The 72,089-nt window shown below is 45.0% G+C and overlaps 2 protein-coding genes across 2 annotated transcripts; one reads left to right on the top strand and one right to left on the bottom strand.

Annotated features, from left to right (window-relative positions):
• Positions 1–9,484: 9,484 nt before the first annotated feature.
• On the top strand, positions 9,485–15,499 carry LOC124662835 (putative ubiquitin-conjugating enzyme E2 38). Its single transcript, XM_047200624.1, has 6 exons — positions 9,485–9,549; positions 11,167–11,562; positions 11,682–11,745; positions 12,603–12,742; positions 12,828–13,139; positions 14,936–15,499. The coding sequence occupies exons 2-6, from the start codon at positions 11,215–11,217 to the stop codon at positions 15,248–15,250; spliced, it is 1,179 nt and encodes a 392-aa protein (XP_047056580.1). The 5' UTR covers positions 9,485–9,549; positions 11,167–11,214; the 3' UTR covers positions 15,251–15,499.
• A 20,638-nt stretch (positions 15,500–36,137) lies between these two features.
• Positions 36,138–41,874, bottom strand: LOC124661645 (glycosyltransferase-like KOBITO 1). Its single transcript, XM_047199519.1, has 11 exons — positions 41,476–41,874; positions 40,201–40,350; positions 40,072–40,124; positions 39,557–39,665; positions 38,752–38,886; positions 38,632–38,676; positions 37,716–37,903; positions 37,443–37,584; positions 37,096–37,142; positions 36,914–37,001; positions 36,138–36,838 (listed from the first exon to the last, which is right to left on the bottom strand). The coding sequence occupies exons 1-11, from the start codon at positions 41,857–41,859 to the stop codon at positions 36,557–36,559; spliced, it is 1,623 nt and encodes a 540-aa protein (XP_047055475.1). The 5' UTR covers positions 41,860–41,874; the 3' UTR covers positions 36,138–36,556.
• Between the last annotated feature and the right edge of the window lie 30,215 nt (positions 41,875–72,089).

Raw genomic sequence — 72,089 nt, 5'->3', positions numbered from 1 at the left:
CGTGTGCTGCTCTGCTGCTGCTCTGATGCTTATGCTGTTGTGCTGTTCATGCGGCTCTCTACTCTCTGGCCTTGACCATGGTCCCTAGCTGTGCTACTGCTGCTATTGCTCTACTGCTTATGCTTGTGTTGCTGCTGAGGCTATTTCTTCTATATTCATGCATGTGCTTGGCTGCTGCTTCCCTGTGCTTCTATTCTTGATACTGTACTAGCCAAATACTCAAATGTGTTCCTATATGCTGCACTGGCTTGATTGCAGTATGCAATCCTTGCAAGTTTGCAAGAGTCAGTGCCTCTGGTGTGCTTTCCTGTGTGGTGAAATTCATGGTACTGCTCCATTGAGCATAGCTGTGCTTGCACAGCTATATCTCTTGATGAACTGCTATTGGATAATATTATATCAAGCTTATTTGATTATCTGCTATGCCATTGTTTCAGTTTTGTGATCAATTCAGTTTTCTGGCCATGTGTTGATGCTATATTTGATGTCTAGCATGCAGTAGCATGCTCTTGCAAGCTTCTGGTGGTCATTTGATCACCAATTGCTTGTAGAATCTGCTCTTCTATTCTCAGTGCCTCACTGTGATCCACTTAGTGCTGTGTGTATCACACAGGCTTGGCCTGTGTATGCTGGTGCTTGTCCAAGCATCAGTGGATGCTTGTAATGATCCCTTGGATCATTAGCAAATGTCTGTTTCATGATTTACTTGTTAATATCAATTATCTGTGTTGCCTATATTGATTGAGTGGATAATTGATGTGAGTCGTGATACGATGATGATCATCACAATTGATTGGCTTGGGCTAGATGGATGCCAACGAGTGGTTGGGAACCCTAGCAATTCTTTGAACCCAATCGGGGTGATGATATTTGTATTTGGCTTGGTGGTTTGGCTGTTCTAGGGTTTGAGGTGACCCTGGCGGTAGTCATATGCTGCCCTAGGGTAGCTCCCCTATTAGTTGGCTTTACGTGATGGATAGATGCTCACCGGCTAGTCACTTGGTGAATTTCCAGTAGCTTTGATGTTGATAAACAAGATAGGCACATGTTGCCTATCAATCTGATGGTTTAGCTAGGCTAATAGGTACTTTGTGAATCTGGATGGCTACATAGGAGTAAATCCATGCTGGATTTCTCTGGTTTTGACACTGTGTTGTCACAACCAGTGTTCCCTGGTTTAATTTCCTTCTAGCCTTGGTTGTACTTGCTGGCACCAATTGGTTTAGTAACCAAATGATGATACATCCAGGGTTTCTCACCCTTCTGTGCTCCTGTGATGCAAAACATGCTTATGTATGAGCAAGGTATGATCTTGCTCAGGCTTTTGTGGGGTATACCTCACTCCAGCTCCTAGAAATAGGGTTGGTGTAGAGGGTTTGCTTACGGATGGATTGATGTGCTTGCCCTGCTCCTCCTTGCAAACCTTGATTCCTGATTTGTTTCTGGTATTTGTGGAATGATTGAACAACAGTGGCTGTTCTTCTGTTCTTGCTGTTCTTGTGACTTACCAATTCAGTTCTGCCGATGGTTGAATCAAATGACTAGGGTTTGGTTGTGAAAAGCTTTTATATGCTTCTGGCTTGCCCTTGTTGGTCGACAGCACTACCTCTTTCCATGGTGACTCACTGTGTGTGTGTTACACATGCACACAACCTTGTGTGCTGCCTGGTTGTGTGTGTGTGCAAGCCCAGCTTGGGACTTGTGCTGATGGGTTGGATCAGCTCGGCAGAACCTTGTTCATATCCTCTCCAATTCTATTTGATTTCTAACCTGCCAAGTGGCTATGCCACTTGGCATAACACTTGTTTTTTATTTTCTTTGTGTTTGTGTGCAGGGAACAACCTGATGTTCCAAGGATCATGGAGATCATCAAGTACAAGGCTAAATGAAGATTAGCTTGTAGTGTTAGGATAGAACATTAAATTGTAATTTTCTTTTCTTTTCATTTTCTATTTTGTTCAATTCTTGTAATGTGTTGTAATTCCATAATTCAAATCTGAATATTGTAAAGACAATGTATTATGTGTGTGTTGATCAATAAAGCTCAAGTTTCTCTCAACGAGCTTAATTTAATTGTTGTATAACTCATATTCTTGCTCAATGATAATTGTTTGTGAAATTATCTTAAATTTGAATTATGTGATGATCATTTAATGTTTGAATTTGAAATTCAAATTCAAATTTGGTTTGAATTCAATCAAACAACTTAACTTGTAATTCAATCATGCAACTTAAGATTTCAATGAAATATCCCTTCTCTCTTCTCAAAACCGTAATTTAGATAAGTAGGAACAAGTTCATCGCACTCTCGAACCCTAACCCTGTAAGGTGTCGAGAGAGAAACCTGTCCCCCTTCGATGCAGTTTTGTTTTAAAAGCGCGAAATTTCCCCGTAATTTACAATGCAATGCACATCCCTTTCTAAAATCTACCCCTCGATCGTCTCTAAACCTGGGACATTACAGACCAAGTCCAGCCCTGCCCTTCTCTGCTGCCCTGGAGCATCCCCTCACCCCTCAGGACCAGTGCCAGCACCTGCCAGCCCCGCACCTTGCTCACCTTGACCAAAACAGCACATGCCCGTGCTCACCATGCCATCACCTTGTCACTTCCCTCTCTGGTCATCTCAGCACCGCACCACCTTGTCCATGAACTTCCCCTCACTCCCCTGCATCTGCTCGTGCACGCCATTGACCGAGAAGACGTCGACACTGGCCAGGAACCCGCACGCCCCGACGCGCCCACGACGCCCAGAGCGCGCCAGGACATGTCCCTGGACGCGACATGACGCCGCCGTGGCTCGTCACTCTCGTTCTCCCCTCGCTCTCCCCATGCACCAGTCGCCTCACCAAGGTCCCAGCTACCTCCAGGACATGGCCGTTTGGCCCAGAGCACACTGTCTCCGTCGTCACGGACGACGACCATCCGCCGCAGTACCCTGGTACCCGATGACGATGATGACGCGACCACTCCACCCCTGACCTTGCCTGGACGCGCGATGTGATCACCGTGACATCAAGAACACAGCACGCCCATCCCTTGCCCCTTCGCCGCCCTGGAACAACGATCTCGTCGACGACCTGCCAGCTCCGCCATGGCCACCCCCTCGCTCTATAAATAGAGGCGCCCTCCGATCGATCTAAGCACGCCAATCTTCCTCCCTCACCTCACAACCTCTCCTCGAGCAGCGCCGCCCACCAATTTACGCCATCGCTCACGAATTGCTTGCCGGAGCTCCGCCAGTACACCTGCGACCTCGTCGGCGATTGGAGTCCCCATTGGAGCCGCTGCTGGTGCCAGGAGCCTCACCGCCTTCTTCCACGACCTCTTCCTGCCTCGCCGACGCTCGCCCGCCTCCAGGTAGCTCCCCGACCCCCTAGTCTGGCCGCCGGTAGGGTTAGTTCTCCGGCGAGCCTCGTCGATGATGAGGACGACCCTCAGTCGTAGATCCTCGTTTTAATCCGACGGCTACCGCGCTGCGTACCGCTTCGCGTGTTAGCACCCGCTGACAAGCGGGGGCCACTGTCAGGCATCCCGCTGCGATGCTGGGCCGGCCCACTCTCTCTCCCGCTGTGCAGCCCACCTCGTTTCCCGCCAGTCCAACTATTTGAATTCAAAATTCCAGAATAGATAAATATTGCAATCTGATGTCAACTTCAAAAATCAATAGGGACAAATCCACTTGGCCAAATTTTACAAACTTGATATTGTTGGAAAGCCTAGAGTTTTATCTACACAATGCCACTGTTTTGAACCATAGATCTGTTGTAGAATTAAAGTAGTAAAATAAACAAGACAAGGATTTTTGTGACTTAGAATAATTATTAAAAATCAACCAAAAATGCTTTTGAGTTGATTCCAACTCCTATAAATCACATTTCACTTGCACTAATTGTTTTTGCAAAAATATGCCATGCTTACTTTGAATGATCATGGCCTAGTTTAATTAAAGGACTATATGGCTATTTCTAGTCAATGATATTGTCCAAAAGTATTTTAAAATCACATGGAATTTCTCTCTCATTTAAAGCTTGTCATGAACATTTCAAAATAAGATAGAGACTCCGGTCATTTAGTTCTCATATGAATTGTTTGATGATATTAAATCATCACCATGTTAGGATTAAATTGCATGAGGTGCTCCACCTCATTTAAATCATTTTCTTAAATGATAAGTATGAAGAGGCTGACTTTGGTCAACCTAGGTCATATATTATTCATGAAAGAAATTAAATCTTAATAAGATAATAAGAGGAAATTATTTCTCTAAGTAATTAAAAGTAACACCTAAGTTAGTATGAGAGGAAATTATTTTTCTTAAATAAGAAAACACATCCACCAACTTAATAGTAATGTGTGATGCTAGCTTAAGTTGTGTGACTCATGTGTGCTTAGTTTAGTACATAAGTTTGGTATGATGATTGTATACCCCGTATTCGTATTTTAGACGCTAGTACCGAGGAGTATCAAGAGGAGGAGGAGGTCTACTTCCAAGGAGAAGAAGACCACTTTGACCAATTCCCCAACCAAGGCAAGATAATACTCTTGCAAAGTGCAAAGCTCACCATGAGCAAGGCATCACCCCTTTTACTTTATGTTAATAATCCTATTTCCAAGCTTTTACTTTACAAGCTTTATTATTTTTGTTCTATCAAAGTACTTTTTGATTTAAGATTCACTTGGTTAGTTTTGGATTAGTACAAGAGTATCAAGCTTAGCCTAGAAAGCTCCAAGATATTTTAGCACCCCTCATAACTAGTTGCTAGTGCTAAAGATTAAAAGTGACTACTCTAGTTGGGAACTTGTGAAATGAAATAACTTTGAAAACCTTGGAATGATGAGTCATTCTATTGAAAGATTTTGAAGGTGAATATGACTTGTGAATGACTTGGTGAATTTTACCAAAAGCGATGGTTGGGTTCGGATGCGATACCATTCCAATTTTACAAGTACCCCCACAATACCTGAATCTGGGTAAGGCTTAGCTGGAAATTTATGTGTCTTAGTATGGGTTCCCTCTAAAACAAGCGCCATCGGGGTTATGCCGGAGGCTGACTCTACAACAAAAGGAATGATGTGAAATGACGTGAAATGAGGTGAATGTCCGGTCCAAGCCCTGTGCAGTTCCCAGGCTGACTGTCTGTCTTTACTGGGAGGCCAAGCTCATGGGGAGAGGTGCCTATACTAGGGTATGTAAATGAAAGATTATGATTGGTAGTTCGCGTACTGCGTACGATAAATCAGGGCCAGTTACCCCTGACGAACTATTGCAATTGTTGTGGCACAAGTGTACAACCTCTGCAGAGTCTAACCTATTCGAATAGCCGCGTCCGCGGTCATGGACAGTTGGAAAGGCCATACTGTTCCGTCATCAGAATTTTTCTAAAAATATGAATGTTGACTTGTGAACTGAATTTTGAAAGGTGACTTTGACTTTGAATCACAACTGAGTTGTGGGAATGACACTAATGTTCCCACTTGAGTAAGTTAGGCAAATGAAGAGGTTTTGTTTACTAAAGTGCTTATGAAATAAAACTGGCTTTATGCAAATGAACCTAGAGCTTAGAACCCCCTTACTATAGTTGATAACTTTTACTTTAGTATTAGTTTGCGAGTACTTTAAAGTACTCATGGTTGTGTCCCTGGCTATTCAAATGGCCAGATTATGAAGAGGAGTACTAGAACCCGGAAGAAGGACAGCAAGACGTCTACGACAACTAGGATCACTCCTGACGTCAACAGTTGCCTGTGGAATAGATGGACTACTACTACGCTACTTCGCTTCCGCTATGTGTTTTGTAATAGATCAATAGATCACCTATTATTGTAATGAGACTGGATCATGTGATCCTTTAATTTGTAAGACTATTATGATGTTGTAATAAATGATGTTCTGTGATATCAATCTGTTATGTCTCGCAAAAACAATATTCCTGGGATTGCGATGAATGGCATAATAGGCATCTGGACTTAAAAATCCGGGTGTTGACAGGCGCCGATGGGAGGGGCGCCACACATGCTGCCACGTTGGATCGGCGCACCAGCTCAGCGTCGACGGCGCCACATCGACTGGGAGAGTGGCGCCGGGAGGACGGGCGCTACACTGGCATGTGTGGCGCCCATGGGAGGGGCGCCACACAAAAGGGTTAGATGGGTGAAATAGTTTAGCCGGAGGATCAATTTGTGCTTTTTTTTCACTTTTGGGTTATTTCTGTGTAAATCGCCGTGCGCAGCATGGTGCAAATAACTTTTTTTTATCATACTTTACTACGGAATAGATTAAACAAAACACGAAAAATTAACTGAAAATACGAAATATATTTGAAACTTCGACGCTACAACGATACTTATTTCGAAACTACCCTAAACTAAACTACTCGGAGTCCCAGTCGAAATCCGACGAGCGAGTGGTGTCCGACACCGGAGTGGATGTCCACTCGAAGGAGGAGGAGGAGGAGGAGAGGACTTGTTTCCTCTTTTATGAATATATTGTAGATAATTATTGGATTTTTTATAACCATTGTTTTTTACCACATTTTGACCTAATTCTAAAAGCTCACTTAGTTATGTGATTCAACAAAAAATAACCCATAGCAAAGCACGGGCACTTGTGCTAGTCTCATGCAATATAGTACAATAGTAGTACAGACTGAAAGTAAACAAGTTGCAGTAGTAATGAAAAACAAAGCGAAACATCATGAACGAATAATTAATACTTCATACCAGAAACAAGTGGTAAAACGCCCCCGCGTCGCCCTCCTCTGGCGACCAGGGGGAATCCTTGGAAGATGTTGCCTCGCCGCCGCCCGAGGGGCCCCGGCAAAGCCGCACGCGCCCTGAGGAAGGTGGCGGCGGGGAGCTTCTTCCCCTCCCGCATCCTCCAGCGAGAAGGAGCTCGCTCGGGCGGCGGGTGCAGCGGTGTGCTGCGGGCGCGGCGGTGTTTCTGCGGGCGCGGCGGCGTGCTCTGGGCGTGGCGGAGTGCGGCGGGCGCGGCTGCGACGGTCGGGAGCGGCCGGGCCGGATTTGGGTTGGGCGGGCCGGCTCGGGGCGCGCGCGGTCTGGGCATCGCGACGGCACTCGGCAGGCCAGCGCGGGGCCCCTGGCCGTGGGGGTGCCGCAGGTTGGTAGCGGCTGCTGGGTGGTGGTGGTGTGCCGAGGCGGAGACCCCGAGCAGCGGCAGTGTCATGGTGGGCGAGGTGGTCGACGGTGCTGGCGCGCAAGATGGCGTGCTCCGGCTTCCCTGCCGGTGAAGGAAGACTCGGCGGGAGGGTGTGCTTGCTCCGGGTGAAAGCTCTGCCCGACTTGGTCGGTGCCGGCGATGGCGACACCTCCGGGCGCCGTTCCCCTTCTTGGAGGCATCGTCGTGGAGCACTGCCATCGAGGATTCGTGCCCTCCGGGTGAAAACCCAAGATCTGGCCTCGGTCGGAGTGGGCGATGACGGCGGTCTCGTCGCTTCCCTTCTTGGAGGCGTCGTCTTTGGAGGGCATGAGCTTCACTCTGCGAGGGCGGTGTTTGCCGGGCTGCGTTGCCTTACCGTCTGCGTTGGAGGATGCCGAGGCGGCGGCCTCGGGTAGGTGGCTGTGAGCCGGGGCGGCGGCCCCGGAAGGTGGTGCGGCAACATCTCTAGGGTGCAGGGATGCGGCTTGTCACGGCTTGGGTGGCGACCCTGGCCGTGTGGGCGGTAGGGCAGTCAGCTCGGTCGGACGCATCCTGGTGGGGATGGTCGGACGTTATGTCGGGGCGGCGGCCCCGGATGAGATGGTGTGATGCCCGTGGTCTGTGGCCTTTTGCCCTATGCAGCTTGGGTTGCGGGTGAACGGTTTGTGCGGCGTTGCAGCTCGAGAGCGAGCGGTGGTACGTCGGGGCGGCGGCCCCGGAAGGTGGTGGTCTTTGTGGACGCGCAGGGCGCGACGGAGCAGCGGTATGTCGGAGCGGCGGCTCCGAATATTCGTCATCTTCGAGGGTGCTCGACCTTGGGTCGCTTTGGCTATAAGGTGACTCTCGACGGTGGGCTTGGGCGGTAACGACAATGATGCTGAGCATGGTTTGGTTGTTGCAAGACCGTGTTAGTCGGCTCCGTCCCGGCGTGTCTGAATGTCTTCAGGTTGGCCTCCTCTTGTTGTGAAGTCGAAGCTGCCTTTGGGTGGTGTACGATGACCTTCGAGGACGGTCCGACGATGAAGGTCCTTTTCGGCGCAGATCTTGTGCATCTCCTCTCCGTGGCTCGTTGTCAGAATCGGAGCTACCGGCCTTTTCTTGGGGAGCCATCTGTTTGGCATAGGCCAACTCGAGCTTCGCGTTTGTGTAGCTTATGTGGGTAGCCAGGGTGGCTCGGTGTGCCTTCGCGGCGTCGTGTGGATGGGTGCGGGCTTGGCGTAGGTTTTTGCCCGATTTTCTCCTAAAAATCGAGCACCTTCTGCTTAATTAATGGATGAGACAAAGTTTTTGCCTCCGTTTCAAAAAAAAAAAAAAAAACAAAGCGAAGTAAGAGATGTCACTTATACATGTGCAAGGAAAAGGGCTGAAGTGTTTTTAACATTCAAGCCATTAGCACAAGTGTTTTTAACATGCCAATAAAATGAGAAGAAGTGAAATGATGCAAAATAAAATGAAATACAGGCAAGCCAGTGGCCATGCATGCATCCATCTATGTTCTCTAGAATTTTCTACTTGAACAGAGCATTAGTATTGCGTTGCGCTAGGACTAGGAGTAGTACGTACTCCATAATTTTCTGTGATTTCTTTCAGCCGCAGTACTCGAACAGAAGGAGACACAAACAAGTGACGTGATGTAAATTGTGAGTCCTGTCAGTAATCAAAGTCTGATGATCAAAAACAAATCCATCCACCACGTGTCGAAGAGACAGGAGCACTGCGCGCCGGGACCACGCCACAAAAGTTCCTACTCCGTACCTAGGTTTTTTTGCTTAATTATTTGCAGGGTCCCATAAACGTAGCCGAAACCGGTAGCCGCCGGCCCGGTCCAGCTCTCCGCTATCCACACCAACCCGGACTCCTTCCGCAGCGCAACCCCAACCCTCTCCCCTCACGTCATCTCTCGCTGACGTGTGGGTCCAGAACTCGTCCCAGCATCCCCGGCCCCACTTCGCAGGGAGAGAGCGCGGCAGCAGGAGAGTCAACGTGGTAGGATACAGCCAACCCGTGGGCTGGGGCCAAATAAGTCGGTACGGCCACGCGTTCCCGTTCCCGTTCCCCTCTCGCAGCCTCCCTCGCACTCGCCGCACTCCCACCGAGCCGCCGAGGTCCGTCCCCTCCTCCAGTCCTCCGCCTCCTCCTCCCGCGGCCGGTCCGGCGCCGGCGTCCATGGCCACAGAGTAAGTCACCCCCCCCCTCTCCGCCGGCGCCGCGATTGGACCGCGCCTCCAGCTTCAAATCTCCTCCATTATCCGGATTGTTTTACCGATCGGCTCAGGGTCTCTTCTTCTCCTCCCGTGCAGGTCCCGCGGGCTGCAGCAGGGGAGCTCGGCCTGCTGGTCGACGGGCGCCGCGTCGTGGGGCTCCTCGCAGCAGAAGCGCCAGCGGTGCGAGGTAATTCCCCGCTCCCGAGCTCATCTTCTTGGTGCTATTATTGCTTGCCGCGGGCGCGGCGCGACGCGACGCGACGCGCCCGAGGTGGTGTGGCGCGTCCTAGGGTTTTGTATCGGCCGCGATCAATCGGGGGTTTTTCGTCGCGATCTTGGCGCTAGGGTTTGGATTTTGGGGGGCGGAACTTTGGGGTTTCGGTTTCTTTGCCGAGGGGCTTCGGGATGGGTTCTTGCAGCGCGCATCCTTTGTCAGGTCGATTGAGGCAATGCCGGACACAATTGGCTTGAGGTCTGCGATCAGTTCGGTCTGCTTGGGGATTTTACGGTGTTTTGTTAATTCTGGGGGTTTTCTTGCTCGTCTAATTAGCTTGTGTGTAAATTCTTATCTTATCTCTTGTTGGTACGTATCATGAGTTCGAGATTTGTTTCCACTGTTTCACATTCGAAACCATTACAACAGTCTTTCCTTTCACCAGCTGATAAATTTGTAAGGTGAACTATAGGACGCATACACTGAATACTATGGTAGACTTCTATTTATGCCAAAGATACATACATTATATGCAAGTCAATGGAAGTCCGAACCCTGTACCCATGATTCATATTCACAATTTCATCTCAGTTGACTAGCAACGAACACACAAAGACCAATTAGATACAGTTAGCATATTGTTAGTTGCAGAAGCAAGCACTTTCCAAGATTCACCGTAGGGCAAGTATAATTACCTCTGTTTTCAACTGACATATTGCTATTATTGATTGGCACGGGCGCGACGCGACGCGATGCACCCGGGGTGTCGTGCGTCTAGGGTTTTGTCTCCGCCGCGATCAATCGGGGTTTTTCGTGGCGAGAAAAGCCGCGATCTTGGCGCTAGGGTTTGGATTTTGGGGTTCGGGTTTCTTTGTCGAGGGGCTTCGGGATGGGTTCTTGCAGCGCGAATCTTTTGTCAGGTCGATTGAGGCAATGCTGGACATAGTTGGCTTGAGGTCCGCGATCAATTGGGGCTTTAGGGTGTTTTGTTCACTCTGGGGGTTTTCTTGTTCTTCTAATCAGCTTTTGTGTCAATTCTTATCTCATCTTTCAGTACGGATCATGAGTTTCAGATTAACTGTTTCCCGTTCGAAACCATTAGAACAGTCTTTCCTTTCACCGATTGATTAATTTATAAGGTGATCTAGAAAGCTTGTGCTGAATACTATGGTAGACATTTATGCCAAAGATACACTTATATGCAAGTCAATGGAAGTCCAAACTCTGTACCCATGATTCATATTCACAATTTGACCTCAGTGACTAGCGACCAACACACAAAGACTAATAAGATACAGTAGCATATTGTTAGTTGCACAAGGAAGCACTTTCCAAGATTCACCAGTAAGGCAACTATAATTCCCTCTGTTTTCAACTAGCATATTGCTATTCCAAGATTCATCAGTATGCAAGTCAATGCAAGTCCGAACCATGTACCCATGATTCATATTCACAATTTGATCTCAGTTGACTAGCAACCAACACACAAAGACCAATTAGATACAGTAGCATACTGTTACACTTTCCAAGATTCGATGGAAGGCAAGCATAATCACCTCTGTTTTCAACTGACATATTGCTACTCAACAGGGTTCTTCCAGCGACCAAGTTGGATCCAGCACAAGCGGTTCTGTGCAGATGTCTGAACCAGAGCTGCTACCAGACGCTGATTATGTGGACAACGACGAAGAAGATTACTATATGGAAGACGACGATGAGGACTGCGATGATGAAAATGACGATGAATCTGAATATGAATTTGATGAAGCCGACTTCAATCAGCAGCTCGCTGATAAGTTTGACGATTTAGATCTGCCTCCAGGCGTGGAGGCTACTGTACCGTGGCTGCAGAAAAGTGCAGCCCAGGAAGAGGAGGAGCCTGAAATAACTGAGGATGAAATCACAAGGAAGTATAAGGCGTTTCCACAGTTCTACACTGTTGAAAGTTTCTCTGACCACCACTATAATGATAAATCGGTGGGAAAGGTATTGTGTTGAAGTTATTGCTCTCACGTTATACTCACTGTGGGTTGTGGGTTAGTTCTCTTTCTTTTATGCAGCGGTGTGATGCTTATGTTTTTTTTTTCATGTGCGTGTTGTTTCAGCCAAGCAGAGACTGGGCAAAGAGAATTCAACATGAGTGGAAGCTTTTGGAGAAAGATCTACCAGGTTAGATGTTTACAACTGGGTTTCTTTCTTCAGTTTGGCACAAATAAAAAATAGGGAAACAGTATACCTACTTAAAGTTCAACATAACATCTCCATGGCATTCTGGCAAGCTGGATTTTCTAGCCAACACCATTGGCTCTACTGCCTTTATGTGTCTGCTTGTTGTCATGTTCTTAGCACTGCCCGTGGTAAATTGAAATTTAGGTTTTGGGGCATATCCATAATCCCCTCTCACATAATAAATGCTTATAAGGGACAAATTTGTAACTACCTCAAATTTGTATCTTTCTTGATCTGCGTGTATGGTTGAACTACACTTTATAAAGAAGACCAGAGGGAGTATAAATTGTTCATATGGTATATTTACACAATTCCTTCATTATGGGTTATATCTTCATAGAATTGTCGGCTAAAGCTTGCTCCATAATGGATGTATGCTACCTTATCCTCTTCGCATGTTACCTCCGTAAATTCTCAAGAATTTGTTGTATGTTATGTAAATCTAGTAGATCTGCACTTGTACTTTTCGTGAGTATAGTGTGGCTAAATTGCATACTTATGCGTATTGAATAACAAGTGAGGCTTAAATAGCACATTTTGAGCCCTAGGATCTTCATCCAGCGGTGAGAGAAATAAATAAAAATTATGTAAATAAAGTTTTGACCTAGATAAAAAAAATATTATGGTCAATTAACAGCTAAGTTTAGTTGACTGAGATTTAGTTAATTCTCATTCAACTTAGCACTAACAAATGCATTGATATCATGAAAGTGGACAATGTATGGTTTATTTCTTGGTACCTTTTCTTATATTTTCTGAAATTGGAAGTCTAAATTGTGAAAATACTCTTTTTGTAGCTTCTATCTTTGTCCGAGTTGCTGAAGATAGAATGGATCTTCTTAGGGCTGCGATTATAGGCCCTAAGGGAACGCCCTACCATGATGGCCTCTTCTTCTTTGATGCACATTTTACTGCTACTTATCCTTCTCAGCCTCCGGTATATGCATAAGCTTCAACACTTCTCTTTATGTTTATTTTTCAACTTTTCTTTATTAAGATGCTTACTACTGTTGGTGCTGCAGTTGGTATATTACCATTCCGGAGGACTTCGACTTAATCCGAACTTGTACAATTGTGGAAAAGTCTGCCTTAGCCTCCTTGGTACCTGGAGTGGTAAAGGCTGCGAGACGTGGAACCCAGCTCAGTCAACCATGCTGCAGGTGCTTGTCTCCATTCAGGCTCTCATTTTGAACGAGAAGCCATATTTCAATGAGCCGGGATGGGCGGGCCAAGCGAATACTCCAAGTGGAGAACAGCATTCTATAGAGTACAACAAGAACACATTTCTGCTCTCATGCAGGACTATGTTGTATTCACTTAGAAAACCTCCGCAGGTAATATTTCGCTAAATTAGTAAGTTATAACTCATTTTATTTTAATTCATAGATCAACCCTGGAAGCTTCACTTAATAAGAAATTTACTTGTGACATGCTATCAGGTTAGCTGTTTTATTTCGTCAAGTTTCTGGATCTTGTCATAGTTTACTGCATTTACTGCTGTTATATACTTGAATATTCTAGAAAGGTTGTTTCAGTTTTCTAGAACTCGGTTTTTCTATTGCATAACTAGATATCCATTTATATTTGTACCGTTTCTTGGATGGGATGGAGCTACCTCTGGGCATAGGAGATCCAATAGTAGTTCTGCTGCTGGAGAGGAGGTAACATCATCCGCTTATGATGCAGCTTCATAAGCGGATGGAGACAATCCTGAACGTGGTTTTCCCCTTGCATGATCTTTGTGTGAGAATGGCGCTCCTTGACAGTCATGCTACTCTTATTTTGGTGCACTAGTTTTAGTGGGCCTTAGGCTTGATTCAGTTTCGGCCTAAATAAACAGCCAGCCTGGTATCTGAAAAGTCTCTTTATAATCTGGTTGAAAATTAGCCACAAAAAGGTACTACCTCTGGCCCGAATTACTTGATGCAGAGCTGAGGCAAAGCAAGACCAATTAACCTCATGGTCTGCGGCAAGTAAATGGATCTGGAGGGAATAAAAACAAGTCAAACAAGCATTAAAATAGGCAAAAATGGGTGTGACCAACAGGATCACCATAATCCACCACAATGCCAAACGAAGCCTAAGACCCATTTTTTTTTTTTTGATGTAAAGACCCAGTTATTCTGGTTAATTATGTCAAATATTTGTCCTTTCTAAAAAAAAACTTGTTTTTTCCAATCGTAATCGGCAAGGGTACTAAGACGTGTAGTATGAGTACTCAATGTAATAGCATAATTTTAGAACATTGTTTGGTATGCAAGGACTGCCATCTACAGAACAAAATTGTATGTACCAGAAGATTGGAGAAGGATGTGAAATGCAGTAGATTCTGTTTCGAACAGACCAAATTTATTGTAGATTACCTGAATATTCAATATTCCATTTTCTTGATTGTGGCTAATACACTTGCATTCTCATCCTGACCAATGGGAACATGCTTCCTATATGGTATGGCAGGATGTCCTCACTAATTTAATATTACTCCATCCTTCCCAAATTATGTTGCATATAATTTTTTTCAAACTCAAATTCTGTGGAGTTTGACTATGTAAATAGGAAAATATATCAACATCTATATAATATCAAATCATTATTGTTAGAACCATATTTTTTTTAAAGAAAGTGCGAAGGACCATCGGTTCAGTCCCTGGTTGCAATTATCAACGGTGAGGCTAGACTATGGGCAAGAGCAGGCCCCAGCGGGTTTCGGGTCGTGATGCCAGCCACCTGGGATGTGCGCTGAATTGCATGAAACTATGATGTAACCTGACTCTTTGGAGGATGTAAACCAACTCGTATCTTTTCAAAGAAATGAAACATAAATGTCCTCTGCGTTTTCTAACAAGAAAGATGGTTCTAATAACAATAGGGATTCGATATTGTAGATGTTGGTATATTCTTCTATATATACTGGGTCAAACTTTGTAAAGCTTGACTTTGACCAAAAAATTTAAGCAACATAATTTCAGAAGGAGGGAACATAACACAACAGCTCTCATTTGCAATTAGCATTCAGTTGAGTAACCTGAAGAGCAGCATAGAACTTGATTTGTCTACTGCTATGCTATACTAACCATTCTTGATTTGTCTACTGCTATACTAATCATTCTTTGTTTTTGGCTCCTTGCAGTACTTTCCGGACCTAGTCGCTGGTCACTTCCGGGAGCATGGGCGCACCATTCTAGCAGCATGCAAACATTACCTAGAAGGTAATATGGTTGGATCGGTAGTCCCTGAAGAGGAAGAAGGGGGCAATGGAGCATCTAGCAGCAACAGTGCACCAAAGCAAGAACCTAGTAGGGTAGATCCTCTCCTTCGGCGCACACAGTTCTGTGACAGCCTGAATAAGCTGTTTGAAGATCTTCTGATGGAGTTCAACGTGAAAGGCGCTGACACGAGGAAGTTTCTCGAAGAGAAGCTCAAGAAGAACCTGCCTGCAGCCTGAGAAACATAAATCGAAGGCTGCTGCGATTGCAGGTAGAGATAATTTGCCTGCTTAGTTGCAGGCTCCGTAATTAGAGATAGGAAACAAGGTGTGGGATAGCTTTCTTTCCTGACTGCAGGGAAGATTTGTAGATAGCATCAACTTTGAGCAATTGATGGAACTCGAACTTATTGACCTGAAGAACGAGAAACTACTGAATGAATGAAGTGCCGTTTCGTATGGCACCGTATTCTTAGTCAGCATTCATAACGAGTATTTTGCATGAATGTCCCTGCCTCAGCTTATTACCATCATGGCCGAGGGGTAGAGATAATTAGTTGCTTGATTCGTGAGCGATTATCAAAACATGGGTACTCCTGCTCATTGGATGTTAATATGCATCCACATGCAACGTCAACTAAGTATTTTAATGACATTGCCATAAAATTAGATGAGAATAACTAGTATTTAAGATAGTAACATAGATTAATAGCATATACATAACACTAGCCTACAACAATGCTCATGGGTGCCCAACAATAATTCAGTAAAATGTTTAAATTTTTTGGATCATTTTGGGAACCAAAGAAGATTAAGTATTGTACTTGTACAAAAATATTTCACCAGGGAATTAAAATCATTGTATCATAGGTAAAAAGACAAAATCAAATTCACGCTATACAACAACAAAAACATCAAAGGCTTTTTTTTCAAGCAAGTTAGGGTAGGCTATAGGTATGAAAGTCAACATAACTGAAAGAAAGCCAAAATAAGAACGAGAAGGAAAAAGAGACTAAACTAAGATTCCAGAACATGGATCGTTGATCTTCATGCAGTCCTATCAAGAGCCAAAACTTTAGGTATATTTAAATTCCTGAAGTCTTTTTTTACTGCTTCCGCCTAAGTCAACTTCTAGTTTTTTCCATACTTCTTAGAATTACACCGTTAACTGGAACTTCTGGAGGGCCCCGCTGGATATGCCCAAACAATCTTAGTCAGTGTTGAACTAACTTCTCGTCGAGCGGTGCCATCCCTAGCCTATGGCGCTATATTCACACTATATTCGTAATAAATTTGTCTTTTTTTTTTTGCCTAGGATACCATGGAAACCATTTTGAGCCAATTTTTTTACATAAGAACAATACCTGATTATCTTTTGTTTTCAGGAGGATTCGGATTTTTTTTTCAATAATTAAAATTACTACAATTATTGAGGTTTATGAGATGCATAGTATCCATATGCCACAAATTTCCTTCCACATCCTAAGTTATATAGTTGGCCTTAAGCTAGAAAGATTAGGGGGGGGGGGGTAATGTCCATTCAAAACTTATCCTTTTTATTTTTCTAATCTATATACTTTTGAATTTTGAAGGGCGGGCCTGGTGCAGTGGTAGAGCCTCACCGCCTGTAACCGAGAGGTCCCAGGTTCGAGTTGCGGTCTCCTCACATTGCACTTCGTGAGGGTAAGGCTTGCCACTAACACCTTCCCCAGACCCCGCACAGTGCGGGAGCTCGTAGCACTATGTACGTCTTTTATATATTTTTGAATTTAAATACGAAAAATAGCACATGCATACTCAGAATTTCTTAGAGAGCCAGAGATACGAAATTTTTACAACGTGTACTTTCATGGTGACAAAGCCTAACGGAACGCCGCCAGGCGCGTGGAGCACGAGCTATGTGAAGGCGGATGGCAGATCCTCAAACTTGTATTGCAGTGCTGAATCAAAGAATTGGACTCGGACGTGGAAGGTTAATGTGCCCTCAAAAAGGTGCTTTTTCTCTGGCTCATAGCCAAACGATCACTTCTAACAACCGATCTACTGTTGCATCAACGTAACATGTAGACGACTATTTCTTGCGCGTTATGCGGAAGAGTTAATTCATGGCGCGACGAACTCCAGCGATCGGGGTTGGAAGGGAACGACTCAATTCTCATCGTTCCGAGCTCCCCTTGATGCCTAGTTACACCAGATGATCTACAGGATGAGGTGCACCTCCTCGATGGACTCTGGGGTGGCCCAAGTCAACGTCGTCGTGATGACGGATGGCTACAGACTCGGTTAAATGCAAGTGATAGAGAGAGCTCGTGAGAGATTTGGATGGCGATAGAGAACAAGGACGTCACGACACCCCTCGGGGTACTTTCATAGCTCATGACGAGGTCTCTTTTGTTACTTCGCCGTCAGCAATGGCCAAGATGCGCCAACAATGTCGGCGATGAACTCGAGCATGGATTTTTTGCATTTTAAGATGATGATGGACGCATATGACTTGCAGACTACTCCAACATGGTCGCGTAGGCTCGACACGGTCGAAATCATCGACGAGCGACGTGGAGGCCGTCCTCGTGTTATTGGCCATGCGGGGGGGAGGAAGAAGACAATGCCTTCCTTGAGGGGGTCCTGCCGTGTCACCGACATGACGAAACGGTATCCTGGGATGGGCTCAATTACATCTGGGCAAAACTCGGGCCGGGCCGGGTTTCGGGCTAGGCCCGAAAAAGCCTAAGCTAAATGTCAAGCCCGAACCCAGCCCAGCCCGGCCTGACTGTCGGGACTATAAATCGAGCCTAATCCCGGCCTGAACTAGCAAAAGCCCGGTCCAAACCTTACCTAAATTGCGAAAAGTGCAAGCCCGAGCCCAGTCCGGCCCGACGTTCGAGCTCAAAAATCAGTCCTGAGCCCGGCCCGGGATTTTCAGGCCGGGTCGTTCGGGCCGAGCTGCCCATGCCAAGTTGTAGGCTCAATTGTGTGTTTGGTGGGTTGGCTATTGGGTTGTTGTTACTGGTGGGCTAGACTCCCTCTCTCTTCTTTTCTTATTCTATTTCTTTTTTCACTTCTTGTTTTCTTTTTTTAATTTAGTTCTATTTTGAACATCTTTTAGTGTGTGACTCCTTTCAAATTAAATGTAGATATTTTATTATTTATTATGTTCTATTAAGAGTATTGGTATTGGCCTGTGTATTCTTATAGTTTAAATACGATTAGATTTCAAATAGGTATCCTAATAGGGATAATTCCAATTCTCACCCATTTGGAGTTCAATTTTTTTATTATGGCTTGGATAACTTCCCGATGTTATATAAAAAAGTTTTTTTTGTATTAGTGTATTAAAATTAATTTACTTGATTAAAATCATTATGTTACTTTTCATTTGATAATATGTTCCAAGGGCATTATTTGGTTCTCCAACATTTCCTAATGGCATGGAATGTTCTAGTGGTACTCCCATGTAGTTAGTTCAACACTTCACTTTGGAATCTTAAATGGAATTCTTATTTCTTTTGTAAGAAAGATTTATTTGTGGAGTCTTAGGATTGGGAAGTAAGATAACACTTGCGGTTATAATTCATTAATTTAGTCACTTGATTCATAAGCTTAGATTTAATTCTAAGTTTGGTCAGTTAAACACATGATTTGGATTTAATTGTAGGACATGATACTATGGTTTCCTTAGGATCACTAAGTGATGCATAAGTTGGAATTGATACTATGGATTAGGGTTCAAAATGGCAGGTGAAAATTTATAGATTATGTGAAGGTTTGCTCTCTTACTCCAAAGAAGTACTGACAACTCCTAAGATGTGGTTAGTGTGATTTAATTTATAATCCAACCAAGAGCTTAGAATCTTGGTTTTTGTTATTACCACTATCTTGATTACTTGGCCTAGTGGAAATCTTATGCAAGGTTAAGGTTGCCAACATGCTTTCATAGGGATGCTTTTCTCCTAGTTGAGATGTGCTCACTTAACCTTTCCTCCTCTCCATTTATGTAGGATGATATCTCCTAGTGGAAATCTTGTGCAAGGTTAAGTTTGCCAACAAGCTTCCATAGGGATGCTTTTCTCCTAGTTGAGATGTGCTCACTTAACCTTTCCTCCTCTCCACTTATTTAGGATGATATCTCTTATCATATTAAGATTTCTTATATGACTTATTCACATATATATACACCAAAGTATATATAATCATGTATTTGGAATGTTCAACTTACTTCTCCCTAGTCTATCTTTATGTTTTCTTCTTTTTATATTCACTTCTAATTCTTAGACATTTTCATTAAAGATATTTATTTACCACTCTAGACATTCATTTATAATCTCAAATTAATCTTGATGGTTCATAGTTCATTAGGGTTTTACTTACTTCATTCATACTTGTTCTTAAAGTTCTATGATCACCACCCATTTTTGAAGATCATGGTTTTGGGTTTCCCAAAGTTATCACTAATGAAGTATGGCTCTCACTCCAAATAGCAAGTGTTTGCTCAAGCAATAAGAGTGTAACACTTAACATAGACTCTTGAATTATATCCTAGGGCTCTAACTTAAGAGTTGATAATATCTCTTGAATAGGTATATATCTCTCCCTTCTAATGTTTGGTGTAAATAATTTTGAATGGGCATGAATGGAATAGATCAAGATTTCACAATAGAACTTCCTTATCATAAGTTCAAGAATTGAGTTTACGAAATACCATGAGGATCATGGTAAGAATAGATATTGAATAAAGACATGGAACATATATGGATGCGGTTTTGATTCTTCTATGTCTTCTTATTTGGTTTAGCACTTGATTGGTAGCAATGAGTATTTGCAAAAAATATCATATTATGATCACTTAAAAGATCTGGTATTTGATCCTTAAATAATGAGTTGTTGTTTCAATTGTAGATCAGTTTGATCTAATCCATAGATCAAATCTGCTTTACCCAAAATATGATTTTAGTAAATGTCACATTGAAGTTTATAGCGCTCAACTTACTTTAGTTTCACCAACTTAACCGAGACCTCAATCACTTTGACAAGTTCTATTTTTATGCGCAAAAATTGTTATGCATGAATGCAATACACATTCTATTTCCTCTATATTTCTAGCCTTTAATCCTGAGATGTTACACCGGAGTCATTCTCCCAATTCGTAGATCTGAAACTAAATTCACCGCAACTCCTATGTGCCGTAGAACCAAGATAACTTCTCCAAGGTGGATCTGAGACTAAATTCAATACAATGTGGCACCACCGCCGCTAGTTCTAGCTGATATATAAACCTAGGTTCCCTAAGGCTGGTGCCAATGCATCACCCCACTATAGCCTCGTCACGTCAGCTTTTTCCTCATTCTCACCCCACTCTCACCTCACTCTCACCCCACGGTGCCAGTGCACGGGCTATAGTGCCAGCTCTCACTTCTCTCTCCTCCCTACCGCCTCCCTACCGCCCCCACTAGCACCGCTATCGCCTCCCTCTCGCCCCGCTCTCGCCTCCAACGCGGGCTATAGGCGGGCGGTACCGCGTCCTAACGCCGGGCGCCCGCGCCACCGCCCGACGCTACCGTCTCGCCCCGCTCTCGCCTCCCTCTCGCCCCGTCGCGGGCGGTAGCGCCTCTCCTAGCGCCCGCGTTGGCACCAGCCTAAGGCGTCCAAGGAGGGGGTAAAGTTAGAGGTAGTAACGCCTTCAAGGTGGTAGGCGACTGAACAACGAATCTAGATCGCACGTAGTCTTCAAGCGAACTAATATCGCGGAGGACCCTGCCCAATCTAGATCGCGGAGGACCCTGTCCGCCGATTCTTCGCCGCTCGCGCCGCCCCGGCGCCACCTGCTGATGCCCAACTGGAGTTCCGTGGCGCGTGATGGGGCCTGCGCGTGATGGGGCGGCTCGGTCGGATCCTGCGCGTGCCGCCGGCGCATCAGCTCCTCCCTCGCCGGCGCGGCCAACCGTTGGATCCAGATTCTGCTGCCTAGCGGAGGACGAGGATTCTGACGAGAAGATGCGGGAGACGGCGGAGGAGGCGGCGTGGTCGGTGCTTGGGTTTGAACCAGCAGTGCAGCAGATCGGGCGGTTGCCGGAGTTGTCCCTAGAGGAGGTGAGAGAAGACTTCTGGACAAAGATCGGATTCCCGACGTCCGAGTCCGGGGAATGGTCAAGGTCTGCGTCGCCGAAGGTACGTTTTCGTCGTGCAGGTTGTCGGAGCGGGCAAGGTCTGCGTCGCCGCCGCCGAGGGAGAAGGTCAAGAGGTCTGTGATGAGGGCGGCGTCCTCGTCACCGGTAGGCCTGCGGCTTTCCCGGATGCCGCGGATGAAGCCCTGGAGAGGCCCGCTTCCGCGTCGTCGAGTCACGCCGGCGCCTGTCTTTGGGGACTTCCTCGCTGCAGCCACGACACGTCGGCCGGCGGCGATCGCGCCGGTGGATCCTTCGTTGGGGTCTGCTACCTCCGTGGTGCTTGGGGCGTCTCCGACGCCGAGTCGCATGGTGGTGGAGGCGACGCCGGCAGCTTCGCCTTCGGTGACGGCCGAGGAGCCGGCGGTGCGGCCGTTGATCGCGGCGGGTCTCGAGCCGCGATTCAAACCGGCGGATGCGGCACTGGAGGCCTCCTCTAGTGGGCCGCAAAGTCGATGGGCCTGGTTCGGTCGGGTCGTGATGGCTGTGCAGAAGGCGCCTCGCTGCGTCCCTATCGACAACAGCATACGATCACGGGAGATCGACCGGGTCCCGTATCGCTCCGCAGTCATCTTCACCGCCGCCGCTCGCCCTTGCGTGGTGGTGGAGGCGACGCCCGCAGCTTCGCCTTCGGTGACGGCCGTGGAGCCGGCGGTGCGGCCGTTGATCGCGGCGGGTCTCGAGCCGCGATTCAAACCGGCGGATGCGGCACTGGAGGCCTCCTCTAGTGGGCCGCAAAGTCGATGGGCCTGGTTCGGTCGGGCCGTGATGGCTGTGCAGAAGGCGCCTCGCTGCGTCCCTATCGACAACATGCAGCAGTCGGCCGCGGTGACCCCAGCGTCGCTGCAGCTGACCACGAGCCTGATGGCATTGGGGTCGATGCACCGGCCGGCCATGTCGCCACCTTCGTCGCAGCAGCCGACTTCGGAGGTCGATATGCAGCTGCACGGTGCGGTGGAGGACGCTACGCTTCCGCGCCATCTGGATGCGGGGCAGCGGACCTTGAGGGTCTCGTCGTGTCCCGCGGACGGACCCGTTGAGCCTGTGATACCGCCTCCATGGGCGGAGGGGCAGGCTGTTGGGATGAAGGGCGCTTCTACTTCGACACCCTCTTCCCCCGCGAAGGGGGACTCGCCTGGGGCTGCTGTGATACAGGGGGCTACATCACCTTCTACCCCTGTATCGACGACCTCTTCTCCCTCAACGGCTTGGTCTCCACCGCCCTCTACTTCTCCATCGTCGGTATCCACCCTGCAGCAGCCGCCACCCACGGTCCCTCCTCCCGTTGTTCAACCGACGGTGAGGCGGAGTGGGAGGTACGCTCTTGCGGTGGATGGGGCGGGGCCGACGGATGAGGACGCCATGCAGAGAGCCATGAGGCGTAAGGCTGAGAAGAACCTTGACACGGCAGGTACTAAGCAACCATCCAAGTCGTTTAATTCGTTTTCAAATACTCGTATTTCTTCAAATTTGATTAGCATAGGAGTTAATATGGGTAGTAGGTCTGATGAGATTTCAGTTTCGGCCAATGTGTTGAGACAGACGGAGCTTGACCGTCTAACGGTTGTTCCGAATGTTTCCACTCGGTATGAAACAACAGTAGTAGACGATGAGGAAGAGGATGACATCCTAGATGGTCAGCTTCTCTCGGCTATTATTGGTAATATTTCAGAAGTCGATTTAGAACACGTGGAGCTTAGTTCTGATCTACAAGCTTCTGAACGTGGTTCTCGATCGTCGGCTGGAAAGAAATCTCGTAGATATAGCAAGAATACTAAATCTAAAATAGTTTCTCGATGAATGGCATGTTTCAGAATAGCAGAGGTCTTGGTGACTTGGCTAAATATTCCCACATTGCCGATGGTTGTAGAGATTATGATTTAGATTCCATTGCTATATCAGAGACGGGCAGGCGAAATTTCACACAAAGTTTTCTCGACCGACTGTCAGGCGGGATTAACTTTCAGTGGTTTTCTCGCCCGCCTCGTGGTAGATCCGGTGGCATTTTACTTGGCGTCCGTACAGACACCATGACTGTCTTAGCTAGTTCTGATGGAGAGTATCACATTAAGCTCGACATTCAGAATAAAGCAGACGGTTTCACGTGGAGTCTGATTGCTGTGTATGGTGCCGCCCAGGATGCTTTTAAGGCTGACTTTTTACGTGAGTTGGTAAATCTTACAAAAGATAATCCTTATCCGATTTTAATCGGAGGCGATTTTAATTTGTTGAGATTTCCTCACGAGAAAAGTAAAGGCCGTTTCGATGGACATTGGCCTTTCTTGTTCAATGCTGTCATTGATAGCCTTGATTTAAGAGAGGTGTTTATGTTCGGTCGACAGTTTACTTGGGCCAACAACTTGCCTGAACCCACATACGAGAAACTAGATCGCGTGTTGATGGATACCGAATGGGAAAATAAATACCCTATGGTGTCAGTCCGTGCACTAGAACGTATTGAAAAACTGTCTGACCATGCTCCCATCCTCCTAACTACTGGGAATCCCCATCCTATTTGTAAACGGCCGTTCAAATTTGAACTTGGTTGGCTACATTGAGAGGGATTTCATGATATGGTTAAGAAGGTTTGGGAGAGACCGGTCGGGGGCAGCACTCCAATTTTGAGATGGAATAATAAGATGCGGACAATGCGCAAACATCTCTCTGGTTGGGCTGCCCATACGGCCGGTATCCTTAAAAAAGAGAAGGCTCGCTTATCAAATGTAATTGATGAGCTTGAGGCTGTTGCGGAGGTTAGACCGTTGTCTACGCAAGAGATTGAACTTAAAAATCAATCAAATGCGCAGATGGCGAGTCTTCTTCGCGAGGAGGAACTCAAATGGTATCAACGTTCCAAAGCTCAATTCATATTGGAAGGAGATTCAAATACGCGATATTTCCATGGCTTAGCCAATGGGAGACATCGGAAAAAACGTATTCATTCTCTTATTCAAGATGAAGGGTTGATTGAAGGCCATGAGCAACTCAAATCTTACATTACTAATTATTATAAAGGTCTGTTTGGTCCTCCGGAGGAAAGCACCTTCTCTCTTAATGAGGACTTAACGGACGATATACCCCAATTTTCTATGGAATAAAATGGTCTACTAACCGCACCTTATACTGAGGAAGAGGTTCAGAAGGCAATTTTCCAAATGGAATGCAACAAAGCACCGGGTCCTGATGGTTTTCCAGCGGAGTTTTATCAAACTTTCTGGGATACGATTGAATCGGACCTTCTAGATTTGTTCAGTGACCTACATATTGGACAACTAGAATTATTTCATCTAAATTTTGGTGAAGTAATCTTGTTACCGAAAGTTAATGAGGCAGAAAGGATTCAACAATATAGACCTATTTGCCTCTTAAATGTAAGTTTCAAGATTTTCACGAAAGTGGCCACCATTAGACTTAATACGGTTGCGGATCATGTTGTCCAGCCATCACAGACAACCTTTATGCAAGGAAGGAACATCCTTGATGGAGTGGCGGTCTTGCATGAGACAGTACATGAGATGCATTCTAAGAAATTACATGGGGTTATTTTAAAACTAGATTTTGAAAAGGCGTATGATAAAGTCAAGTGGTCTTTCCTACAGCAGACACTCAGGATGAAAGGTTTTTCTCCAGAGTGGCGCGCTCTAATAAATGATTTTGTGTATGGAGGTAGTGTCGCAATCCGGGTTAATGATGACACCGGCCACTATTTCCAAACACGAAAAGGGTTACGCCAAGGGGATCCGTTATCACCGATGTTGTTTAACATTGTAGCGGATATGCTGGCTATACTCATAGAGCGGGCCAAGGCTGATGGCCAGATTGAAGGAGTGATTCCACATCTGGTTGATGGTGGTTTATCTATATTTCAATATGCCGACGATACAATTCTGTTTATGGATCATGATCTTGAAAAAGCTCAAAATCTGAAATTAATTTTGGCGGCTTTTGAGCAGCTTGTCGGGATTGAAAATCAATTTCCATAAAAGCGAATTGTTCTGTTTCGGTGATGCCCAAAACGATATGGCTCCGTATACGAGTTGTTTGGTTGCGGGCAAGGCCAATTTCCTATTCGTTATTTGGGTATTCCGATTCATTATCGGAGACTTACAATCACGGAATGGAAATTAGTGGAAGAAAGATTACAAAAACGCCTTAGTAGTTGGAAAGGTAAATTGTTGTCCCTGGGAGGAAGATTGGTACTCATTAATTCGGTACTCACAAATATGGTACTGTATATGTTATCATTCTTCATCCTACCGAAAGGAATTCTCGCATAAACTCGATTACTATCGATCCAGATTCTTTTGGCAAGGGGACAGCGAGAAAAGAAATATCGACTTGTTAAGTGGAGTATAGTTTGTAGTCCCAAAGATCAAGGAGGGCTTGGAGTTCATGACCTGGAGGTCAAGAATTCAGCTCTTCTGGGTAAATGGCTGTTTAAGCTACTTACTGAGGATGGGACTTGGCAAACTATTCTTCGGAAAAAGTATATCGGTTCGAAGACATTATCCCAAGTGGTTTGGAAACCTGGGGATTCTCACTTCTGGGCTGGTCTTATGGCGACAAAAAATGTATTCTTTCGCCATGGTACTTTCTCAATCAGGAATGGAGCACAGATACGGTTCTGGGAAGATGCTTGGCTAGACAATGCACCTTTAAGTGACCAGTATCCTGCTCTGTATAGGATTGCTCGTCGCCAAGGTGATACCATTGCTACTGTAATGGCTACCTCACCTCCGAATGTGACGTTCAGACGGGTTTTACTTGGACAAAGACTTGTGGCATGGAATACCCTAATTCAACGGCTCGGAGATATTCATTTATCACCTGAACCAGACGAATTTAGATGGAACCTTCATGTAGATGGTATCTTTTCCGTAAAATCTTTCTACAATGCGATCCTTCTTTCTGACTTACCAGTTGACAACAATAAGAAGATTTGGAAGATGAAGATACCATTAAAAATTAAATTTTTTGGATGGTATCTTCGTCGTGGGGTTATTCTCACCAAAGACAATCTTGTTAAGCGTAATTGGCATGGAAGTACACGGTGTGTTTTTTGTCATCAGGACGAAACAATCAAACACTTATTCTTCCGAAGTGCCGGTTCGCGAGATCTATATGGTCTGTCATCCAAGTAGCGTCTACCTTGTATCCTCCGACTAGTGTCGCCAATGTCTTTGGCAATTGGCTTCATGGTATAGATTCAAGGTTTAAGTTGCTTCTTAGGGTGGGGGCGCTAGCGATTATCCGGGCGCTTTGGCTATGTAGAAATGACAAGATCTTTAATGACATAAATTGTTCTTTGTTGCAGGTCATCTACAGATGTACAAGTATTCTCCGTTCATGGTTACCTTTACAGCGAGTGGAGAACCGACAGCTATTTACGGAGGTCTGTACACGGTTGGAGGCTACGGCGAGGGATACTTTTTCCCTACATGGGTGGCAGCATAGTCTACGGATAGATGCCCCACCTACACTTTAGGCGTTATATGATTCATCGTTCCGATATGTATCTCGTCTAGTTTTTATTATTTATCCTTTTGGACTTGAGACAACAAAACGGCTGTGTGCATCCTGCAGTTATGCAGAGGCTGGATGTAATTGCTTATTAAAGTAATAAAGCATCCTTTATCGAAAAAAAAAGGCGACTGAACAACCATGAGAAAGGATTCGTTCAAGCTCTAGACTTTGGACGCTCTACAACGACATACAACAACGTTGAAACATGTTGTCCAATAAGTTAGGGAAGACTAGATATGAAACCCAACATAAACACATCCATCACGGACAATGGAGGACAAGCCAGAGATAGGAAGATCCCGCTGGAGTAAGCCACCAGCCAAGGTAAGAGGGCACCATGAAACACCGTGATGCAAGTTTCAGGTTGCAACAAACATGAACAACAAAACGAGCGGTTCGTTCACCTCTAATTCCACGGTTTCATATGTTCATCCGCATACGCATGCCAGCAAAAAATGTGCGCTTACAACTGAGATAGATTGGAGTACTGTAACTGCCACGAAACCATCCCCGCTCTTACCCAGTCCGTCACCATTTGCATCAAGGTGCCGGAACTCCATTGATCCCAAGAACATGACTGCAAGAGATCGCCCTCACACCTTCATCCTCATCAGCTTCAGCACAAACTCTAGTCTAGATGTTTCTTCTTACCTCTAACTCTCTCTGGCACAGGCGACTGATCAATTCTGAAATTTTGCGCCGGGAGTTGCAACCTTCTAGCTAAGCAAAACGAGCAGTGGCGTTGTGGTTTCCATGTCGCCGCCGGCGCCGCCGCGGCAACCGTCCCGGCCTCGCAGGGTTGGCGTCGAGAAGCGGGATGCCGCCCACCTCGTAACCCTCCGGGCCGCCCCGGTCCATGCCGTTGGCCGTCGTCGTCGTCGCCGCCCCCGCGCTCCGGCAGTGCAGCAGCGCCAAACCGAGCCCGGCCTCGCCGCACCGGACCAGGCGCGCCTGCCAGTCGGGCGGACGGAAGGCGAACACCTCCACGTCGTCCCCGTCGCGCATGCCGCGGTGCCGCGACAGGAACAGGGTCCACTCGCCCGCCAGCCGGTACGAGTTGGCGGCGCGGTCGCGCTTCAGCATCATGTGGTAGACCCGGCCCAGGCGGTCGAACGCCTGCACCGGCAGCCCGTCGCCACCCAGCACCAGGTGCCGCTCCCCCGCCGTCATCGTGCTGAGCAGCGGCGAGGCCCTGACCAGGCCTTCCGGGAGGATGAGGCGCGCATGCTCGCGGCTGCGGTCCGACAGGGTCAGCCGCTTGGTTAGCACCAGCGCCGGCTGGGAGATGCGGAGGCGGCGGAGCACGGCGCGCAGGCCCTCGTCGTCGCGTTCCACGGTGGGAGGGACGAGCCGGTGCCCGAACCCGTCGCCGTCGCCTTCCGCGGTGAGAGGAACGGGCCGGTTCCGGAAACCCTCGCCGTCGGCGTCGCCTTCCGCGGTGAGAGGAACGGGCCAGTTCCCGAACCCCTCGCCTTCGCCGTCGCCGTCGCCTTCCTCGTTGAGAGGGACGGGCAGATTCCCGAACCCGTCGCCGTCGCGTTCCACGGTGAGAGGGACCGGGCGGTTGCCGAACCCGCCGCCGCGTCCGTGGGTGGCGATCTCCTGGATCGTGGAGGACGCGTAGTAGGGGTGGTACCGCACGGGCCTCTTCTTGGGCGGGAGCAGCTCGGGCGGGACGCCGGCGAGGTCCTCGCCGGACGCGTCGGCGCAGAAGGGCGTCGTCGGCGGAGACCCGCGCGCGGGCGCCACTTGTTCGACAGAATGCCCCTCTCTGCTCAGCCGGGTAGAGGGAGAACAGGCGAGGCCGAGCACGATGGTGGGTAAGCTGGCCTCCCAGGCGGCTCTCGACCATGGCGGATGCCCACGGCGCGGCGTCGTCATCGGGAGGGCACGGCTTGGAGGAGGCAACGGCGGGGGAGACGAGATACGGGACAGATGAGAGCAGTCGCGAGGTAGCGGCGGCGGCGGCGGTAGGGGGGGTGGGGGTGGCGGCGGCGGCAACCCGAGGGAACCGTATGGAGGCGGCAATGGCGGGGAAGACGAGGGGAGGGGTAGACCGGAAAACCCCGGGGGTGGCGGCGGCGGCGGGAGAGAAAGTGGTGGCGGCGGGGGCGGCAGACGGTGGTGACCAAGACCAAGCGGTGGTGTCCTTGTGCTTGGAGGGGAAGTTGGCCTGGCCGCTGTAGAGGGTGGAGATTTGAGAGGCCCCATCGTCGTCCTGCGCCGGGATGCAGTTCGCCGATTGGCAATGCACGGCCCGAGGTTTCTTTGTTCTCTGCCCCTTTCCCTGCCCTATTGCTTGTCTATTTATAAAAAACTTTCGGCAGAAAATTTCTGTGTTATAGATTACAATTATATTGGGAAAGGAAATAATACAATATATTTTAATTTAATTATGCATTTTAATAAAGATACGCAATCGAAATCTCTCAAATTGTCCGTTACTTGGTACTCCAGCCGAAATAAATAAAAGGTTGGACACGCAATTCCGATCGCAAGCCCACAGATTTGCCTACACTATTTACCCTGTCAACCCCCCTCCCTGTCCCTTTTCTCCGCCTCAACTTTCACATTGTCCCTTGCGTCACGAGGGGCCACTCTCGCAATTGGCGCTTACAATGCTCCTACACATACACGTGAAAAACCAGCATTGCCACCTTGCCACACCACCACCACGTCGCTCAACCACCACATTCAACCTCCCTTTCACACCCAAGGTTTTGATAGACCAATGGCCCTACCTTTCGAGCCTCAACCTCGATAGGTGAACCGATGTTGTTAGAGGAGTCTAGTGGCATGCTTAAATGCATCCATAGTGGCCACAAAAGAGGGTTTTAGAAAATCTTTAGTGGCTATACCTGGTAGTTCACACTAGAAGCAAGATGAACTAACATCATAAGACCATGTTCAACAAGCACCATGTCACAATTAGCAACAGAACAATAACCATATCCAACAAGGCAAACAAAAGTAAGATCTCATGCAAGCTATTTCATGCTTCACAATATGTTTTAGCTAGTGGTCCTACCACTCTAGTTCCAATTCAGGCAGTAAAAGAGAAGGAGGTAATTACACTAAAGTTGTGTGTTGCAAACTTACAACTACGGTGATCCATGTCACTATAAGAAAGTGTGCCCCTAGCATAAGGTTTGTTTCATTTACAAGCAAATCATGGAGTAGCTTAGTGTCCCATCAAAAAGTAGCCCCCATAAATTATCCAAATTTCTCAGGAGTGCAAAATCTGGCCTTGCTTTCTATCACATTAATTTTCCTGGGCAAGCTAGTGAGATGGTATCCATCAATAATGATGGAGTGGTTTATGTTCAAATGGGATATGTATCTAAGTAAGAGATATCAAAAAGTTTCACCGTCATCTAAAAGACTTACTAGCCTTTGCAAACTAGACAACTAGATGAGTGGACATTTTCTGTCAACTTTCCACCTCATATCATGGTTGATCAAGAGTGGATGGATACCCATACTTTGGTTGCCTAGGAAAGGGTAATTGTAAATGTAGTTGTTTGGAAACACAATTCATGATATTATGATGATCTTTAGTAGGTTTGGGTGCACATCAGAGGACTTGAACATCACTAATGCGAGTGGAACGTGCTCTGTCAGTTTGCTTTGTTTTCCTTTGATTAATGGGTCTTTATTGGCAGGATACATTTTAGAGCTTCTATGAAGTGGCCAAGGTTAAGGTTCTATGTAGAGATTACAACAAGATTCCTCTAGCTAGGTTATATTTTCCTTTAAGGAAAACATTACCATATTAGAATTGTTGTTGGGAGACTTAAACAATAAGATAACAAGAAGGATTCCCATGAACAAAAAACAAGATGATCAGAATGATCAACAAGATAAAAGCCAATGGTATAAGATGATGATGACACGTAGAATGACCAAAGAAATGGAAAATACAAGTTAGATCCAAGGATCATGTGAATGTATGTAATGTGTCTTAGGTAGATCTCCATCAGTAAAAACTAGGGTCCTAGTTGATGCCAGCTTTATGCATGAATCAGAAATTTCTTCAGCTTGCAAAATAAAAAAATTGAAGGTTTTATGCATCAATCAATGTCGAGTCCAGGGATGTATCCTTTTTTGAAAACAAAATAGGGAACCCACTAGACCTAATCTTGTATGTACAATTGATGTGAATCACATAGCTAGAGATAAATTGATGGACTAGATAAATGATGGAAAATATGGATGAAAGCAAATACATCAACATTTTGAGAGAGATGGAGCTTGTATAATAAGAAGATTTTTCCTTTCAAGAATATAACAAAGAAGAGAGAGAAGAAATTATCCCTAAAGTCCAACAACAGCTTGTACTGAAACAACCAATATAGGCTAACATTATCTTGCTTGGAGCTGATACCCACAACTTTAAGGGAGCGACTGTAGCATGTTTTGCTAAATAAGAATGACATGTCTAACATGAAGCTAAAGGAGTTTTCATGTGAAATTCACATGGAGATAAATATAAATATTGCAAAATTGTTGAGTAGTGTTTGGACGAAAGCTTGTTGCCTTCAAGCTAGTCCGCAAAATATTTGGCTTACACCCAAAAAGTGTGTTAGGACAAAAAAAGTTGATGCCCTGATGCTAGACTCCAAAATATCCGGCTCACACTGGCTCGTGGTCATGCAGCCTCAATGTCTGGGGAGATAAGTTGTAAGTCAAGTCGAAGGAGGTTGCTGAAAGCGTGATAGGTAAGAAAATCCGGCTAGCGCTCTTGAGACCTAGAGCCCCAGATCCAAAGGAGAGACATGTCATGGTATTGTTTACAAGTACGCAATAGAGGGTACCTCACTGCGATGAGAGAAAGAGAGCATGTGATCTAGTGTATGGGACGATGATGCATACAGTTTATCCAGCTTCAAGATCAATGGCGGGTTACAATGGTGAGATTGTTCGTGCCCCTAGGCTACCCAAGGGTTAGCTTATATACTAGGCCAGGCCGGTTTACACGCCGAGTAATAACTGACTATGACTTAGAGTCCTAAGGAGGCTCGTATTCTGCCAAGTTATCCGCTTTGGGGTCCTAGATGGATTTGTCTTGGTCTCCTCCTAGTCGGTTGGGCCTCCATCTTGATCCTTGGTAGGTGGTGATTCTCGGTAGGCCTTACATCCTCACTTCTCATGGGACATCCTAGTATAGAGGTATTAGATGCATGTAAAATGCATACATGAACTTTGTAGTTTATTTTCATATATTTCAACATATTTGCATGTTATAAGATGTTATATTCATATTTTACATTGATTTTCCATTGATCCCCTTTCATTGGTTTATAACTTTGCAGAACATAAAATCCCTGTTTTGTGTGTTTTTAAGTTTTAGGGACCTTACGGAACTCAAATGGGGCGAGGATTTTCTGGAGTCAATATTTTTTCCGGAGACACAATATGAGCAGAATAAGTACCAGAGGGGGCCCGCGAGGTCTGAACGAGCACATGTGGTGTGGGCCCCACCCTAAGCCGTGCCACCATGTCTTGTTCCCTCCTCGAGCGCCTGTAGCCGTCCGTTTTGATCTCAAGCTGACAGGCTTGACCTAAAACCACTATATATAGACCCCACAGGCGTTCTCGGAGGATGCAACGCAAAAACACGAAAACCACGAAACTGCGGCTGAACCTGCAAAGATTGGAGGGGGAAACGCTGCCAAAGCCATCCCCGGTTGCATCTCCACCCTCTCCAACATCATCAACACCACCGCCATGATGAAGAGGGAGTAATCCACCTCTGGACTATGGGTTTGTGGCAATATATTGATCTATCTCTCTCTTGTGCTATGTTGTTTAGATGCCATAACTACTCAAACAAAGACATGGAGACACAAAATACCATGGGAAAGTGATAGATTGCAATACACATCATGTTTGCCAAGAGATTACAATGGGGGATGATGGAGAGTTGTTGTAGATGGTGATGGATATTATGGTGTTGATGACCACACCGGAGGGGGGAGGAGTCCACCGGAGGCGATTCTGGCAGCATTTCCCCCCTCCGATCTCCGCCGGCGGCGACCTGCTGACTCTCTGTTTATGTGTTTTTTATTTCCGCCGCCGTAGCCTCGACGAAAATCTCAGGAGTCGTATATATAGGTGTTTTAATTCAAAAAAATTCGGTTCGCGAAAGATTGAGGTGAATTGGACGGACGACAATGAAACGGGACCAGGTGGCGCGCTCTAGGTGGGTGGGCGCGCCACTGGGCCCATTTTCATCCCATTGATCTCCTGGCGTCTCACTTTATCTCATTTTGTTCGTCTCGAAAATTCCGAAGTGTTGCCCCTGACCTTGCCCTTTTTCGAGTCACGTGGCTCCTGGAAAGTCAAAAACACTAAAAAGAGGTGTTTTCTGCGAGACAAAGTTAGAACCGGAGGAGAGGGTATTGTTTACAAAATCCCCAAAAACAATATAAAACATGCAAATAACATTTATGTTAGTTGAAAATGGGATCATATCATTGGGTCAAATGTTATTATGGACATACCCAATATATAAGTATTGTAACACGATCAAATCAAAAAGTTCATCGTTGTGACAATTATGAAAGCGTAGTAACCTAATCCTTAGACCGTGAGATCATTTTTGATCGCTACCACCGGAGGCTTCCTTGAGTGCATCAACCATCATACCATAACATGATGATCATAAAGGTGTTCACATGTATTCCAAAGGGGTAGGCTGAGGCGTATGTGTCAATATCGGTATTTGTTCATCCGTGTGACGAATAGATACTCCGGTCCACTCTGTGAGATTACATCCGTAAAGATGCAGCGTATGACTCGGTCATGAGGATGGAATATCACGGGACGAGTTGAATAGCCATGTCGGTAACGAGATTGAACTAGGTATGATGATATTGATGATCAGATCTCGAACAAGTCTGGTATCGAAGTGACAATGGGAATATGACTCCACGTTTATGGTTCAACGGGATGTATATTCGTGGAATGCACACATGTCATTATAGGCATCTAGGTCCCTCTAATGATCATTGATCGGAGAGGCGTCTCGATCATGTTTGTGTGTTCTCGAACCGTAGCGTAACATTCTTAATGGTTCGGTGATGCTTGGAGATGCTTTTGGTATCATTGGAAACACCGGAGAATAGAGAAGAGAGAACCAGAATAGTTCCGTAGAGATCTGAATTAAGTTCGAAGTGATCTGAAAAGAGATTCGGGTCACTGGGAATTAAATAATATGTATTATATATTAATTAATTAAATTAATATAAAATTAATATTTATTTAGTAAAGGAAAAAAATGCATCCCACCTTAATGGGCCCCTCCCGAAGGGGAGCCTATTAGGGGGTCGGCTGACGCCCCCCACCTCACATGGGCCATGTGGTTCGGTGCCCTAGGCTTAGGGTTTGGGCGCATGGGCCTCCCTTGGCCCAAAAGAGTTCCAAAGTTACTAGACAATTTGTCGTAAATGCTTTGGTGAATTTATACAGAGGAAATTTTGGGTTCCAGAGTTACAGGGTAATTCCTGAAGTGTCTGGAATTTACTGGAGAAGTGCCAAAGGGAGGGCCGAAAAGCCAACACCACAAAGTCTAGCCGCACCAAGTCCAGCCCCACCAAGTTTGTCCGCATGGGAGAGCTAGGGCCCATTAGGGTGACCCCTGAAGCCCTGTTTTGGTAGCCACTAGATCTCCCTTAATTAAAGGGACAGCTAGGGTTTTGGGGCTCCTACACAACCTTCCTTGCAAAGGGCCCGCCACCTAACCTGCCAAAGAGGGGGTAGCCAAGGGAGGGTGGGGCGATGCCCTAGGCTGCCACCCTTGCCCTCGGTTATCCCTCTCCTTAACCCTTATATAAAGAGAGGTGGCCCCTCTCTTCCAAAACATCTCTTGAGTCTCAGAAACAATGGCCCTTTGGTTGTCTTATCCTCTCTCTCTCTCCCTCCCTTTGGTGTTTTATCCATTGAGGAAGTCCTCCACATACGCATGCTGAAAGGCTCCCAATTCTCACCGTTAGCATGACGTCCTAGGCGGCGTAACACTTACGGATTGGACTAGAGGATGTGTGGATACCAGCATAGGGATCATACCTTTGATCCTTAGATTGGATCAAGGTGGAGATATGTCCTTGCAGCTAGGAGGGATACGCCTAGCTGCAAGGATTGCCGCGTTCAGAGTCATCATCGAGCCTCTTCCGCTTTAGTTCGGTGAATTCTTCTAGATTCAATCTTGGTATTTTATCTTCATAGATAAATCTTGGTGATCGTGTAGGACGAAAATTTTGTTTTACATGCATCAAACCCCTTCATCTAGGAGGTTCTGCCAAGAATTTTCTTCTTCATAGATAGATCTTCTAGATCCACATTGTTAGTTGCGTGCTTACAAATGTTCTTCTCCGGTACTTCGATTTGTATTGTAGGAGAAGGAAAACTCGCCTAATATGTCAGCAAACTCAGTGTTGCCGGCGGTGCCGCTTCGATATATGTCGGTGCCAAATAGGTAATGTCTAATTCAGAAGAATAACATCATGACATGGCCACCAGCTATGTCCACCTCCGTCCTCAACAGGGTTTTTAGCTCATCAAGAATGGGGTCCCAATGGATAGGGGGTTAGGTTGAAAGACCTTGAAACTTTTGCAAAGGCTGTTTTCCGGTTATGTTGGCGTCGATTCCTCAGAAGAGATATACAACCATCTGGGGCACTTGAGAGCAAGCTGGATTCAGGTCTTCAAGCTAAAAAGGCTTGAGGATGTGTGTTGGGCAGAGGAGACAACAATAATCATGATGGACAACGATGTGTACTTTCCTTGCATCAAGGTTGAATCACTTAGTACTTCGTTCAGTACTCACTTACGATAACCCGAAGGACACTGACCTCATCAACAAGCCCATTAGAACTATGGTTAGATGAAGATCATCTTTGTTGGTCCTATTTCCACAACGCCCATCTCTCCAATTGCATACATCATGCTTTCCGCCACATCGTGGAACACAAGGACACACCACCGAAGAGACCTGAATACATGATGAGGTGGTTTACGGCCTTCCTGAGGAAGCATCTCGTACGAGGAGCCGGCTCGCATGTGGTGATGGCGCTAATAATTATTATGACGATGGTAATGATGTATTTTTGGGAGTAGCTATGCTTGACAAGAACTGATGCCAAGTTTGTATATTTTACGAGGTTGTATATTTTACGAGGTTGCAGCAACCAAACTGACACTAAAAGTTGCCCTCTTTTTCTTAATTGAACAAAATGTGGTAGGAAAGCCCCTATATTTTTTAAAAAAATTATAACTTAAATTTTAGTCTCTCTCTGAGGGTTGAACCTTTGTACTGGTTGGGTTTTCATGCGCCGTAGGCTTTGATATTTTGTCCCAAATGTCAGTGACACAACCAAAAGACGCGGTTTGGGCTAATTCCCAATCTCTATTGTCCAGAATTTATTCTCCAAAACAGAAATCCATAAAAGGAATTGTTCAGTCTTCTTTTCACATTGTATCAATCAACTGAGTGTGCTTAGTTTACAGTCCTCAATTTACACCATTTTGATTGCTGCACCTACGCAAAGAATATTGTAACCCGAGAACCAATAAAATATGGTCAAATTACGCAAGGCTCTTACAGGGATAAAGTTTTCCTCATTCCAGGGTTCAAAACTGGCAGCAAGATACATCATCAGGAGACATGACAACACAACGCCCAACACTCCCAGCACTATCTATACATATAAGTAGTGACAATCTACAGTCTGCACCAACGAAGAGATCTATATATAAGCTCAACAGTACAGGTCAACACTGCATGGTTAGGAATCTCGGCTCTGAGGAGCTGCCTCTTGGCAGCTCACAACAATCAAACACGCTTCCAGAACCTCTCATGATTTCATGATAATGCACTTTCAATGAGCTCAAGGAAACCAGGGGGTGACAATGGCGGCATCGCTTCTTCCTGGACATCGATCATTTCCAGAATCTTTCTTGCACTTGCATGGGTATTGTCATTACCGCCTTCTTTTAACGTAGTGGATCGAGCAGCTGTTATATTTGTGTGGATAGAGTCCTTGTTTTCAAGACCAATGTTTGACAACTTTACTTTAGGGTGTGCTTTTGCGGATGTTACTGCAGCGGTGAAGATGCCAGATTCCTTGAGACCACGAATAATAGCCTGGAAAGATGACACATAGCTTAGCAGCATTGAGGTTACGAATCACATTTTTCGATTTTAAGATAAAAGGTTTACCATTGGTGCATATATGCGTGTTAAAACACCCTTCCTCAAGAGCTTCAAATTGGTATCTTTGTCCGTCCATACAACATGTTCGTGGTACCTGAACATATGCAGCCAAACAAATATAATGCTGTTCTTCAGGATAGGGATAGGAAGGGATGGGCTGCAGTTGTGCAGAGGGGTAAGGTGGTTACCAGTTCCTCATCTCTTGCTCAGTAGCTGTTGAAGCAATTACAAATGCCTGTCATGTCAGAGGAAAGGAAGTAAATTTAGTTTTTCCACTTATCCAAACAAAAATTCCTATGGAACTGCATCAGTTGTTTCAGGGAAAGCCATAATCCAGAAAAAAGGTCATTAAGAGTGTCAGCTACTTGTTCTTACGAACTGGTTTCCTCTGTATACTGAATTGCTGTTACTTTTTTTAAACGATGCCCACGTATCACTTCAATAAACAAAATTGCATAATGTTTGACCAGGTAACCATAGGCCAACAACTTATATTGCACAGGTGTAGCAACGGAAATAAACAAATGTAACTCACCAATCTGTCAAACTCCAAGATAAAACATCGCTTCACATCCTCTTTTGTTGGCTTGCAGCCACACCTATCCCTTCTTGAAGTTAAGTCTGAGAACTTTGTGTAAGTGTAATGCAGAATAGCAGCCTCCTCCAACTTGATTTCACTACATGAAAGATAACAGAAACAGATGGCTAAGTAATCCAGTAGAATTTTTCCCTAGAAGCTGACTATAATTTAGTACCGACACTAGAAAGAAAAGAAAAACTTCACAAATTTAGATATCTGCTATCATACTTTGGGGTTTTCATGTAGTTGTGCCATCTATGAGCACCATTCGGGCGCATATGCTCCTGGACCCTTGCCGCTGATTTCCCATTACCATAAGTGAGGAAGTAGTTTGGATTACCCCGTGTTGCCTCTTTGTAGAGGCCAAAGTATGTATCCTTCGGAAGATGATCGTAGTTCTTCTTGAACATGGAAACCTGCAGTTACATAACCATGGTACTATAAGTTTGCTTGGATTTTTAGCTGTCATGAGCTATAGCCTAGATGGGCATATTAGCACATTTTAGCCAAGTCGCACTTGCCTCAGCACCTTACTTAGTTGTGTTGCTTTACTTATGCAACCACCTCGTAAGAAAACAACCCACTAGTTAAGGAGGGGAGTTGCTGAATGTGTTTTGTGTCGCTTGAGTCTTGTCAATTAGAGTGCGCTGAATTGGCTCCTCGCAAACCGAGAATTTTCTAACCCAACAAAGCTACCTTGCCCCCAAAAGAGTGGATATTCTTACGGTTCCAACCACATTGAGCGAGGCTAGAAAATTCATGGCCTGGGATCCAAAGGTTCTCTACATTGTATTCTAAAAGGATAATGCACAACAATGGTAGCATACTAATTAAAGAAGAGCAGTGAGTCCGTACTTTCAAGTGTGGACCTGGATCCTACAAGGAAATAACAAGGACTTCTGCTACCAATCGCCAAAACCAGACCCCTCTTGATATTCTAATACTGTCTTCTCATCGACACAAACTTTTAATGACAACATTTCAAATTACAGGTATACAACTTGTCTTCAGGCTAAAGTAAGTATCCATTATCTGGATTTGCAGTTATACCATGGGTTTCACTAAACGATGCCTTTTTGCCATCGTATAGGACAAACTATACACTTCCATTGAATAATTGAAACTGGCAAAATAGCTTACGTACCTCAGTAAAAGGATCTTTGATGTCATCCCGCTCAACGCTGCTCTCCTAGGAAACAGAATCTTACCAATCAGATGTGAAATGAGTTACTTAATTCAAGAACGGATTAGCTCGGTAACTCACATAGTTGGGGAAGATAACCATGTCAACATTATCAGGAACATCCAAAAGCAACCGCCGCAGAGAGTACTCCCTGGCACCCGCTGGATGAATTAACTCATCAGTATCAAGATGTATGATCCAATCCATTCCAGCCTCCTGCGATAATCAAACAGGGAAGCTCACAATAAACTCACTACAAAATACAAGGCCTAATCAACCAACAAAAGCATGTAAAATCCTCCTTTAGAACATAACTACTTGTCAATGTCCGGAAACAATTGACTGATGTAAACTAACATTCCTATTATAGCCTTGGCAAAATAGCAAAGCACACTAATGTGATTGGAGTTTCTTGAAATTTTAGCAAACAGAAGTAGAGACTGGGTTACAAACATGGAACAGACTATTGGACTGCAGAAGAGAAAATATATTTTCATTCAGGAGTAACTATGATATGCATGTTTCCTGTTTGTATTATATGCAGCTACAAACATTGTATCAGAGACATTAGTATATTATTGTAACTTAAATCCGTCATATCAGCTTATAGTCTTGTACTATGGATGATAAATGGGTATTGATGTTGTTGTTATTAAATAGTTCAACAGAGACCAGAATACTATATGATGATAATTATATGTCCTCTGGCGCAAAAAAAATATATATTTGAAACAGTAAGATGGTAGTGGACAATGGATAACACGAAGAGCACCACCATTTGTGAATCAAATGCTGATGATTATCTTTAATACACCTTACAAAAGGACATGAACGTCAAAATTTCTATTTAGGCAGATACTATCAAACAGATAGAAATAGCTCATACCCTTGCCATAACAATAGCCATTTCCATGTTAAGTGACTGCTTAACAAACAACTCGTAATTGCATGGCTTGTAAAAGAAACCTGAAAGCCAAGTCTCATTCCAAATGCGGCTGAAAATGATAGAAATAGAATAAGTATAGACAACCCAAGCATAAAGAATATACATCAACAAACTTTATAGCAAAATATACATAATAGCCTTGTACAAGACAAAAAAAAAGATTCTTAAACAACAATGCAAGAACATGAAAAGGTCAATTAATGGCATTGTGATAGAAGTGATTTGACATCTTTACGTACAGAATTTATCAATGCATGTCTTAACAACAACTCAACTACTCAAGACACATCATTTTCAGCAATACTGGCAGAATTTATCAATGCATGTCTTATCATTGTTGATTAGTGTTGTAGCTGAGCTTTTCATCGAACATAACATATTTACAAAAACTAGCTTTGTTACTTCAGAAAAAAAGTAGTTGCGTATGCACATAACTATTGAGTGTATCACCGTACCTTCTGTCTTGTTGTTCTTTTAGTTCTTTAGTTCTGAAAATAATTTTTACACCCTAAAATAGAGCCACATGAAGTCAGAAGTATACCAGTAAAGATCATACAACAAAAGTACAGGGAGAGATTAATTACCCGAATAGATTCAAGAACCGAAGTAACAGCTGGTTTAGCAGCCTCTCCTTCAACAAACAAAATGAAGTGTGAAACACCAATGACCTTGTGATAATACAACCATGGAAGAATTTGGTGTAGGCTAGCAGATGTGCTTCCCGTGATACAGATCTGCAGTATCATAAAAAAAATACGCAGGGACAGAATTAGTTCTACATAAGCGTCGCGCCATGCTACACAATAAATACATGCGTACTGGAATCTTCGCGACTAAAATATGATCTGATGTTTAAGTTAAATAGTTGTTTTAGTTCAAAATTATTCGATTCTGGTCTGATTTTGGCAAGTCCTCCCTACGTCATCCCATATCTAGAAACCATGTGAGCATCATATATCCTGTTAGCCAGACTTGCTATTCAAGATAGTTGGATGCAGATATAAGCCTGAAGTCCAACCCATGTTAATTATGACACAAGAATGGGTATATAGTGGAGAAAATGTGCTAGTAAGAAACAACAAATCTTGTCTACAGGATAGGCTTTTCCACTAAGAAGTAAGAACCTAAGAGGATCCCTAGCCGATCCCTTATAATTTAGCCCCCTATCCGGCCGAGTATCCTTTAACTCCTTATATTTAGTCCTCTAAGAAAAGTGGTACCTAATCGATTCCCTACACTTAACTCCCTAAAAATTATTTCCTGCGATTTTGTTGCAACTACACATAAACATAGTGATAAAATCCATAGCATAGTCATACAAATTCATAGCATTGTCATACAAATCACTAACATAGTTGTATAGTGCATACAAATCACTAACATAGTCTCATAGGTCATAGTGTTCTAGCTTCTCCACTTGATGAACCCTAGCCGGCATTGGAGCGCATTACAAGAATGTGGCACCTATTTAAGAGTGATGCTGGTGATCTAGTTTCTCCACTTGTTTTGGACTTGTTAGTACAGAAATTTTAATCCTCTAAGCGATTATAAGGGATCAGCTAGAGATGCTCTAAGATAAGGTCAACCTATTAGCCAGAGATTCTAAATCCTGAAAAAAGAAACCACTAGAGGTGTTAATGTACCACTGTGAAATCCTTCAGCGTGATCGAATCATCTTGTTAGTGTATCTTCAAATTTTCGGTCGAGGTTATGTTAAACATCAGCTCAGCAGACTAACTTCTCGGATCACATCTATACTAATCACAATCCCGTAGCACGAGATCACATCGAACCGCTGTAGAAAAGTAGAAAGGGGGATCTCTAAGCGCAGATCAGATCGGAGCGGAGGGCGGATGCACCTTAGGGGTTATAGCGGCTTCGGAGTCGAAGCTCCAGCCTCGGTAGAGGGAGATGCCATGGGAGGAGGCGCTCCGGCCGAGGATCTCGGCGCAGTCGGCGGCCGCAGAGGAGCCCGACGCGGAGGAGACGGCGAAGTAGGAGCCCCCGCCTCCCTGGGAGGAGGAGCCGAGAGGGCTGTTCTCCATGCCTGGGAACCGCTGCGTGTCGGCGGGCCACGCGGCGCCGGTCGGGTCGCGCATGCCGCCGCGCCACTGGAGCGCGAAGGCGAACGCGGCGAGCGCGAGCGGCAGCAGCGTGAGGAGGAGGAGCACGCGCGTCGCGAACGCGGCCGCCCCTCCGCCGCCGGCCGCGGATGAGGAGGAGGCGCCGCGGTAGCCCGCCATTGGGGAGCGTCGGTGGCTGGTTGGTGGAGACCTCCGTCGTCCTCCTCTCTGGTTGTGGAGCTGCTCTCCAGCGAGCGTTGCCGGAAGGAGAAGCTGACCATTCTACGGGCTGGGCCGTCACGACCATGAGTGAAGTACAAGATGTTGGACCTGTGGAATTATTCATGGGCCAGAAATATTAAAGGCCGGGCACTGCACTGGTTTAGACTCCTCAATCCACGAAAATGTTTAGACTCTCCAAAAAAAAACAATACTCCCTCGGATCCACATTCATTGATAGGATAGAATTTAAAAAGGGCTTATATTTCATTGAAATTCTTACTTTTTAGAAAAATATGAACTTAATATATTCTCATATTTTGATTCCATTGCTGGTTTTATGAATATTCAGATCATTTGTGCTTGATTGCTTTAGATTTGAAGTTTTGAATATTTCAACTTTTGATTTGCTCCTTTAAATTTTCAATTAAAGAAGTGGTTAAGAGGCAAGTTAAAGCTTGAAAGGCTAGGCATTCTCACATGAGTAACACTACACCTACGGGAATTTTTTACGGGATCCTTGTTACAAAATCATGCAAGGGAAAAACAAATGAACCAACCGGCTGGTCTCACGTCCTCTCGTAGAATTAGTTAACAGTATAATGGAACCACTAGAAGCTCACCACAGCGAATTGACATTGTTAGCCGTTGGATCTCACATTCGGATGGTCCAGATCCTCTAGCGTCCTTTCACCGCGTGTTAACCGGACTGCCAAACGTAATCGGGCTGCTTCTCTCAAAACCGATCTGGACGCTTTCTCGTTAACTGAGCCGAACCTATCAGCCCACTTTAGCGGCCTGATACGTCTCCGACGTATCGATAATTTCTTATGTTCCATGCCACATTATTGATGATATCTACATGTTTTATACACATTATATGTCGTATTTATGCATTTTCCGGCACTAACCTATTAACGAGATGCCGAAGAGCCAGTTCGTTGTTTTCGATGTTTTTGGTTTCGGAAATCCTACAAAGGAAATATTCTCGGAATTGGACGAAATCAACGCCCGGGGTCCTATTTTTGCACGAGAAGACCGAGGGGAAAGGAAGTGGGGCCACGAGGCGCCGCCACGGCAGGGCGGCGCGGCCCGGGTCTTGGCCGCGCGGCCTCGGCGTGTGGGGCCCTCGTGTGGCCCCCGCGTTGCCCTTCCGCCTACTTAAAGCCTTCGTCGCGAAACCCCCGGTACCGAGAGCCACGATACGGAAAACCTTCCGGAGACGCCGCCGCCGCCAATCCCATCTCGGGGGATTCAGGAGATCGCCTCCGGCACCTCGCCGGAGAGGGGATTCATCTCCCGGAGGACTCTTCACCGCCATGGTCGCCTCCGGAGTGATGAGTGAGTAGTTCACCCCTGGACTATGGGTCCATAGCGAGTAGCTAGATGGTTGTCTTCTCCTCATGTGCTTCATTGTTGGATCTTGTGAGCTGCCTAACATGATCAAGATCATCTATCCGTAATTCTATATGTTGTGTTTGTCGGGATCCGATGGATAGAGAATACTATGTTATGTTGATTATCAATCTATTACCTATGTGTTGTTTATGATCTTGCATGCTCTCCGTTATTAGTAGAGGCTCTGGCCAAGTTTTTACTCTTAACTCCAAGAGGGAGTATTTATGCTCGATAGTGGGTTCATGTCTCCGTGAATGCGGGGAGTGACGAAACCTCTAAGGTTATGGATGTACTTGTTGCCACTAGGGATAAAATATTGATGCTATGTCCGAGGATGTAGTTATTGATTACATTACGCACCATACTTAATGCAATTGTCCGTTGTTTTGCAACTTAATACTGGAAGTGGTTCGGATGATAACTCTGAAGGTGGACTTTTTAGGCATAGATGCATGCTTGGATAGCGGTCTATGTACTTTGTCGTAATGCCCAATTAAATCTCACAATATTCATCATGTCATGTATGTGCATTGTTATGCCCTCTCTATTTGTCAATTGCCCGACTGTAATTTGTTCACCCAACATGCTATTTATCTTATGGGAGAGACACCTCTAGTGAGCTGTGGACCCCGGTCCATTCTTTTACATCGAATACAATCTATTGCAATACTTGTTCTACTGTTTTCTGCAAACAATCATCATCCACACTATACATCTAATCCTTTGTTACAGCAAGCCGGTGAGATTGACAACCTCACTGTTTCGTTGGGACAAAGTATTTTGGTTGTGTTGTGCAGGTTCCACGTTGGCGCCGGAATCCCTGGTGTTGCGCCGCACTACATCCCGCCGCCATCAACCTTCAACGTGCTTCTTGGCTCCTCCTGGTTCGGTAAACCTTGGTTTCTTTCTGAGGGAAAACTTGCTGCTGTGCGCATCATACCTTCCTCTTGGGGTTCCCAACGAACGTGTGAGTTACACGCCATCAAGCATATTTTCGGGCGCCATTGCTGGGGAGATCAAGACACGCTGCAAGGGGAGTCTCCACAATCCAATCTCTTTACTTTGTTTTTGTCTTGATTTATTTTATTTACTACTTTGTTTGCTGCATTATATCAAAACACAAAAAAATTAGTTGCTAGCTTTACTTTATTTACTGTCTTGCACTCTATATAAAAACACAAAAAAAAATTAGTTACTTGCATTTACTTTACTTGCTTCATCATGTTTCCTCCTAAGTTTATTCTTAAAGATGTACCGGTAGGCCGAGGGTCTATCCTCGGGAAAGATAACATAGAATTTTTTTTCACTCATATTAGTACGGCTGAAGATTTTGAAGATAGACACTTGGTAGAACTTGCTCCTACTTATGAAATTGCTGTTGCTTCTTTAGTACACGCGTTAGAAGTTAGATTTGTTAATCTCAATCCTGTAATTCAACATATGTTTCTTACACTTAGTGATATGGAAGAAGGAGAAAAGAAAGATTTTGTATTAGAACTCTTGCTAAAGAATTTGGGGGTATAGCAAGAGAAGCTAGAAAGGTCTTTACTAAATATAATATGCTTGGCTCTTATACAAACTTTGCTAGCACCCTTGAGAAGATGGAAAAAGATAGACAAAAGTACACTAATAAAGTTAATTATGAGGGGGATATTAAAACATCGATACCCTGCAAGCTCTTGGGAATGTGCGAGGCACTAGAAAAGAATTTTGATTGGATTGTTCCTGAAGATTTGTTTGATGAGAGTAGCAAGCCTAAGGGTAATAAAAAGGGAGCCTCTGAAACTTACATAGATAAGATACAATTCATAGTTGAGAAAAATCCAAACCCCGATATTGATGTTTCATCCCTTGATAATACTTGATATACACTTTCTGCGCCTAGCTGAAAGGCGTTAAAGAAAAGCGCTTATGGGAGACAACCCATGTTTTTACTACAGTATTTTTATTTTATATTTGAGTCTTGGAAGTTTTTTACTACTGTAGCAACCTCTCCTTATCTTAGTTTTGTGCTTTGTTGTGCCAAGTAAAGTCTTTGATAGTAAGGTTCATACTAGATTTGGATTACTGCGTGAAACAGATTTCTTTCGCTGTCACGAATTTCGACCTGCCTCTCTCGTAGGTAGCTCAGAAAAATATGCCAATTTACGTGCGTGATCCTCAGATATGTACGCAACTTTCATTCAATTTGGGCATTTTCATTTGAGCAAGTATGGTGCCTCAATAAAATCCATCTTTACGGACTGTTTTGTTTTGACAGATTCTGCCTTTTATTTCGCATTGCCTCTTTTGCTATGGTGGATGAATTTCTTTGTTCCATTAATGTCCAGTAGCTTTATGCAATGTCCAGAAGTGTTAAGAATGATTGTGTAACCTCTGAACATGTTAATTTTTATTATGCACTAACCCTCTAATGAGTTGTTTCGAGTTTGGTGTGGAGGAAGTTTTCAAGGATCAAGAGAGGAGGATGATACAATATGATCAAGGAGAGTGAAAGCTCTAAGCTTGGGGATGCCCAAGGCATCCCCTTCTTCATCGACAACATTATCAGGTTCCTCCCCTGAAACTATATTTTTATTCCATCACATCTTATGTGCTTTACTTGGAGCGTCGGTTTGTTTTTTGTTTTTGTTTGAATAAAATGGATCCTAGCATTCATTGTGTGGGAGAGAGACACGCTCCGCTGTTGCATATGGACAAATATGTCCTTAGGCTTTACTCATAGTATTCATGGCGAAGGTTGAATCTTCTTCGTTAAATTGTTATATGGTTGGAATCGGGAAATGCTACATGTAGTAATTCTAAAATGTCTTGAATAATTTGATACTTGGCAATTGTTGTGCTCATGTTTAAGCTCTTGCATCATATACTTTGCACCCATTAATGAAGAAACACCTAGAGCTTGCTAAATTTGGTTTGCATATTTGGTCTCTCTAAAGTCTAGATAATTTCTAGTATTGAGTTTTGAACAACAAGGAAGACGGTGTAGAGTCTTATAATGTTTATAATATGTCTTTTATGTGAGTTTTACTGCACCGGTTCATCCTTGTGTTTGTTTCAAATAACCTTGCTAGCCTAAACCTTGTATCGAGAGGGAATACTTCTCATGCATCCAAATCCTTGAGCCAACCACTATGCCATTTGTGTCCACCATACCTACCTACTACATGGTATTTCTCCGCCATTCCAAAGTAAATTGCTTGAGTGCTACCTTTAAAATTTCCATTCTTTACTTTTGCAATATATAGCTCATGGGACAAATAGCTTAAAAACTATTGTGGTATTGAATATGTACTTATGCACTTTATCTCTTATTAAGTTGCTTGTTGTGCGATAACCATGTTTCTGGGGACGCCATCAACTACTCTTTGTTGAATATCATGTGAGTTGCTATGCATGTCCATCTTATCTGAAGTAAGGGAGATCTACCACTTTAATGGTTAGAGCATGCATATTGTTAGAGAAGAACATTGGGCCGCTAACTAAAGCCATGAATCATGGTGGAAGTTTCAGTTTTGGACATATATCCTCAATCTCATATGAGAACACTAATTGTTGCTACATGCTTATGCATTAAAGAGGAGTCCATTATCTGTTGTCCATGTTGTCCCGGTATGGATGTCTAAGTTGAGAATAATCAAAAGCGAGAAATCCAAAATGCGAGCTTTCTCCTTAGACCTTTGTACAAGCGGCATGGAGGTGCCCCTTTGTGACACTTGGTTAAAACATGTGTATTGCGATGATCCCGGTAGTCCAAGCTAATTAGGACAAGGTGCGGGCACTATTAGTATACTATGCATGAGGCTTGCAACTTGTAAGATATAATTTACATGATACTGAAGGAGATATGCCCTAGAGGCAATAATAAAGTGGTTATTATTTATATCTTTATGTTTATGATAAATGTTTATATATCATGCTAGAATTGTATTAACCGAAACATTAGTACATGTGTGATATGTAGACAAACAAGAAGTCCCTAGTATGCCTCTTAAACTAGCTTGTTGATTAATGGATGATTAGTTTCATAATCATGAACATTGGATGTTATTAATAACAAGGTTATATCATTGTGTGAATGATATAATGGACACACCCAATTAAGCGTAGCATAAGATCTCGTCATTAAATTATTTGCTATAAGCTTTCGATACATAGTTACCTAGTCCTTATGACCATGAGATCATGTAAATCACTTATACCGGAAAGGTACTTTGATTACACCAAACACCACTGCGTAAATGGGTGGCTATAAAGGTGGGATTAAGTATCCGGAAAGTATGAGTTGAGGCATATGGATCAACGAGTGGGATTTGTCCATCCCGATGACGGATAGATATACTCGGGCCCTCTCGGTGGAATGTCGTCTAATGTCTTGCAAGCATATGAATGAGTTCATAAGAGACCACATACCACGGTACGAGTAAAGAGTACTTGTCGGAGACGAGGTTGAACAAGGTATAGAGTGATACCGAAGATCAAACCTCGGACAAGTAAAATATCGCGAGACAAAGGGAATTGGTAATATATGTGAATGGTTCATTCGATCACTAAAGTCATCGTTGAATATGTGGGAGCCATTATGGATCTCCAGATCCCGCTATTGGTTATTGGTCAGAGTGAGTACTCAACCATGTCCGCATAGTTCTCGAACCGTAGGGTGACACACTTAAAGTTGGATGTTGAAATAGTAGTACTTGAATATGGAATGGAGTTGGAATATTTGTTCGGAGTTCCGGATGTGATCCCGGACATCACGAGGAGTTCCGGAATGGTCCGGAGAATAAGATTCATATATAGGATGTCATTTTATGTGAATAAAATGTCGCGGAAGGTTCTATGGAAGGTTCTAGAAGGTTCTAGAAAAGTCCGGAAGAAACCACCAAGGAAGGTGGAGTCCACAAGGGACTCCACCTCCATGGCCGGCCAGCCCTAGATGGGGTGGAGTCCCAAGTGGACTCCACCATAGGGGCCGGCCCCCCCCACATGGGAGGTGGGAATCCCACCTTTGGGTGGGAGTACTAGTTGGGCTAGGTTTGCCCCCTCCTATGGAAGGTTTTGGTTTCGGGTCTTATTCGAAGACTTGGACACCAACACTTGGGATCCACCTATATAATGAGGGGCCAAGGGAGGGGGCCGGCCACCCCAAGACTATAAGCTGGCCGCCCCCCTTGAGTGGCCGGCCACCCCCTCCCAAACCCTAGCTTTGCTCCTCCACTTCATATTGCCCGCATAGCTTAGCGAAGCTCCGCCGGGCTTCTACACCGCCACCGACACCATGCCGTCGTGCTGTCGGATTCAAGAGGAGCTACTACTTCCGCTGCCCGCTGGAACGGGGAGGTGGACGTCGTCTTCATCAACAACCGAACGTGTGACCGAGTACGGAGGTGCTGCCCGTTCGTGGCGCCGGAACCGATCGTGATCAAGATCTTCTACGCGCTTTTGCAAGCGGCAAGTGAACGTCTACCGCAGCAACAAGAGCCTCATCTTGTAGGCTTTGGAATCTCTTCAAGGGTGAGACTCGATACCCCCTCGTTGCTACCGTCTTCTAGATTGCATCTTGGCTTGGATTGCGTGTTCGCGGTAGGAAATTTTTTGTTTTCTATGCAACGTTATCCTACAAGTGGTATCGAGCCGTGTCTATGCATAGATGGTTGCACGAGTAGAACACAATGGTTTGTGGGCGTTGATGCTCTTGTTATCTTTAGTTGAGTACTTTGCATCTTTATGGCATAGTGGGATGAAGCGGCTCGGACTAACTTTACATGACCGCGTTCATGAGACTTGTTCCTCGTTCGACATGCAACTTGTATTGCATAAGAGGCTTTGCGGGTGTCTGTCTCTCCTACTATAGTAAAGATTCAATTTACTCTTCTATTGACAACATTAGTATCAACGTTGTGGTTCTTGTTCGTAGGTAGATTAGATCTATATCGAAAACCCTAAACCACGTAAAATATGCAAACCAAATTAGAGAGCGTCTAACTTGTTTTTGCAGGGTTTGGTGATGTGATATGGCCATAATGTGATGATGAATATGTATGAGATGATCATTATTGTATTGTGGCAACCGGCAGGAGCCTTATGGTTGTCTTTAAATTTCATGTTGAGTAGTATTTCAAAGTAGTTGTAATAGTTGCTACATGGAGGACAATCATGAAGACGGCGCCATTGACCTTGGTGCTTCGCCGACGATGATGGAGATCATGCCCGAAGATGATGGAGATCATGTCCGTGCTTTGGAGATGAAGATCAAAGGCGCAAAGACAAAAGGGCCATATCATATCACATATGAACTGCATGTGATGTTAATCCTTTTATGCATCTTATTTTGCTTAGATCGCGACGGTAGCATTATAAGATGATCCCTCACTAAAATCTCAAGATAATAAAGTGTTCATCCTTAGTAGCACCGTTATCAAGTCTTATCGTTTCGAAGCATCTCGTGATGATCGGGTGTGATAGATTCGATAAGTACTTACAACGGGTGCAAGACAGTTTTTGCACATGCGGATACTAAGGTGGCCTTGACGAGCCTAGCATGTACGGACATGGTCTCGGAACACGTGATACCGAAAGGTAGAGCATGAATCATATGATTGATATGATGAACACTTTGAGTGTTCGCCATTGAAATTACACCTTTTCTCGTGATGATCGATTTGAGGTGCGATGGATTTGGTTCGTGTGATCACTAAGACAATGCGAGGGATATTGTTTTGAGTGGGAGTTCACCTAGTTTTTTTTAATTATGTTGAATTAAAATTTGAACTCAATTTATCATAAACTTAGTCTAAACTATTGCAAATATATGTTGTAGAGATGGCGTCCTCAATCAATTTTAACCAGTTCCTAGAGAAAGAAAAGCTTAAGAGCAACGGTAGCAACTTCACCGACCGGTTCCGTCATGTGAGGATCTTCCTCTCTGGCGGAAATCTGCAATATGTGCTTGATGCACCGCTAGGTGACCCTCCTGCAGAAACTGAAACCGATGAAGTAAAAGCTGTTTACGAGACTCGGAAAACTCGGTACTCTCAAGTTCAGTGTGCCATCCTGTGCAGTCTGGAATCCGATCTTCAAAAACGTTTTGAGCACCACGATCCTCATGAGTTGATGAATGAGCTGAAAGCTATTTTTGAGACTCATGCGGCCGTGGAATGCTATGAAGCATCGAAACATTTCTTCGACCGTATGATGGAAGAAGGCAGCTCCATTAGTGAGCACATGCTCGCCATGACCGGGCATGCGAAGAAACTCGGTGACTTGGGAATAGTGATTCCTAACAGATCGGGGATTAATCGTGTCCTTCAATCATCGCCACCAAGTTACAAGAACTTTGTGATGAACTACAATATGCAGAACATGAACAAGGAGTTACTCGAACTTTTTGGCATGCTAAAAGCTGCCGAGATTGAGATCAAGAAAGAGCACCAAGTGTTGATGGTCAACAAGACCACCAGCTTCAAGAAACAGGGCAAGTCTAAGGGAAAATTCAAGAAGGGTGGCAAGAAAGCTGCCACGCCTCCTATGAAACCTAAGAACGGCCCTAAGCCCGATGCTCGAGTGCTATTATCGCAAGGAGAAGGGACACCTGGAAGCGTAATTGCTCCAAGTATTTGGCGGATCTAAAGAGCGGCCTTGTCAAGAAGAAGAAAGAAGGTATATCCGATATACATGTTATAGATGTTTATCTCACTAGTTCTCGTTCTAGTACCTGGGTATTTGATACTGGTTCGGTTGCTCATATTTGTAACTCGAAACAGGAACTAAAGAATAAACGACAACTCGCTGAAAGATGAAGTGACGATGCGCGTTGGAAACGGATCCAAGGTCAATGTGATCGCAATCGGCACACTTCCTCTACATCTACCTTCGGGATTAGTTTTAAGCCTAAATAATTGTTATTATGTACCTGCGTTGAGCATGAACATTATATCCGGATCTTGTTTAATGCAAGACGGTTATTCATTCAAGTCTGAGAATAATGGTTGTTCTATTTTTATGAATAATATCTTTTATGGTCGAGCACCACAAAAGAATGGCTTATTTCTATTAGATCTCGATAGTAGTGATACGCATATACATAACATTGATGCTAAGCGAATTAAATTGAATGATAATTCTACTTATATGTGGCATCGTCGTCTTGGTCATATTGGAGTGAAACGCATGAAGAAACTCCATACCGATGGATTACTTGAATCACTTGACTTTGAGTCACTTGATAGATGCGAAGCATGTCTAATGGGAAAAATGACTAAGACTCCATTTTCTCGGTATGATGGAGCGAGCTACCGACTTATTGGAAATCATACATACCGATGTGTGCGGACCAATGAGTGTAGCATCGCGCGGTGGTTATCGTTATGTTCTAACCTTCACGGATGATCCGAGTAGATATGGGTATATCTATTTCATGAAACATAAATCCGAAACTTTTGAGAAGTTTAAGGAATTCCAAAGTGAAGTAGAAAATCAACGTAACAAGAAGATTAAATTTCTACGATCTGATCGCGGAGGTGAATATCTAAGTTATGAGTTTGGCATGCATTTAAAGAAATGCGGAATACTTTCACAATTAACACCGCCGGGAACACCACAACGAAACGGTGTGTCCGAACGTCGTAATCGAACTCTCTTAGATATGGTTCGTTCTATGATGTCTCTTACCGATTTGCCGTTATCATTTTGGAGTTATGCATTAGAGACAACTGCATTCACTTTAAATAGAGCACCATCAAAATCCATAGAAACGACACCGTATGAATTATGGTTTAATAAGAAACCTAAGTCTGTCGTTCCTTAAAGTTTGGGGTTGCGAAGCCTATGTAAAAAAGTTACAACCGGACAAGCTAGAACCCAAAGCGGAGAAATGCGTCTTCATAGGATACCCTAAGGAAACTATAGGGTACACTTTCTATCATAGATCCGAAGGCAAAATCTTTGTTGCTAAGAACGGAACCTTTCTTGAGAAAGAATTTCTCACTAAAGAAGTGACTGGAAGAAAAGTAGAACTCGATGAGATTAATGAATCTATACTCGTTGATCAGAGTAGCGCAAGCATCGGAAGATGTACCCGTACCGCCTACACCGGCAACGAGAGGAAGCTAATGATAATGATCATGAAACTTCGAACGAGGAAACTACCGAACCTCGCGGATCGACAAGGGAACGTGCCACTCCTGATTGGTATGATCCTTGTCTAAATGTCATGATTGTGGATAACAATGATGAGGACCCTGCGACGTATGAAGAAGCGATGATGAGCCCAGATTCCAACAAATGGCAAGAGGCCATGAAATCCGAAATGGGATCCATGTATGATAACAAAGTATGGACTTTGGTAGACTTACTCGATAGCCGAAAGGTCTGTCGAGAATAAATGGATCTTCAAGAGAAAAACAGATGCCGATGGTAATATTACTGTCTATAAAGCTCGACTTGTCGCAAAGGGTTTCCGACAAATTCAAGGAATTGACTACGATGAGACTTTCTCACCCGTAGCGAAGCTAAAATCTGTGAGGATTTTGTTAGCAATAGCTGCATTTTTCGATTATGAGATTTGGCAGATGGATGTCAAAACGGCGTTCCTTAATGGAGACATTGAGGAAGAGTTGTATATGGTACAACCCAAAGGTTTTGTTGATCCTAAAAATGCCGACAAAGTATGCAAACTTCAGCGTTCAATCTATGGACCGAAGCAAGCATCGAGAAGTTGGAACCGACGCTTTGATAAGGTGATCAAAGACTTCGGGTTTATACGAGTGTCATGGAGAGGCCTGTATTTACAAGAAAGTGAGGGGAGCTCGTAGCATTCCCGATATTATATGTAGATGACATATTATTGATCGGGAATGATATAGAACTATTAAGCAAGTGTAAAAGGTTATTTGAATAACAGCTTTTCAATGAAAGACCTTGGTGAAGCATCGTATATATTAGGCATCAAGATTTATAGAGATAGATCAAGACGCCTAATAGGGCTATCACAGAGTACATACCTGGACAAGATTCTAAAGAAGTTTAGAATGGACGAAAGTAAGAAAGGGTTTTTACCTATGTTACTGTGCAAGGTCTTGAGTAAGACTCAAGGACCGGCTACTGCAGAAGAAAGAGAAAGGATGAATCAAATCCCCTATGCTTCGGCAGTAGGCTCTATTATGTATGCCATGCTATGTACAAGACCGGATATAGCGCATGCTGTTAGTTTGACTAGCAGATATCAAAGTGATCCAAGAATGGAACACTGGACAGCGGTCAAGAATATCCTGAAGTACTTGAAAAGAACTAAGGATATGTTTCTTTGTTATGGAGGTGACCAAGAGCTCGTTGTAACAAGTTACACCGATGCAAGTTGGAACACTGATCCCGATGACTCTAAGTCACAATCCGGGTACGTGTTTATATTGAATGGTGCTGCGAAGAGCTGGGCAAGCTCGAAGCGGTGCACGGTGGCGAAGTCTTCAACAGAATCGAGTACATAGCGGCTTCGGAGGCTTCATCGAAGCGGTATGGATGAAGAGGTTCATTGTAGAGCTCGGTGTGGTTCCTAGTGCATTGGACCCATTAATCATTTACTCGTGATAACATGGGTGCCATCGCCAATGCACAAGAGCCAAGGTCACACAAGAGGCTGAAGCATATCAAGCTGCGTTACCACTCGATTCGCGAGTACATCGAAGATGGAGAAGTAAAGATTTGCAAAGTACACACCGATCCGAATGTAGCAGGATCCGTTGACTAAAGCTCTCCCTAGGGCAAAGCATGACCAACACCGAATGCCATGGGTGTTAGGTATATTACAATGTAATCTAGATTATTGACTCTAGTGCAAGTGGGAGACTGAAGGAGATATGCCCTAGAGGCAATAATAAAGTGGTTATTATTTATATCTTTATGTTTATGATAAATGTTTATATATCATGCTAGAATTGTATTAACCGAAACATTAGTACATGTGTGATATGTAGACAAACAAGAAGTCCCTAGTATGCCTCTTAAACTAGCTTGTTGATTAATGGATGATTAGTTTCATAATCATGAACATTGGATGTTATTAATAACAAGGTTATATCATTGTGTGAATGATATAATGGACACACCCAATTAAGCGTAGCATAAGATCTCGTCATTAAGTTATTTGCTATAAGCTTTCGATACATAGTTACCTAGTCCTTATGACCATGAGATCATGTAAATCACTTATACCGGAAAGGTACTTTGATTACACCAAACACCACTCGCGTAAATGGGTGGCTATAAAGGTGGGATTAAGTATCCGGAAAGTATGAGTTGAGGCATATGGATCAACGAGTGGGATTTGTCCATCCCGATGACGGATAGATATACTCTGGGCCCTCTCGGTGGAATGTCGTCTAATGTCTTGCAAGCATATGAATGAGTTCATAAGAGACCACATACCACGGTACGAGTAAAGAGTACTTGTCGGAGACGAGGTTGAACAAGGTATAGAGTGATACCGAAGATCAAACCTCGGACAAGTAAAATATCGCGAGACAAAGGGAATTGGTAATATATGTGAATGGTTCATTCGATCACTAAAGTCATCGTTGAATATGTGGGAGCCATTATGGATCTCCAGATCCCGCTATTGGTTATTGGTCGAAGTGAGTACTCAACCATGTCCGCATAGTTCTCGAACCGTAGGGTGACACACTTAAAGTTGGATGTTGAAATAGTAGTACTTGAATATGGAATGGAGTTGGAATATTTGTTCGGAGTCCCGGATGTGATCCCGGACATCACGAGGAGTTCCGGAATGGTCCGGAGAATAAGATTCATATATAGGATGTCATTTTATGTGAATAAAATGTCGCGGAAGGTTCTATGGAAGGTTCTAGAAGGTTCTAGAAAAGTCCGGAAGAAACCACCAAGGAAGGTGGAGTCCACAAGGGACTCCACCTCCATGGCCGGCCAGCCCTAGATGGGGTGGAGTCCCAAGTGGACTCCACCATAGGGGCCGGCCACCCCCACATGGGAGGTGGGAATCCCACCTTTGGGTGGGAGTCCTAGTTGGGCTAGGTTTGCCCCCTCCTATGGAAGGTTTTGGTTTCGGGTCTTATTCGAAGACTTGGACACCAACACTTGGGATCCACCTATATAATGAGGGGCCAAGGGAGGGGCCGGCCACCCCAAGACTATAAGCTGGCCGCCCCCTTGAGTGGCCGGCCACCCCTCCCAAACCCTAGCTTTGCTCCTCCACTTCATATTGCCCGCATAGCTTAGCGAAGCTCCGCCGGGCTTCTACACCGCCACCGACACCACGCCGTCGTGCTTGTCGGATTCAAGAGGAGCTACTACTTCCGCTGCCCGCCGGAACGGGGAGGTGGACGTCGTCTTCATCAACAACCGAACGTGTGACCGAGTACGGAGGTGCTGCCCGTTCGTGGCGCCGGAACCGATCGTGATCAAGATCTTCTACGCGCTTTTGCAAGCGGCAAGTGAACGTCTACCGCAGCAACAAGAGCCTCATCTTGTAGGCTTTGGAATCTCTTCAAGGGTGAGACTCGATACCCCCTCGTTGCTACCGTCTTCTAGATTGCATCTTGGCTTGGATTGCGTGTTCGCGGTAGGAAATTTTTTGTTTTCTATGCAACGTTATCCTACAGATACATATGCTTTATTACTACCGTTGACAAAATTGTTTCTTGTTTTCAAAATAAAAGCTCTAGCACAAATGTAGCAATCGATGCTTTCCTCTGCGAAGGATCTTTCTTTTACTTTTATGTTGAGTCAGTTCACCTATTTCTCTCCACCTCAAGAAGCAAACACTTGTGTGAATTGTGCACTGATTCCTACATACTTGCATATTGCACTTGTTATATTATTCTATGTTGACAATTATCCATGAGATATACATGTTATAAGTTGAAAGCAACCTCTGAAACTTAATCTTCTTTTGTGTTGCTTCAATACCTTTACTTTGATTTATTGCTTTATGAGTTAACTCTTATGCAAGACTTATTGATGCTTGTCTTGAAAGTGCTATTCATGAAAAGTCTTTGCTTTATGATTCAGTTGTTTACTCATGTCATTACCATTGTTTTGATCGCTGCATTCATTACATATGTTTACAATAGTATGATCAAGGTTATGATGGCATGTCACTCCGGAAATTATCTTTGTTATCGTTTACTCGCTCGGGACGAGCGAGAACTAAGCTTGGGGATGCCGATACGTCTCCGACGTATCGATAATTTCTTATGTTCCATGCCACATTATTGATGATATCTACATGTTTTACACACATTATATGTCGTATTTATGCATTTTCCGGCACTAACCTATTAACGAGATGCCGAAGAGCTAGTTGTCTGTTTTCTCGCTGTTTTTGGTTTCAGAAATCCTACAAAGGAAATATTCTCGGAATTGGACGAAATCAACGCCCGGGGTCCTATTTTTGCACGAAGCTTCCGGAAGACCGAGGGGAAAGGAAGTGGGGCCACGAGGCGCCGTCACAGCAGGGCGGCGCGGCCCGGGTCTTGGCCGCGCGGCCCCGGCGTGTGGGGCCCTCGTGTGGCCCCCCGCGTTGCCCTTCCGCCTACTTAAAGCCTTCGTCGCGAAACCCCCGATACCGAGAGCCACGATACGGAAAACCTTCCGGAGACGCCGCCGCCGCCAATCCCATCTCGGGGATTCAGGAGATCGCCTCCGGCACCCTGCCGGAGAGGGGATTCATCTCCCGGAGGACTCTTCACCGCCATGGTCGCCTCCGGAGTGATGAGTGAGTAGTTCACCCCCGGACTATGGGTCCATAGCAGTAGCTAGATGGTTGTCTTCTCCTCATGTGCTTCATTGTTGGATCTTGTGAGCTGCCTAACATGATCAAGATCATCTATCCGTAATTCTATATGTTGTGTTTGTCGGGATCCGATGGATAGAGAATACTATGTTATGTTGATTATCAATCTATTACCTATGTGTTGTTTATGATCTTGCATGCTCTCCGTTATTAGTAGAGACTCGGCCAAGTTTTTACTCTTAACTCCAAGAGGGAGTATTTATGCTCGATAGTGGGTTCATGTCTCCGTGAACTGGGGGAGTGACAGAAACCTCTAAGGTTATGGATGTACTGTTGCCACTAGGGATAAAACATTGATGCTATGTCCGAGGATGTAGTTATTGATTACATTACGCACCATACTTAATGCAATTGTCCGTTGTTTTGCAACTTAATACTGGAAGGGGTTCGGATGATAACCCGAAGGTGGACTTTTTAGGCATAGATGCATGCTGGATAGCGGTCTATGTACTTTGTCGTAATGCCCAATTAAATCTCACGATATTCATCATGTCATGTATGTGCATTGTTATGCCCTCTCTATTTGTCAATTGCCCGACTGTAATTTGTTCACCCAACATGCTATTTATCTTATGGGAGAGACACCTCTAGTGAACTATGGACCCCGGTCCATTCTTTTACATCGAATACAATCTACTGCAATACTTGTTCTACTGTTTTCTGCAAACAATCATCATCCACACTATACATCTAATCCTTTGTTACAAAGCAAGCCGGTGAGATTGACAACCTCACCGTTTCGTTGGGGCAAAGTACTTTGGTTGTGTTGTGCAGGTTCCACGTTGGCGCCGGAATCCCCGGTGTTGCGCCGCACTACATCCCGCCGCCATCAACCTTCAACGTGCTTCTTGGCTCCTCCTGGTTCGATAAACCTTGGTTTCTTTCTGAGGGAAAACTTGCTGCTGTGCGCATCATACCTTCCTCTTGGGGTTCCCAACGAACGTGTGAGTTACACGCCATCACGGCCCACCCAATCACCGCGAGTTTACAAGATGTGCCTGGTCCGTGCGCCCAGCCGGCGGCAGCGAACGCATGGCGGCTTTTCTCTCTCCTTTCGCCTCCCTTCGCGTATAAAGTAGTACTAATGGAGATGCGTTACTTCTCCTTTCATCTTCCTTCTTCTCACCGGGTGAATTTATATAAGTTTTGTGTCGGTGTTTTTATTCGTCGTTTGCATACCCCTCCATACCTCCACCTTTCTGATGACACAGATCGGCGGCAGCGGCAGCGCAACCCCCAGCGGACTGCTCTCCCAGCGCAGAACGCATCCCCAGGGAGATGAAGAAAGAGGAGCCATGGAGATATGCAGGTATCTACTCCAGGAGCTGCATTCGACACTTAGGTTCAGTTCGTCCCAATACACTGCTCATCTTCCCTTTTTCCCTGCGCTCACCTCAAGCAAGTATGAACTACTTTTTTGTTGATGATGCCTCATCTCGTGATAGAGTAATTTGTCTGTTGGTTTGGTTTCAGATATTCTTTCGTGGAACCTCGTGGTGTCTCAAGCCAAGGTATGGGCCATAGCACACTCCATACAGCTGTGCTTACCTTGGTTTAGCCGTACTTGAATAAACAGTGGGAATCTCACGTCAGTTTACAATTTGAGTTATCCTACCTTCTACTGCATGCCATGTTTCCTCTGAGATCTTTTTTGTGCAAAGCCGATCGTTATGTTCTTAGGTAGATATTACAGAAAGCATCTTTTATCAAGCATCTCCTAGAGAACAGTCTATCGAGGTATGTACTTTTTCAGATGAAAGGAGGTATGCACTTACCACATGTATTTTCTGTAGTTTGACATTTTACTTCAATAATATGATGTGCAACAGTTGATATTCTGCAGCAAGTGCAGGTATTGGACCAGAGGTGACAATTGACAGGTTTATTGCTGTTATGGTATACTTTAGCATTCTTGATTCTCTTACATCTTAGCAATACTATCAAATAATTTTACATCTTGGCAATACTAGGTGGATCAAATAATTATTGCCCCACATATGAATTGGCAAGGTAGTAACTATGTCCTTTTCCTCTTGGGTTTATGGGAATCAAGGACTATGGTTTACTAACTAATCATTTGTATTCTAAAGTGTTTGTTTCGAAGGCATCCATGGTCATGTGGTGTCTGCGATAGTACATGTTTATGCTTTCCTGGTTTCTTGTGTTCTCCATCCAGATTCGTCCTAATAGCCCTCTTTTTTCACTTATATGGTGCAGTTACATACTTTTTTTTTTCTTTTACAGTTGTTGTTGTATGCTTCTTACACGTGAAATGACAACCTATACTGTATGACTGCTTTTGGAGTGTTATCTTTTAATTTCTTGTTCAATGTGAAGATTCATTACACACATATTGTAAACGCATCTGGATTTAAAGAGCTTCTTTCACTTCTAGAATGTGGATTCATTGTATCGATTACTATCTTCTTTTCAGATATCTATGATACCATTCAATCTCTTTGATGGCCAAAATTTGAAAGCATATGCCCTGGAGTTACAAGACTGTAAATGTTCAGATTTACTTAGACTGGACCATGTAATTTTTTTTGATGTTTTTTTACAACCGGGCTCCATTGCATTAAAGGAAATAACCAGTTCATTACAACAAAAGTAATTTTCTTGACATGTCTATTGTTTTATCTAACTATGGATGGGTGTGGCAAAGCACGCTTTCAGGATGCATTGGATGAATGCTAAATGTGCTACTTAGATTGATAAGGAAAATATACATGAGCTGATGTGTACAATTTCATGTCATACCGTATGAAAAAATATGCCTTCGTTCATATCGTCTTTACATATTGCTTCCCTGCCGTCTAGCTTAACTGAGATTGAAGGTGGACATGGCCAGATGTACATTGATTAGCGGAAAATAGTTGGCATATGCTCTATAGGCGAGATTTTTTGGTGGTTCTTTCAGAACAATAGACAAATATGTACAGCTTAATATACCTTAGTTTCCTAGCCTCGTTCCATGGTTATAGAAATATAATTTGGGTTACTCCATTTTGGTATTGTCTGTTCATGTTGCTACTCTACTATATGGCATACCCATACTAGGTATTGCTACTTTATGTTTCTATATGCACTGTAGCACTTGGCTACTTAATGTGGCTGAAAGATATAAATTCTGTTGGTTCCAAGTATACCAAAATTTCTCAAGTATTCATTCTGTCTAAATATAGTAAAAAAAAACCTTTCCCTCTCTAATATATGGGAATTCCTGTCAATCTACCATAAAAGTGGGCGCAAGCCTAAAAGTAGAGCCTGAAAGTGTCACGGTTTCATAGCACGTGGCAAGGGATTTCATCCTTTGGCCTGTAAAGCAACGAAATCCTGCAACCTCCAGTGGGCAGTGGTGAAGCAGAACCATTCTTTCAATCCCTTTATTCTGTTATTCTTCGATTAGTTCATGTGTTTTTTTCATTTGTTCTGCTTGCTATACATGGATCTAGAAGTACTGCAATTGGAGGCACAAAATCCATAGACCTCGAAGTGATGTGAATCACTCTGCCTGGAGTACATCCATTATTAGTTAGTTGTCCCAAACTGTTACAAAACCACGCAAATAAAAGTAGATCAACAACGAACAAGAACATAGATTTTTACGTGGAAAACCCAAACGGGAAAAACCACGAAACGCACGGCGGCGCTCTCACTATAATTGGAGGAGTGTTACAATACACGAGAGGACAGACCCTCTACGTGATATGGAGAAACTCTCTCATCTATTCTATGACTACCTTGCACTATATATAGGGGCAAACAACTCTCTTTCTTGGTGGACACGAAATAGAGTTGTAGATGTGCTACGTCTAGCACGTTTGGTACGCCGTAGTCCGTTAGGACTCCTTCCATAGTACAACAGGTAAACAGATTTCGGAACACAATACAACAAACTCCACCTTGAGCCGAAATCCCTTGCAACAGTCATAGATAGCATCAACTCCTCAACTAAAGTCATCACAAGTAAACCTTGTGCCTTGAAACGTCCATAGGACTAATAAACTTCTCACGAAGTCAAATTTGAGCAAATTAATCTTAGGTCGTCAAGAAAACAACACAGCTATCAACAAAGCGGACAAACGAACTTGGATCTCCAATATAACCCAACAAAAAATCCGAGTCTGTGCCACTGACCTCAAAGAAAACTGAAACTGCTCAATCATCAAATGACATAAGTCATCATATCTCCTGTGGTGTCTGAACGAGCGCATAGCTCATAGTGCAACATCTTCGTGCACATAACATTGTGAAGAACTCATCTCATAGAATCTAAACGTGCTACAAAACTGAAAGCACAAACCTTGGCAAACATACTCATACGAGAGCATCTGGTACGAAGGGCATCACGTACACCAAAAACTGCCGATCTGTAATGGCTAATGAAAATCCATGACATGGTCAAAAACTGTCTCTGTAGAACATCTGTCGGATGAAGGAACCTCAACATGCAATAGAGCTTCAACTCTGCAATAGACCCCTCTTGAAAGAGCATAGACAACTGAATTGCACTGAAACTTACAGTACTAAATATTATAGTATCTAGCAGAAAACAATCTCCACTTGCATCTCAAATAATCTTCATCACGAACTTGTTTAACAAAGCAAAACCTTCACATGTATAACAGCAAAAACTTGGAGAGCAAAGAGTATAATGCTAGCTACCAATAGGCATAAAAATTACCTCCTCCATATTTTTTTTTCTGAATTGTGTTCATGTAAATGCAGCAATATAACACCATCTGAAATTTGCACCCATGATATATCCCAGCAGGTTATAACTCCAATAAATATGAACAATCATAAAACTTACTTGAACTTCCAGTCTCCAAATAAGATAACCCAAAACGAACAAGTCGTCATAGAATGCCGCAAATATAACCGCCTTAATGTTGAACTCAAACCATAATTTAATTCAACAAACTCCACCTTAAACAGAACAAAAAACGATGATCATCTCAGCGGCAAATCATCGATCATAGGTGGCGCGGATAGAACCGGTATTGGGACCGGGATAGAGCATGGGTCAATGCTCGAGCTGGAAAAACAGATTGTTCAATCCTGTCCGTGCCGTCTGTAACATCAGTATAAGCTGCATCTGTGCCAAATTTATCCGCATCTTGACTTGTCATAGGAGAACCTTCCGTCACGATTCATCCGTGAAAAAAGTAGTACAAGCCAAAGAAAAACTCTTGGTAGAATAAATTGCGGACAAAAACTGAAGTAAATAGCACCTGGTACTGCCTCGGGTGAACACAGCAATACGAAGTAGCACTAGCCGAACCTGATTGTCTTTTCATACCTCGCCTGGGAACATGATCCATTAATCGATGCAGTAATTCTTATTGAACCGTCTGGTGTACAACTTTATCCGGTATATACGCCTGGCCGGACAATTACACACGGACGGAAAAACTGAAAGCTAGCGATCTCCGCGACTTGATGCGATGGTGTAGATCGGTAAAGAAAAACCATAGCCAAAAGACGACGCATTGGATGCTGCCAACGGAACTTGATCAAAGATGATTGAACTGCTGTGTGTATGTTGCTTCACGCGTGTGAGATTCCCACACACTCAACGGAACGGCAGAGGCTGCAGGCACTCGGCGACCTGGCAGAAACAGATCCAACTCCAACAAAACGGATCTGCACGAAAGCTGCGTACCTGACTCCGACGGAAACTGTGTTCGGCTATAGATCCAATCTCAGGAAACGGGAAATCGAGGTGCAGCTGCTTGATGCCGCGAGACGCGGCGGTTGATCCAAACGAGCGCAGCGGAAAGTCTCCCGGGTAGCAGATCAATCTTGAAACCTGAAGCTCTGATACCATTTGTTATAAAACCACGCAAATAAAAGTAGATCAACAACGAACAAGAACACAAATTTTTACGTGGAAAACCCAAACAGGAAAAACCACGAAACGCACGTCGGCGCTCTCACTATAATTGGAGGAGTATTACAATACACGAGAGGACAGACCCTCTACGTGCTATCAATATGGAGAAACTCTCTCACCTATTCTATGACTACCTTGCACTATATATAGGGGCAAACAACTCTCTTTCTTGGTGGACACGAAATAGAGTTGTAGATGTGCTACGTCTAGCACGTTTGGTACGCCGTAGTCCGTTAGGACTCCTTCCATAGTACAACAGGTAAAAAGATTTCGGAACACAATACAACATGAACCATTTTCTAAGAATTTATTAAAAAATTATTGGATGAATAAATAGAGCTACATCAATTAATCTGGGCTCAAAGGATTACTAATTTTATTATTTTTTCATTTTACATTTTTGGTTAGTGGACCACTGATTTGATGTTTTGTGATGATACTCAAAATTTATAAGCAAATATGCATGGCTTGGTGTCTATATTATATAATATATATGCTAAATTAATTGAACCATGCTAATTTTATCACATGTCATCATAATATAAACATCTTAAATATCTCAATCTTCCTTCTTTTAAAGATGGACGGACGCGACAACGCGCGCTTTTATGATCTAGTATTTCCGTAAGATCCATCCCGTAGGTCTAGCTTTTCCGTTCTCACATAAGGGTAGAGGACCCAGTACTACGGCTCCAAGTTTCCAACTGAGCTCACACAAGCAAATCAAGTGTTGTCGCTGGAGTGATCCTGTCCTCTAGCTCCAAATCGTGGAGAAATGGAGCATGCCGCCAATTGTTCTAATCTACTATGTACGAAAAAATGTCTCTTACAAGCTGACACTAATGAAAGGAACTGATCCTGACATTCAACCTAAAATGCCTACGATGCCTAGTAAGAGACCCGAAATTCCACTCTTCGAGATGCTACTAGTGCGGATGTACTATACTGCCTTCTGAAGAATGCAACAGGTGATTAGTCCAGGATAATTAAGATCCAGTGAGGAGAAAGTTCTGCGACAAGCTCCTCATTGCCTAAATTGCTTTGCACTTTACTCCAAGCAAAAAAAAAAAAAAAAAAAACATGGCGGTTTTCGTGGACTCCTTAATATTAGAATTTAGAAACTCAGACATGTGTGTATACCTGCTTGAAAGAATCTGCTCGTCAGCGAAACAAGGCAACATACGTTCAGATTCTCCTCTGATAATATCCTTCTGCACAAGCTGCGTTGACTTTGCATTGCGCCCGCCCTTTTCCAAGATAAGTTTTTTTTTTCCTTTCAGAGTCCATACATGATCAGTTGGTCATATATAGAAAAGTGCACACTAGCTTGTGTAACTATGGGAGCCCGAGCATGCGATGTGGAGGCTCAAAAATAAATTATCTTCTTTTTTGAAAAGTGAAAACCCACTGTAATCATATGGTCCTCTTCGCGGACAGAGTTAATTTGCACTGCTCAAGTGCCGACTTCTATTAAAAAAATGCGTTGCACGGCCTATAAGTGTTGGGGTGTTGCCAACGTACAAAGCTCCATGGACGATGGTTGCCAATGGTCTGCCGGGTATATATATGACCACAAACCTGCACTTGGTGTTGTAATAGGGTCTAAAGTTACTGATTGGTCAACCGGCAGGAACGCTATGCTGGCTGTGGCGATGTTGTGTGGGACAATGATAAGGTATACCCGCCTCCTCGTCCACATTGTCGTTGGAGATTGCGCCATCAGTGTTGAGGAGGGCGGAGAATCGTCTAGTCCTAGCTCCCATGGAGTTGTGGATCTCGTCTAGTTTACATGTGTTGCGGCTTTAGTATTAGAAGATTTTGATCAATTGAAGAGTTCAATGACTTCGGCTCTAGGGTGTTGTTCCTTAGGGGCACGTGCATGAATGAAGACTTTTCGACTGTCATCAATAACGTCAAGCCGCCTCCGGTGGGAGAGCGGCGATAGTGGCTCGTCAACGGCTCGCTTTGACGGCGGTAGTGGTCCTTAGATGGTCTAAGGACCTTGATATAATTTTCATTATATTTGAGATGCTTTGTCCTTCCTGTGAACTTCTATAACAGATCTAGAATTTCTTGGAGAAAAGAGACACTATATACCAACACTACCTCAGAAAGCAGATCATCCGGGGGTTGTTATGTCTACTCACTCTATCTCCACTTCATCCGATTATGTTCTCTTCCCACGGAAGTAAACTTATCAGGAGGGTACATCTGAATTCGCAATTTACTATCGCTGCACTTCTCTAGCTAGGAGTAGCTTCTTAATCTTGTGGAATTATGTATGGGCCATACATGTACACCGCTACTGTACATGGATGCATGGATCATGGGGATGTTAGTTGGGCATTATTAAGGGTGCACATCACATGCCACACCGTGCTGCGAAGATAGATGGCCGGCTAGCTCCCGGCTGTGATGGATCGGCGCCGCGACATTCGGAGGCCCAATAATGCATGTGTGGTTGCACTCGCTCACCAAATCATCCTGTCCTTGGAAAATTAGTTCCCATGGATACATCATCACGGACACGTACTGATCTGTACATGAGCAAATGGTCGAGTTATTTGTTTCGTTAGTATGAATGAAATGGGACCGGTGAACTCCTTTAGTCCTAGAAAGGGAGAACTAATTGTTAGGCAGCCCTCTATATTCGGTTATACCTATCATTTTTAGTGCTTGATATTTGTTATTAATCAGACTATTATGGTTAGGATTTGTATTGATCCCTTCCTTGTATATCTTGTGTAATTGCCTATATATATGAGATAAGGGAAAGACCGCGATTGTGTGGCAAGTCATTCTACTTTCTAATTCTATCATGGTATCAGCCAAACGATTCTCCTCCTTCCCCCTCCACTACCGCCGCCGCCCTAGGGTTGCGCCGAATCCTTCCGGCCTCCTCCTCCGGCCGCCGCTCCCATGGCCGCTGATGACCTCCCCAGCCCACACGCCTCCCTCTGGGCTCAGGCCACCGCCGTCCAAAACATCAAAAGCATGATCCCTATTACCCTCGATCTCAAGGCCTCCAACTTCACCAAGTGGCGGGACTTCCTCACCATCGCCGTCACGCAGTACGCCCTCACGGATCACCTCGTCACGTCCATCCCTCCGGTGGAAGCGGAGTGGCTGCGGCTGGACTCTGTGGTTCTTCGGTGGCTGTACGGCTCCATCGCCTCTTACATCGCCGACATGGTCATGGCCGCGGGCACCACCTCCTTCGCCGTCCTAACCGACATCACTGACCTCTTCCGCGACAACTAGCAGGCCAGTGCTGGCTACCTCGGGCAGAAGTTCTCCAACATCACGCAAGAGGACAAGAGTGTCACCGACTACTGCCTCGCCGACGTCAACGCACCGTCACCGACAACGCCCTGGTGTGGAACACCATCAAGGGCCTCCACGACCACTACAAGGACGTCAGGAACCTCCCTGTCCTCACGACATGCACCTCCTTCCTTCAATTTCGCAACATGCTTATTCTCCAGGAACTGAAGCAAAATTGTCATCTAGCTCGTCCTCACATGCGGTCTTGTACACCGCCCCTCCCGCCGGTGGCTCTCGCGGCCCTGCACCACCACCGCCGTAGCCCCACGCTGGGCACCCCGGCTTCGGCGCCCCCACGCCCTATAGCGCCCCCTGTGGAAACGGTTCGGGCCGCTACCGTGGGAAGAAGAAGCAACCTGCCGCCCCCGTCTTCCCAGCACACAACATCCCTGGAGGGGTGCCATCCACATGTACCCGGGCCAAGGCGGCTCCGTCTTCCACCAGGTCGGCCCCGTCCCTAACGCATGTCTCCTCGGATCGTAGCCACGCCTGCCGCCACACCATGTACATGGCTCCATGGCCATGCCTGCGGCGTCGCCTACGACATACACCCCGTCACCCGCGATGTACACCCCGTCGCCCGCGATAAACACCTACACCGGCTACACCAACTACGGCGCCCCCGCGCAGCCGACTTGGGACCCGTCCGCCCTCGCGAGCTACTTCAACACCATGAGCCTACAAGCTCCCTCGGAGTGGGTCATAGACACTGGAGCCTCCGCTCACATGTCTTCGGACGCCGGTAACCTCACCTCCACACACACATATTATGGTTCGATATGGCTCTTCTATTCATGTCTCTAACTCTAGCCATACTTCTCTTTCTTCCCCATCTCATTGCCTTACTCTTCGCGATGTTCTTGTCACTACACGCATAGTCAAAAATTTAATTTTTGTTCGTCCGTTCACTCGTGATAATCTTTGTTCTGTTGAGTTTGACCCGTGGGGCTTTTCTGTGAAGGACCTCAGGACAGGCGCCGTGATTCTCAGGTGCAGTAGCTCGGGATACCTATACCCGATCACCTCCCTGCCGCACGCCCTCACCACCGTCGCCTCCAACTCCACCCTTTGGCACCGGTGTCTCGGTCACCCCTGGCCTCGATGTTTTCCGACGCCTCGTCTCCACCTCCTCGCTCCCCATGAATAAAGTGCTCAAGGATCCTAGTTTATGTCATGCGTGTCAACTCGGACGTCATGTTCGTTTACCTTTTTATGTTTCTACCACACATACTAAGTGTCCTTTTGAATTAATACATTGTGATTTGTGGACTTCCCCGTCGAGAGCGTGTCTGGCTACAAATATTTCTTAGTCATTTTAGATGATTTCACTCATTATTCATGGACGTATCCGCTCCCCTTGAAATCTGAAGCTTTCCCAATTTTATCTAATTTTCGTGCTTATGTCGCTACCCAATTTTCTCTCTCGCTTCAGGCAATACCGTGGGACAACGGGCGCAAATTTGATAACCGCACTCTTCAGGATCTGTTCGTGCAACACTGCTTTCTCCTGCGTGTTTCGTACCCCTACACTTCTCCTCAAAACAGTGAAGCCGAACGCATCATTCGCACTGTCAACGACATAGTAAGCATGCTCTAATTTCAAGCTAGCATATGCCTTCTACCTTTTGGGTTGAAGCGCTCTATTCGTGCCGATACCTCCTAAGCAGACTACCGACTAAAGCTCACGCCGCGCCATGTCTATACTTGGCTCTATTTTCACAATGACCTAGCTACACTCTATTTCGCACTTTTGGCTGTTTGTGCTATCCAAACCTTTCCGCCACCATGTCCCATAAACTGTCGCATCGCTTGAGCGCATGTGTACTTCTTAGTTATCCTTCTAACCATCATGGCTAGCGTTGCATGGAACTTGAACCTCGTCGTATCATACATGTGGTTTTCGACGAAACTCGGTTCCCTTTTGCACCACATTTCTCTGTCACTAATATGCAGCAGGAGGACGAGCCTCCATCGCCACTTGATGTCGATCATCTCAACGAGCTGCCCTCGGTCCCCGTGCACCCCATGCATACTGGGCCACGTGGAGCGCGTGAGGCGTCTCCACCGGCTTACCCTGTGACGCCCTCGCCGGCCTCCTCGGCTAGCACACCGGCCTCCTCGGTTCGGCCCACGCCAGCCTGTTCGGTGCCCAGCTCGCCCTCGTCGGGTTCGCCCACGGAATCCTCAGGCCGTGGCCTAGCTCCTGCGGTTCCGACCTCCTCGAGCTCGTCCTCGTCCATCTTGACTTTGTCCAGCACATCGACACGACCGCCATCGCCCGCCCCTGCTGCCCCTGTCCGACAGATGGTCACCCGTCGTCAGGCTGGCAAGATCATTGGTCCGCGCGAGCGTCTCAACCTCAACACCACGACCGTCGCTGCTCCATCGCCCATCCCCAAGTCCGTTCGTGGTGCACTCAAAGACCCGAACTGGCTAGTGGCCATGTCTGACGAGTACGGCGCCCTCCTCGCCAATGACACGTGGGATCTTGTGCGACCCCCCCCCCCCCCGCCAACATCAATGTCGTCTTCGGCAAGTGTGTTTTTCGCCACAAGCTGAAGCCTGATGGTAGGCTCGATCGCTACAAAGCACGATGGGTGATGCGCGACTTCTCCCAGGAGCATGGCATCGATTTCGACGAGACCTTTAGCCCGGTGGTTAAACAAGCTACCATACGGGTTATTCTCTCCGTCCGTCGCCCTCTCCTCCAACTGGAAGATCGGTTAGCTCGATGTTAAGAGCGCCTTCCTCCATGGTCATCTTGATGAGGTGGTGTTCTATCATCATCCCATTGGATTCGTCGACTCTGCGCGTCCTGATCATGTGTGTCCCCTCAACCGCACACTCTTTGGCTTGGAGCAAGCTCCTCGTGCGTGGTATCACCGCTTTGCGACCTTCATCACCACCTTCGGCTTCACCTGCTCCAAGTCCGACATGTCACTCTTCATCATGCATGGCACTTTCGGCACGGCCTACCTACTCCTCTACGTCGATGACATCATCCTCACGGCATCCTCCTCGACCCTGCTTGAGCGCGTCATCACCGCTCGGAGTTCGGAGTTCGCTATGACAGACTTGGGCGATCTACATCACTTCCTCGGCCTTGCCGTTCGACGTGATTCCCAGGGGATGTTTCTCTCCCAGACGCAGTACGCTCTCGAGATTCTCGAGCGTGCTGGCATGAGCACCTGTCACCCTGCCTCGACGCCGGTGGATACGTCACCAAAGCTTGCTTCTGCTGCTGGTTCTCCGGTTGCTGATCCTTCGTATTATCGGAGTCTCGCCGGTGCTCTCCAGTACCTGACTTTCACCAGGCCCGACATCGCCTATGTCGTCCAGCAGATCTGTCTGCACATGCATGATCCTCGAGACTAGCACTTGACCCTGATCAAGCGTGTGCTTCACTACTTCAAGGGTACTGTACACCATGGTCTTCAGCTCGCACCGTCCACCATGGATCATCTCGTGGCCTACACCGACGCAGACTAGGCTGGTTTCCCTGACACACGACGCTCCACCTTCGGCTATTGTGTGTTCTTGGGTGACAACCTTGTCTCCTGGTCGTCTAAGCGCCAACATACCGTTTCTCGCTCAAGTGACGAGGCAGAGTATCGGGCAGTCGCCAATGGTGTTGTTGAAGCCACTTGGCTCCGTCATCTTCTCCACGAGCTCCATCGACCTCTCCCCAGCGCCACGGTTGTCTTCTGCGACAATGTTAGTGTTGTATACATTTCCACGAATCATGTTCAGCATCAGGGGACCAAACACATCGAGATCGATCTTCACTTCGTTCAAGATTGTGTGGCGCTTGGGCACATTCGAGTTCTTCATGTGCCTTCATCTCGACAATTCGCGGACATCTTCGCAAAGGGCCTACCATCACCACTGTTATCCCATTGGGGGGGGGGGGGTGGTGGTGTTAGGCAAACCGAATATGCCCTCTATATTCGGTTATACCCTGGCATCTTTAGTGCTTGATATTTTTTTTATTAATCAGGCCATTATGGTTAGAATTTGTATTGATCCCTTCCTTGTATATCTTGTGTAATTATCTATATATATGAGATATGGGAAAGATCACGATTGTGTGGCAACTCATTCTCCTTTCTAATTCTAGCACTAATCTATGGTTCCATGGTTAGAAGTACAGATCCTCAGTCTATCAGAGTTTAAGTATGTTTGACACTTTGATGTTTTATAAAGAAATAGCTTTTTATTGGAAGGCGACTTCCCATCGTCATCGTGTTACTTGTGGTAACTTCGTCAATATCAAGATCGGCGAGATCAATTTCTTGAACTCAGTATTTTTGGAGGTGCTCATAGAGGTATGCCATGCAAGCTTTCGTTCATAGGGGGAGAGTGTATGTACATATATTTAAGTGTATGTGTTTATACTATGTTTCGAAAAATAAAATCCAAGGAAGGAAAACAAATATCTATGGATTGAGTGTATGTACGTACTTTTAAGCGTCTGTCTTTATAATTAACCGTGATGCTAGGCGGTCGCCATTTTATGGTCAAGCTATGGGGCGCTATTAGCATATGACAGAAGAAAAAAAAAATCTATAAGTATGTAAATAGAAAAATATCATAGGAACGGATAGAGCATGTACATGCATGAGACCGTGGAAGCTATACCCACGTACACATGTACTCATCCAAAAAAAAAAAATACAAATGGGGCCTTCGTAATAATCTAAGATACTCCCCGTCCCAGTTTTTAGATCTTGGGTGTATCCTTAGGTTGTAAATTTGACCAACATAATATACGATATATATTACGAAACATATATCATTAGAAAATTTAAATGTTCTATTTTCCAATTATATAAATTTTGTGTTGTACAATTTATATTGTGTTGATCAAATTGATGGTCTAGGGATACGTGCAGATCCTATAAACCGGTATGGAGAGAGTAGCTTAATTTCCCTCCATAATCATGCATTCATGCTTATCTAGGCCAACCTCATGCTTTCTAGTCTCACGACCGCTGGTAAATTACTAATGATCGCTTCACTCGTGGTCTCCTGACCATACCTAACTGTTGTACTAACTACCGTGGAATTAAGCTTATGAGCCATACAATGAAGCTATGGGAGAGAGTCACTGAGCACCGTTTAAGACGAATGACAAGCGTGACCAAAAATCAATTTGGTTTCATGTCTGGGAGGTCGACCATGGAAGCCATCTTCTTGGTACGACAACTCATGGATAGACACAAGGAGCAAAAGAAGGGCCTGCATATGATGTTCATTGACTTGGAGAAGGCCTACGATAAGATACCGCGACACATCATGTGGTGGGCCTTGGAGAAACACAAAGTCCCAGCAAAGTACATTACCCTCATCAAGGACATGTACGATAATGTTGTGACAAGTGTTCGAACAAGAGATGGCGATACCGATGACTTCCCGATTAAAAGAGGACTACATCAAGGGTCAGCTTTGAACCCTTATCTATTTGATTTGGTGATGGATGAGGTCACAAGGGATATACAAGGAGATATCCCATGGTGTATGCTCTTTGCGGATGATGTGGTCCTAATCGATGATAGTCGAACAGAGGTTAATAGGAAGTTAGAACTTTGGAGACAAACCCTGGAATCGAAAGGTTTTAGACTTAGTAGAACTAAAACAGAGTACATGATGTGCAGTTTCAGTACTACTAGGCATGAGGAGGAGGAGGAGGAGGTTAGCCTGGATGGGCAGGTGGTGCCTCAGAAGGACACCTTTCGATACTTGGGGTCA

This window comes from Lolium rigidum, chromosome 6 (assembly GCF_022539505.1).
Source record: "Lolium rigidum isolate FL_2022 chromosome 6, APGP_CSIRO_Lrig_0.1, whole genome shotgun sequence".
In the NCBI taxonomy this organism is placed as follows: Eukaryota; Viridiplantae; Streptophyta; class Magnoliopsida; order Poales; family Poaceae; genus Lolium; species Lolium rigidum.
This window is presented reverse-complemented; position numbering and strand designations above follow the sequence as displayed.

Bases quoted from the DNA above. Each gene is read 5' to 3' on its own strand.
- LOC124662835 (XM_047200624.1), top strand. From the start codon at position 11,215: ATGTCTGAACCAGAGCTGCTACCAGACGCTGATTATGTGGACAACGAC. The intron at 12,743-12,827 runs GTATATGCATAA...TTGGTGCTGCAG, and splicing joins CTTATCCTTCTCAGCCTCCG to TTGGTATATTACCATTCCGG. The intron at 13,140-14,935 runs GTAATATTTCGC...GGCTCCTTGCAG, and splicing joins CACTTAGAAAACCTCCGCAG to TACTTTCCGGACCTAGTCGC.
- LOC124661645 (XM_047199519.1), bottom strand. From the start codon at position 41,859: ATGGCGGGCTACCGCGGCGCCTCCTCCTCATCCGCGGCCGGCGGCGGA. The intron at 39,666-40,071 runs GTACGGTGATAC...TATCATTTTCAG, and splicing joins AAAGAACAACAAGACAGAAG to CCGCATTTGGAATGAGACTT. The intron at 37,904-38,631 runs GTACGTAAGCTA...ATGTAACTGCAG, and splicing joins TCAAAGATCCTTTTACTGAG to GTTTCCATGTTCAAGAAGAA.